Source organism: Diadema setosum, chromosome 7 (assembly GCF_964275005.1).
Source record: "Diadema setosum chromosome 7, eeDiaSeto1, whole genome shotgun sequence".
Classification (NCBI taxonomy): Eukaryota; Metazoa; Echinodermata; class Echinoidea; order Diadematoida; family Diadematidae; genus Diadema; species Diadema setosum.
This window is the reverse complement of record NC_092691.1, coordinates 8,534,959-8,590,746: the sequence shown is the minus strand read 5'-3', so window position 1 is coordinate 8,590,746 and position 55,788 is coordinate 8,534,959. Positions and strand designations below refer to the sequence as shown.

Below are 55,788 nucleotides of genomic sequence, written 5' to 3'. Positions count from 1 at the left end.
GAATTGAACTGAAAGTTAAGTAATAGGTAAAATACAGGCGTTTCGTATTCATATCAGGTCCGTAGAGTGGGGAGAAGGGGTGGGCTGTAACCGGCATAAAAAACCCGAAAGGTTCATTTTTGCAAAAGAACAAACTTCATCATTAACAGTTACGCCAATGCGTCTAACATTAAAGAAAAATCTTTGAATAATAAAGGAAACACCTTTGTGATCAGGTACGCTGATGCAACCATTACAATGTATTGCTTCAAGTGCGCATGTTTACCTTTTTGAGCAACTCAACTTGTTTTGTTCGAGCTGCAGTTTCCGTATATAACGTTACAGAACACGTCAGTATGTGAGAAAAATGAAAGAAAAATATACGACTGACAATTTTCAGACGGAAAAATACTGCTATAGTTCTGGACACAGAGGTACATGAGTCTTACATGGTTTGTTTGTTTTTTTCCGCATGCATGTGATCAAACCAGCAAGATCAGAATCTATCATTACACTTAAAAAATGAACAGGACTCTTTTGCAGCAATGGGTAAATACAGTACTCTCCGCATAATCGTTTCTTACCCGATTAAGCGGAGTACCCGATTAACAGAAGAACACGTCTCATTCACATTTGACACACAATGTGTATGTAGATGCATTGTACACTGCACCAAACACCTGCACTGCATGCTTAACACGCGTGCTTGCACGGTACATTATACATAATTATATCTTAAACTTGCTCAGTCAGGAGCAATAATTTACACTCTTTTTTATGGAGGAAATATGTCTTCAGAAAACTTTGTCGTTTGACTATGCTCCTCGCTAACAGGCAGGCTTTTTCTAAAATGAACACGTCTCTTTGCATGCATTAATCACGTGGAACGTCGGGTTACTAACTTTTCGAGAAATGTTTGGGGAAAAGCAAAATTATGGAGCTGGTGCGAGGCCTGATTTTCGTTGCAAACTTCTCGTATTGTGAATGTTGTTGCGGAGCAAGGGAGGAGCGTATAGTAAGTGTTTAACTCCTATCTGTCATGCAATTGTGAGTGCCAACTACATGTGTAATGTTCGTTTACATGTGGTATGTCGGCGCCGGTAAAGGTGTTTTCATGTTACATCGCTCCCCAAATGATCGGTCTTCTTTTCAAGTTAAGCAGAGAATGCCATTAGCGGTGGAAAATTTGCCATTCATGATTTCTCTAAGTGTTATCTGGGATAAAATGTTGGTATAGAAATTACATTAGAAGAAAATTATTTACCCATTTATGCGGAGAGGCAACCCGATTATCAGGTAAGTTTAATGTGCATTGGAACCGACATTGCCATTACTACCCAATTAAACGGAGTACCCATTTAAGCGATACCCGATTACGCGGAGAGTAGTGTATAAAGAATTAGGTCTGTTATAAAGGAAATAAAGTTGATTTTGCTAATATCAAGGAGCAATTTACTACGTTTTAACCAGGCATAAACCTGAATCAAGTGAATACAGCAACATGAGCTCTATTATAGAAGTTGGAGGAAAATCGGATGATTTGTTCGACTGTTAGACGTAACCATTTCCCCTACCTTCTGAAGGAGGTGGGGAAAAATCTCTCAATATGCTACAGTAATTAAAGATTCTCTTCATAAAACAATTCTCTATATCTTTCCCAATATACTAACTTCACGAACTGTTGAAGAGATCCAGCTACGGCGGCACCAAAACTTTAGAAATTCGTAACAGGTTACGTCTCGTTATTCCGAAGGTTCGTTATTCCGAAGGCTCTTTAGTCCGAAGATTCGTTATTCCGAAGGTTCATTGTTCCGAATTTCATTTTCGGATTAACGAATCTTCGGAATAACGAACCTTCGGAATAACTCCACAAATGTTCGGATTAACGAACCCTTTTTTATTTTCGGATTAACGAACCTCTAGGTATAGGGAATTTGTGTGTTTCGGATTAACGACCCTCCGGAATAACGATCCTTCGGAATAGCGAACCTTCGGAATAACGAGCAGCACCCAGTGAGGGTTATACCTGCAACCCTTAATGCCAGTAAAGTGAAAGGGAAGACATACTTTTCATTTAAAAACATTTGGGAATGATCTTCATGTGCAGCATGTGACATTTGAATTATTTGAGCCGTTCCATCCGGTGATGGCATCACGAGGTTTTAATCAAAACTTTCAAAACTTCATTACTTTTGAAGGGATCTTCTTGCATTTATAGCCGTCTTGGTCACACTAAACGTCACCTGGGCAAAACATTTCACTTCTTGTTTATGATGAATGTAAATGTGTTAAGATTTGGGTGAATGTAATATCTCTGTTCCGTGGGATGTTTCAGAAAATAATAGCCTTTTTAGAGAACAGTCAGGAACCCTATATACGTATCTTGTGAGAAGTCGTGAATCTTGAGGAAGGACATTCATATGCTGTCACCACAAATAGTATTTGAATAGTATAATATTACTTTTTTGTGTATAATGTATTCATAAACATTCATGTAAGCAATGACAAAAAAGATTTTCCCTTGGTACGATATTTGAGATCCTTCGTCTATTGACATCGTCGTAACTTGTCATTCAGTTTAATATTGTCATTGTGTCTTTTTCCAAGTTCTCTCATCAAGCTCATGCTGTTTATAATGAGTTACTTAATCCTGGAAATCAACCTTCATCAAGACATCGGCCTGTGGTCCATGTGCAGTAAATCACAGATGTGTGGGGTTTTTTATGTACAAAGGCTGAGATATTGTATATTGTTTTGAACTGAATGGCTACCCCTAAATGTAACTGGCGCTCTGATTAGTAGGGGTAAACTTAAACTATGATTATCATTTTTTTTTTTGTCTGTAGAATCTTGTGTTTAAATTTTTTGGCTTATCAGGTAGCTTTTATAGGGGAAAAAGGAGAAGAAGAGAAGTCTGTGGTGTTAGGTAAGCGCATATCTAGGGCCCTGCTTGGGATAGGTATAGCTCTTATTCTGGTTGTTATAATACTGTGAATTGATTTTTTTTTTTTTTTGCCAAACCATGCAAAGCTGCCAAACCCGCCAAAGCTGCAATGAAGGGGACTGCATCATACAAGTTCGCTTTTTTAGCATCCCCTGCCTTTTCATTCCCAGTCTTGCGTGAAACAGGACGTGTTTCTGTATGATGTTATATGAAATGGAATGTGCTATTTGTCGTTTTTAATATAGATGTATATTGTTTGAATTTGGGGGGGAAAAAGTGAACGAAAAGAAAACAAAAATCCCGATCCATATGCAGATGTGATGAAACTGTGAATCGAGTACAGGGAAAACCCCGACGCGTTATCACTCAAAGGCCTATAATATATCATGCTAAAGCGTCAATGTTCGGGTTTCTTCGAGTAGCATTTGCCTTAAATTTCACTTCTACACGGGATGCAATGGGTCATTACTTGAGGAAAATCAAACATTTTAGAGTACAGCTTTACCTCTAAAGACTGCCAGAAAGGAATCTCCTCCACAGCTCGAAAATTGGTCACCGCTGCACACGGTCTGGCATGACCTGTCATCAACCCGCTGACGCCATTCGACAACAGCATTTAGACATAGGCACTGGTCTCCGGCTACAAGTACATAATACTTGTATCTGTCTTTGCTCATCTGACAAAAGTCTCGGCAGAGATCGATGGTCATGTCATCAGATTGCAACCTTGCTTGATCTTCCAACGGGATGTCGTCTGGCTGGTACACGAAACAACCTACGTAGCCACTTTCTTGTGTTAAGAAATGTTCGGGCCGCAGACAGAAAATACAAATAGCAGGAAAATAGTATGAGCACAAGAGAACAAGCGTGTAATGCCACCATTTTTTAAGTGTGATAGGCCCTACTTTCATGTCAGCGTGCAACAACCCTTGTCTTAGTCACATTTTGTGCAATAGTCTTGGCCAAAATAATATTGTTAATCCTGACTGAAATTAAATTGATAACCGAACAACTAAACCGTCGTATAGGATAAGTTACGGTGTCAAACTGTTTAGCCCTAAAAGGGCCGGAATCCGCCCCCGACGTTTCGCGCTATAGTTCTGTAACGCGAGAAGGCCTTATCGCGAGGCTTCTTGACTTCGTTTGTTCAAGTCTCGCGCAACTTTTGAGACCAAATTTGCAACGTCCGCGCGTACTTTTGCGAAGCCACGCCCATTTTTGTAACGGAATGTCGCCCCAAAACGGGCACAAAATTTATTTATGTACATTTCCTATGGAAAACAGTGCTCTGTCTTGAAAGTCATAAAAACCTGATTATTTTTACAATTAATCACTTTCATTGATCAATTTTATGCTAATTATGGTAGAAAAGTGGTCAGTGACAATTTCCAATTTAAAAAAAAAAAAGTTGAATTACATAGAAATACATAAGAAATTCTGAAATCAATAAAATACATAAGAATTGAAATGAGTTTTGGAAGCTTTTGTGATGTACAATTGTTGAACATGTTAAAACAGATTTACAAATCAAAAATTAGACTCTCAATGCTTTTAACTAGGCTAAAATATGATCTTGAGCTTAATTTGCATAATCAATTAATCAAAATTAGAAATTGATTGTTTCAGAAAATCTTTTGACACAATCTTGTAGATTATGACGTGGGTCTCACGCATGCAAAATTTCATCGCGATCGCACCACCGATGGCCGAAATCTGGGGGGGGGGGGGCGGAATCCATCCCCCCCCCCCCCCCCTCTTCCCGGTCTTAGCATAGCCAAAAAAGCCCGGCCCTTTCAGGGTTAAACTGTCCCCATCTCTAACTGATAAAATTCTATACAATAAAAACAACAACAAAATGTTGCTGGATCCAGGCAGTGATCTGGGCTCATGACAAAAATGTCAGGACATTGATTTAATGAAGAACCTCTCTTCCTGATTGGCTGTTACATCAAAAAGTTGCTACCTCAGCCAGGATTTCATTCCTAACATCTACATTAAAAAATGAGATTTATCAGTACCAGACGGTAATCATTTAGTTCCTTGGCTAATGTCAATTCCTGGCCTTGGTAAAATTGTTCAAATCCTTTCACAGTCTTCTCAAGTCAATCAAGTGTAGCTAAACAGCCACAGAAAGAAATAAACGCATGTGTATACATAATTATGCACAACATTATACCTCCTGTCATTCTAATTCTGACTTGAATGTTTGAGTAAACAAAATTTTCAAATATACAAAGCATCATACCTCCTCTCAATAAATACACAAAACACTAAATGAAATCTTTTGCATAAGAAATCCCCAACTTATTATGTTTCGCATGCATTCATTTGGTTTTTGTTAAACATTCAAGTGGAATGTAAAAGAACGAATAAAACCGAAATAAACCAAAAATTTCTGGGGAAAAGATATGTGTGTGTGCGTGTATTACAAATAATATCCCCGTCACACTAGAGGCAGAATGAGCCGGAATGCCGTTGGAATGAAAATTCTTCCTGCCTTCCTGCATATTCGAAGTGCATTCTAAAAATTCTGACGACATTCTGAGTGCGTTCCAAACATTCGGGCCCTTAAGACATTCGAGGAGCATTCAAAGTGGAGAAATATCCATTTTTATTCGAAGGGTATTCTAACTGGACTTTGATTGCATTCTAATTATTCCAACGGCATTCTAATAGCATTTGAAACAATCTGATCTCATTTGAGGGAGAATCGGAACGGTGTTCCACCTCAAATTCTGTCAAAATATCTCAAATGCTCAAAATGCTCATACAATTACCCCCAGTTAAATACTGGTTAGTGAAAAGGTTAGAGTAAAGATTACGATTAGGGTTAGCTTTAGGGTTAGAGTTTGGGTTAGGGTTAGGATTAGGTTCATGAACCTAATAAATATTACTCCTAATATTACTCCTAATTCTGCAGGATTAGGAGTAGGGTTAGGGTCACGGGAAGGGTCTGGGGTAATTGCTCTTTCAAGAAGGTCTTGCTGGAGGACAGCAATCTGTAGCAAAGCAATATGGTCCAAGGATGATCGGGTTGACACTGGTGAAAATCACCATTTTTTATACGCTATCGGAGACCATTCCGGCGGCATTCTTGACACACACGGGACATTCGTGTTGCATTCTAAGTACATTCTAAGTGTATTCCAAATTTTCGGGCTGCATTCTGTTTGAATTCGTGAACATTCAAACTGTATTTGGTAGCCATTCCTGGAACGTTCTGACCGCATTCGAAATGAGTTTGTACTGCATGCGAGACGCTTTCCGACCATCAGATTTCGGGCAGCAATCGAACCGCGCTCGTGCCGCATTCGAAGTGCTTTCTAAAGATTCTGACCCCATTCTTACATGTATTCTGAATATTCATACAGGGTTCCAAGTACATTCGAGTAGCATTCGAGAGCTAATTCATTCGGAATGTGCAAGAATGATTCGAGAAGGATTCGAAGTCCATTCCAAGTATTCGAACAGCATTCCTTACCAATCTGTTAGAATTTGAATTTCTCTCCCGAATGTGGCACGAATTTGGAAAATCTTTAATTCCGGCTGGTTCTGCTTGATTCGTGCTGATTCCGAATAAGTGTGACGGGGGTATAACTAAGCTTACCTTTGCTGTAGCAATTGGCCCTTACAGTGTTTCTGCTGTTACACGTGCCACTAAGTACAGAAATCTCACACATGTTCAGTAGAGTCTCTAAGAGTAAAACAAAATGAAATCAAATGATTACATTTTTGTGGTAACGGCACCAGGTATATTGATTCAACCAGCCAGCTGCCATTTTGATATGCTATACATCTGACATTCATCTAAAGAAGTCGCCGATGTTTACAAAAACGATAACAAAGATATTCCGTGGTTCGATAATGATGTTATAACACTCCTAATCTGTAATTGACGAGGCAACGTTAAAAGTTGGATAATCCGCCACCCCTTGTCGTTACACAGCCGTCAGGCCTCAAGCTAACTACAGATTTGCCATTGCCAACGTTTAATATTCCAAATGCATTCAATCTACAATCTATTGTTGTTGTTTTAAATAAAGAAAGAAGAGAGAGAAAAATGGGGCCCTATACAAATAATTTGCCCCAATCTACTTTATTATGCTTTATACGCTCCTGGGACATCATCGAATAAGTTAATTGAAAGTCATATACCTGACTCCCGAAATAGGTGAAGCAGGCTCCATATTAAAAATTATATAAACTATGATAGGTGTCAAACCAAATTTTCGACGCATATAGGGCCTACATACGTCTTCTTCAGGGTCGACATAAATAATTTTCCATGTCGACCCTGAAGAAGACGTGTGTATGCGTCGAAAATTCGGTTTGAATAAATAGCACTCTTGGATCAAAATGCATTACTACCCTACTTCGTCATCTATTACATATACAATGCATTTATTTTAACCTATAACTATAATGTTGATATTTTTATATATTTTCCTGGGAATACACATGGACAATCAGATACATATCATGAATGAATACTGGTCCTCACCATTTCCTTGGCAAGAGAGTGTCAATGATTGGGGATATGTACTCGGAAGTAACCGTGAAATCCGATTTAAACGATTAGCCCCAGGAAATCCCAGTTGTCTGCAAACGACGACAAGTTCATTGATGGTGAATCTAAACCTTCTAAAGAAGAGACCACTGGAGAAGCATGTGGGAATCCACTGGCCATCAAGCATCATTTCCAGTTCACCCTCCGATGCTCCTTCCACTCCACCCAATCTAACAGCTTGGGAGATAAGAAGAAAATGCAGTGACATCGTCATGTTGTTTGTAACAAAATCAATGTCTATTGCCCTTTAACAAAAGTTGGAAAGTCAGTCATCTTGTATACCGATATTTACTTTTTACATACATTTAGGCTCTACTGCAGGAAGCCAAGAGTGTGTGTACCCCCTGTACTTCTTATATCATGCGGTTGGGGAGTTTACAGCTATACCGACGGTTAGTTAAACCGATGATTTGTAATGCCGACGTTTGTCCTTTTTTTAACATCAATTCGTCATTACGAAATTTCGACTACCAGTGACTATTCCGAAAATAAAATCTGGTTCAGTAATTATTCTGAAGATTATTTTGTCCGAATGTAGAAAGAGGACCCTTATCAAAAAAAAAAAAAATGAAAAGTGGTTCATTACTCCAAAAAGGAAATAGAATTCTGCAACTTAAAACTACTGAAATCATACGAAATGATATACTATAGATTTTGCGTATACTCGGGACGGATGAACCCTGACATGATTGTGCTTATACATTTATTCTGGTAAGGCATGGTATACATTTTCCTCAAGCGACAGCGTAGATGAATTCTCGATTCAGAGAGGATGATGATGGCCATCCAGTCTACTCTCTCAAAAAAAAAAATCGAGTGAAAATGTTCACTCTTGAAGGAGTGAATAACAGAAAAGAGCGAAATTAGAGTAAAATTGGAGTGAATTTTAAGTGAAAATGTTCATTTTCGCCCATTTTATAGAGTGACATCGGGGATCACTCAAAGATTTTGGAGAGATTTTGGTATATCGAAACTACACAGTGAAGGTTTATCGATTCTTCAACATGACATGCGTAATCGCTCGTTACATGAACATATTAATGCTCGAATATTGTTTACTCTTTATCACATTTTTTTTTATACAACTCTCAATACTTACTGACATTTTTCGCACCAGAAGAAAGAGTGACCAATCCAACCAATATGATAACTTGGCTTGTCATGGTAGCAAGGCGATGTCGTCTTCTCTCACTCGTCATGGTTAGCACTTTAATGGCATCCGATAGTAAAAACAATGTATAATCCTATTCATGCACCACTTTCACCGTTTAATCGTTGTCTTGGCCTGACCGTTTCTTTATTTCCACTGTTGGGGTGTGCACACTAATTTGTAAATAGAGCACAAATGAGTTGATCACGCGCTTCATTTTTTTTTTTTTTTTTGTTGCCTCATTTCCTTAAGAATTGCTCGGAAAGGGAAAGTGAAAGAACCATAACTAAAGGAGCTTATTTTCATCCTATGGGGAAAGGAAGTCCTGTCATGCGTGTTGGAATATGGCCGGAAATACACGATGTCAGTATGCGGTATAATGATTGCCTTTGGAGAGAATGTTGTACAGTAGCTATACAACATCAATGGGGAGAGAAAATGTTTCGTGTCAGGGATATTGTAAGCTTCATCAAAATGTCTGGTATTCCCGCCACACTTCCTCAAACTCTAGGCACACGACCAGCTCAATTCCTTAATTGAGCCTGACTGATCCTGTACATTCTAACGTTGTACTAAACTCGTGGCGAAGGCTTGTTATGAGATTTGAGGGAAAAGGGAAAGCGGAACAGACCTTACTGCAAGCGACAAAACACGCATAAATATTGATAGGCAGTAATGAGAAATGGTGTTCTAGATCAATAATTTCGAAATATTTTTTTATTGCCATTATCGCTATAGTTACTCTGAAAGAGGATATTGGAAAGGAAAATATATGCAGGAAAAGTATAAGTCACATCATAAAACCTTGGTTGGATTATATTTAACGTGGTTGTCTCACTGTGATGATACTGAGAATATTCCAGTTAAATATTTCCTCCTTCCCACATATAATGTAATGTAAATTAATATTCTCTTGCATGTAATTTCGATTTGTCATGCTCCATCTAATGGTGATGTCCATCATTGAGCTCTTACACAATTGAGATGAGGACATTGTTGTTTTCCTCTTCATCTTTGAAGATTTATATCGATATAATTATCATAATGAAATGATGGATTAGGCCCTAATATAACACAAGACACAGACATGAAACGGCCACGCGCAGTAACCATACACAATGCTCGAAGCCATGGAGGCAATGATCATCGTTCTCACCATTGTCAACAATGGAGAACTTTTACTGTAACCTCGCCCCATTTTAGGCCTATGATATGCAGAAAACGACGTGTTTCTCGTAGTCACAGATGTCGTCCCTCGATGTTAATATTATAATCAGACTAGCTTTTATTCTCCCTGCTTATTCATGCAACAAATCATGGACTGTGTGGGGGGGGGGTGGGTGGGATGGGTGAGGTGAGGTGGGAGGGGAGCCCAATTTTGCTGTTATTTACCCACTCGGATATTCATCTCTATAATGATGGTCCTATAATACCAGTGAAACCCATACATGCACTCGGCCGCTGTAGATCTTGTCCGTCAGTCCCCGGTCTCTTTATCACGATAGATTGAAATAACGCTTAGTGATAAAAACGTATGATACAAATGGATAGGGCCTATATAGATTCGCTTATGAGATTTAAGGCATAATCCAGCGAAGTCAAAGGTCATAGGTCACTGATTTGATATGAACATTGAATAGCTCTAAAATAGAATGTTCAGCTGTAATTTGGAAAATATCTAATAATCCAGTGGTATAATATGATTTCTTTCAAAGGGTCAAAGTGAATAGCCAATTGTTTGCATGTAATGAAAGCGGAAAGGTCACTACTTCGGTCAAGGTCAAAAGTCACTTCCGGAAAAAAAAAAAAAAAAAAAAAACCTCTTCCATCTGGCCATAACTTAGGAAAGAAACGAATTAAGCATGATTGCATGAAGCCTACATGCCTACGTAATGATATACATAGTAAATGGAAAAAATCGGGATAGGGTAAAATTTAAAGTAATTTGAAATATTAGTAAAAATCTGGCGTATACAGTGTATATAGATATTTTTAGGGGAAGAATTTAATTATCATTATCATTTCTCGTTGTCTTTATTAATTTCCATTACAGGTACTTTGCTGAGATGTTTTCTTTTTTCAAAAAACAATTTACTCTCATTGTATTGCGTAAAATAGTACAATGAGCAAGTTTATGTTCATTCTATTTATGTTCTGCTGGAATATAAAAGAAACGTGAATAGCACTCAGAACAACACATGCACACTTTCGCACCATCAAGAAGTTAACAGGACAAATGGCATGCTCGAGATTTGTGACAATATCAAGGACAAGAAACAAGAAAGGTAAAGGATTCTGATGTTTTGCATGTTCACAATACAGTTATATTGCTCGCAAAAAAAAAAAAACACACACAAACATATTTGATGAGTATTAAATGAAGTGACATCACCGCCTCGCAACTTTCTTGTTAACACCTATACGAAATGGAACATAAGTGGAATCGTTTTTATCTGCCATGGCGATGATAAAAAACAACAACACATATATGAATCGGAAACGTTTCAGGTTAGAACTTGACATGAAATATGGCACAATATACAAACTTCCTCTGTAAAAGTTAATTGTGTAGGTCCGATATACGCAGTTTATTTAATAATACATTCAATCATCAGTGTATTTAGTGGGCGTATAATAATAGTGTCAAAGGGCATTTTTTACCATTTGCACATGAAACAAAAACCCAACTTTAGTGCTTCAAACTAGTTCCAAAATATGAGTTACGGATAGGAACAACCAGTGTAGAAAAAGTAAATCAGTATAATCAATGTTAAGTATTGTTGAAATATACAAATGTGAACAATAGATATCAAAATTGTTTCGAGACTAAACTGTCTACAGTTATGGTTTAGTGAGAAATGTAGTACACTGTATCTCCTTATAATCATTTTAGACTTTGCAAAACTTTTATGTGGTATATAGGATGTTATGTAATACATCTGACCAACACATATGCATCAAATGTGATAACTCGAACATTTTTAAAATCACTGCTCCCAATGTTAGGCCTATACAACTACCTTAAACCATGATATTCTGACCATAAGATACGTACTTGCATCACGAAGGACAAAAAAAAAAAAATACCCAACATACACGCTATCATATCACTGTGTATAGAGTGCCTGTGTAGAACTGCCCAGAAAGTCTTCCGCAGTCATGATAGGTCGAGTGTTTACATCACAGAGGACAATTTCAGATCTATAGCTAACATTTATACACTCTATTCACAAAACACATGATAAACGTGTACACACACAACATATTACACGGCACACATGGAATAACCTAGGTATTATATCATATTGTGTCTATAGCTATTATTATCATTATACACATTCCACAATGAAATATACACTTTTGCTACATATTTTGTTCGAAATTACGGCACATCGAGATGAGCTCTGTTTAACATCACTGGCCAACCAGGATTTCCCATTTCCTGGACGTACAAACAGCGATGGGTGTTTTTCCATGTTTCATTTTGCTTGTTTGTTTGTCTGTTTTTGTTTTGTTTTTGTTTTTGCTTTTGCTTTAGTTTTGTTTGTTTTTTTTTTTCTTTGCTGGAGCTGTATCACATTCGTGTTATTTCAGTTTATACATTAAATGTTGGGGGGAGGTTTTTTTTTGGGGGGGGGGTGCCTAAAAACGTTATGACATTCGTAACTATGTTAAAGAAATGGAAAATATTTATCATAAGTCTTTATGTGTTAATCACTCGTCTAAAAATGTGAGAAAGGAGCACCATCAACTAAAGCCATTTGCTTAAACTTCGATTTTTTTAATCAGCACACCTTATTTGTCATGAAACAAGTATAGGAGTATGTGTTCATATACCTGAGAAGACAGATAAATGCAAGGCTTTCGCATGGGTACACAGTCCATGAAGGCATTATTGAAGATTAATGATAGAATATGATTATACAAAGTTAATACACACTTTCAGTATAAATCAACGATCATAAATATTTCTTTAGATAATAACACACTATTGTAAATGGGTCGTATGTTCGCCCGTGATGACCCGACCAATTCGATGCTGAAGCTTCTTCTGATTACAGCACCCCCGCTTATTCTTTTTATAAGAACAATTAATTTTTTGAATTTGCATAATGTTTTTACAAATTCTCAATTTGGGTTCCGTCAGAAACATAACACCATTCATGCTCTTTTAGAGTTTATTGACCACGCTGCGCACACTATTGATAATCATTCTCATCTTATTGGTATCTTCCTGGACTTCTCCAAGGCCTTCGATACAATTAATCATGAAATATTACTTTATAAACTGTCTCATTATGGAATACGCGGGAAGGCCTTGGAGTGGTTCACGAGTTACCTACAAAACCGAAAACAATATGTATCTCTGAACGACTACAGCTCGAGTTTAGAATTCATTAAATGTGGCGTCCCACAGGGTAGTTTATTAGGACCTTTACTTTTTATCATTTATATTAATGACTTTTGCAGATCATCTGACATACTCTCATTTATACTTTTTGCTGACGATTCAAATATTTTCTTTTCTCACCAAAATCCAGATACTCTTGTACGCATAGTTAATTCCGAATTGAAAAAAAGCAACTCAGTGGATAAGAGCTAATAAATTATCTCCTAATCTTCAGAAAACTAAGTATATGCTTTTTAGTAATTCTTTAGAAGATTTAGACACAGGTATTGCTTTTGATGACACTTTGTTAGAACGAGTTTCTCATATAAAATTCCTTGGTATCACAGTGGATGATAAACTTTCGTGGAGGCCGCATATTACTAACATTAGTACAATAATTTCACGCAATATTGGTATTATCAATAGACTCCAGTTTCATATTCCATTGTCCTCTTTGTTGACGTTGTATTTTTCTCTAATTTTACCTTATCTTAATTACGGACTCCTAGCGTGGGGTAGTGCCCATCAAAACTTACTAGATTAATTCCTTTTGTTACAAAAAAAAAGTTATTCGTATTATTTGTGGCGTCCCGCCACGTTCCCTTACAGAGCCATTATTTATTAAACATGAGATTTTGAAAATTAAAGATTTGTATTTTTTTTCAACTTGGTCAGTTTATGTTTAATTACAATGTAAATGCACTTCCCAGTATTTTTAATTCAATGTTCCCACGGAACCAGTCTTTTCATGATTATCCCACTAGACAATCTAATGAGTTTCATTTACCCCTCCTGAGAACTTTATTGGCTCAGAATACATTTATATACACCGGTCCTAGATTTTGGAACTCACTGAGCTGTGAAATAAAAAAATTCCCCATCTTTGTATTCTTTTAAGCGCAAGTTGAAACTTTTTTTTTATTAAATCCTCCCTGATATGTTTTTTTCCATTAACATCTATAGTTTTTGTTAACCTCAGGGTTCATCATCCACCCACCAATCATTCAAACACTGAATTCATTATTACGTAAAGAAGTAGCCATTACAATCCTTGCTCAACTGCATGCAGCACCAACTCTATGAAGCACATTCTCTACCATCCTCTGTTCCATTTCCCTTGTTCAGCGTGTGGGTATTCTCTCATTCTCTCTTTTTTTCTTTCTTTCCTTCCATACTTTTCATCTATTCTGGCAAGTTGTGTCACGTTGTTGTGTTTCTTCTGTTTTGTCCCGTCCTGTCGTATATTATATTCGTCACAAGTGTTTGCAAATAAGTAATTCATAGGTTTTATGAGTGGTTCACAATCTACAAGCTTTGCTTTTTAGTGGACCTCTCTATTCTTTCTTCCTATTTTTTTTTTCAACTGAAGCATGACTTTGTATTATTTTTTTTTTGCCAGTATGCGCTCCTATGTTTATTGATACCATTTATTAATTAAGACAAATGTTCTTTGTTTATGATGTAAAACCTGATCTATCTTGTGTTATGTTTTTTTTTTGAAAAAGAAAAAAGAAGAATGAAAATAAATGAATTGAATTGTATTGAATTGCATATAAGTTTCTTGATGTCATTTCATAAATATTTCATTTCACATTCATTAACATCTGACTTATCAACATCTTAATTTTTGCCCCATAGATGTTTCTCGGTGTCTTTCTAACAAATCTATATCCTTCATGTGATTGGAACGCATGAAGAAGATTAATGTAAGTTGTCTACAAACACGCGAAAATATTCCAAAAAAAAGTCTTATAGCTCGAAGCGACTGACAGTATACAAACTCTGTTAATGGTGGTATCATGTGAAAGGCATTGTTCTAGAAGGAAACAAGTAAATAGGTGGTATTAGACATAATCATGTGCCTGATGATAACTATGCATAAAGTATTATAAAAAAAAATATGCGGTTAAGAATCTCAAGTCACCGTCGCATCGTAATGTTCGTGTCTTGTTTGTTTGTTTGTTTGTTGGTTGGTTGGTTGGTTGGTTGGTTGGTTGGTTGGTTGGTTGGTTGGATGGTTGGTTGGTTTGGTGGGGGCCTTATGTCCTTCTCACGCTTAAAAATGTCACACTTTTACTTTTTTCACTTATTCACAAAACGAGTATTCATTATCACCGCAGGCGCCGGCGTTTGAATAAAGATGCCCCTTTCTCCCTTGCGATGCCCCAACGACCTGATTCTCGTAAATCTGATCTGCTGGAGGATCATTGGATTTCGACTCGGCATTCAAACTCAATCCTTGGTAGACTGAATCGGGGGCAGACAAAGTTTGCAACCCTGCATACGTCGTGTCTCGATTATCGGTAGTATCCCGACTAAGACTATTCCGTTTTCCTCTTCTCCTGGGAAAGACGTAAGGTACGGTGGCGGAAGTTGAAGACAGAGTAGTGTCATGAGAACAAAATATCAAAAGAGATATAAAAAAAAATCAAAATATCATATCGAAGTTATTCTACAAGTACTGGCCTATACTTAAACAGCATAATAAATAGTGATGGATTTCCTGATCAACGTAAAATTTGAGCATGTCGACCGTTTTGGTATTATGAATCTCTTCATGCGTTGTAAAATAATATATGGACATCATTTCACATTGAGAATAATATATCATCAGGGATAGCAGTACATTTTTTTAGCAACCTAAAGTGTGTCATGTCAAAAAACAAAAAACAAAACAAAACAAAGCATCCCCTAAAAAAAGAGAGAACAGACCAGACTGTTGATCAAGTCACATACCGTCATGTCACTCATACATAATCGATTTTATGCTATCACCCATGCTTCTGGCATTGAAGATCCCTGTTGGTCAGGGGTTGTTGCATTTGTAGCTTTGAGACGAACCATGTGCTCTGAATGAATTGATATCCATACAGCACTGTCATAAATGACTGTATCATTATATTTATCGTCACCATACGTTGTATGACTTTAATCGACGAGATTCATGGATATACGTATTACAATTAAGTTTTATTGTGATTTTGTTTAGCGATTGCTTATATCAATATATATACATAATATATGTTATATATATATATATATATATATATGTAAATAATATATATGTATATATATATATATGTGTGTGTGTGTGTGTGTGTGTGTGTGTGTGTGTGTGTGTGTGTGTACATGAAGAAACAAACTGGTAGTGCATATTTGGCCAATAAAACATGAGTTTATTCGACTCAAAATTTTCGGCGTCCTATACGCCTTCTTCAGGATTCTTGACAAGACTCCTGAACTCATACTTAACTCATGCTCTATTGGCCAAAATGCATTACATTGTACCAGTTTGTTTCTTCATTTATTCGTGGAGCCAATCCGTAAAATTTCAACATGTTTGGATGTATATATATATATATGTGTGTGTGTGTGTGTGTGTGTGTGTGTGTGTGTGTGTCATATTTTGACCCCAACTTTTTAATTCTCATTATAGGAATATGGATTGTCGATTCAGCTAGAGTTCATTATCGGCCTACATTTGGAAAGTCTTTATGGTAACAATAATAATGATAATGATGATGATGATAATAATAATAATGATAATAATATAATAAAGTAATAGTAATAATCATGATAGCAACAATAACACTGATAATCGAAATAATTAAGTGAATAAACTGAAAAAATCAGTAACAGACTAGGTCATCTCAGTTAGCACCGACAAATGCCAAAGAAACTGGACTTACTTCAGATATACGAGAAATATGATCACGAACACCGCAAGAGCAAGGGTGGCTGTCACAGCCACAGTTACAGCTCCAGTATGAACCACGATCCTAATGCATGCTGCGAATAGGAAAAATAAATGAAAGCATATAACACGCATTTTTTTTTATCATCGGCTTATCGAGATTTGAATTTTCTTGTGTAAGCTACTCTCAATAGACAATAAATTTGAGCTTGGATTTTGTAGGGTCTTTCAGGCTATCTTCTGTTTTCTTTGAAAAAAAAAATCAATTGCATCAAATTGGGGACAAAATATTGCACCTGTGTTGCACCGTTAATTTCTGTTAGACTGTTTCATAAATTGCAACGATGGCGGTATTTCTAAGTACATCCTTAATTCTGCCAAGATTATATTCACCAAAATTTGAAGTCGTACACTCTAAGAAAAAAAGGTTCTTTTGAGCACCATTAAATGGTTCTCAGCACTGTCACAATAGCGACACCCTTTTAGGTGCTCGTGAGAACCTTTTCTAAATGGTGCTTGTCGGCACCTTTTGCAAAAGGTGCCCCTTAGAACCTTTTTCCCGATGAAATGGTGCTCGTGAGTACCATTTAAAAGGTGCCCATGGGCACCTTTTTGACTAAAGATGGGCACCTTTTTGACTCTTTTCAAAAGGTGCTCATGAGAACCATTTCATTGGAAAAGGTTCTAATGGGCACCGTTGTTAAAAGGTGCTGACAGGCACCATTTAAAAAAGGTTCTCACAGGCTCCAAAAAAGGTGTCGCTATTGTGACAGTGCTGAGAACCATTTAATGGTGCTCAAAAGAACCTTTTTTTTTTTTCTTAGAATGTAGTATGTGAATTGATGTCTGTGTATTTTTGGTGTGTTTCACATGCAGTGCTGGTAAGGTGCTTCACTGGCACCATTCTTAAAGGTACATTACCTATCTGCATTGAAAATGTGCATCACAAACTCATTTGAAATGAAATGAATTCATCTGAATTTCATCTCATCAGTCAAATATACGTTCAAAACATGTATACATATAGCAATACATCAGCATATCATACATTATCATTGACACTGGGAAAAAAAGAGCAAGGATAACACACCCATGCACACACAGTTTCACAAGCATGAATACATGTACATGACATTCACCAATATTTTTTCATGAAACATTACTCAATAACTGAAAAGCATAGAAATTTGCTCTTTCACATATTCGCAGAAATGTATTTATTCACCTTCACTTTTACAATCTAAAGGTGAGGTTTGTATTTGTCATGTTATAATCTGTCAAATATTCTTAACAAAATATTTTCATTTGTTCACTAATTTTTTCCATAATATTTGTCATTTGTGTACCGAGCAGTTCTTGAAAGACCATCACACATCTCTGTACAGATGATATGAAATAGCAAGAGGTGCATCAGGCTTTTGAAATACATAACAAAATTTCTAATTCTCTGTGAAATAATTCCTGCATGGATGAGATACAGTAATTGTGTAAGTCATAAGATAGGCAGAAGGCAAGTACATTACCTGCTTAAGTAGTATGAGGAACTTTTTCCACATATTTGCTAGTTTGTTTGGTGTTGTTTTTTTTCCTTTTAACGCATATTTGTCCTAAAAGCAACTACAAAGGGCAGGAAAACAATTCCATTAAACAGGACCTTTGGTATTGTCACAGAAAACATACATTATATTGCTGGTACTGTATGATACTTCGGATAGGATAAGCTTTACACTTCTTCACTTCACTTCACTTCACATTCATAACGTCGAGTACTTGAATTAACTTATCTTTGTATACGAGTGACCTTTTTGTTGTTGTTGTTGTTCTGCAATTTGAGAGCACCTTAGACACATCTATACAACTGCAAATACAAGAAGAGTATCAATTCAGGTTAATCATGACTTCTGACAATTTACAGCATGTCCTACGAAAACACACACAAAAAAGAAAAGAAAGGAAAAGAAAAGAACACATTGTTTTATAATGAGAAGGATAATAAGAATCCCAAGGGGAAAAGAGCTAGGATACCACACCCACACAGTTTCACAAGCATGAATGAACAAAATTCCTCAACCATGATCTTAAATATATAACATTGGGAATCGATAAAAATTTGAAGAGTTTGATAGCAAAAATCGATAAGTCCATATTTGAAGATTTTGAAGTACGGTCTCTGTCATAAAGTACAAAATAATACCTTTTAGATTATATATTGGTTACTACACTTACATATAAAGGTAACATTTTTGAAGTTATGGTCAAAAGAAGCAAACATTTTCTTATTGTTCTCTTTAGTTTTCTTGACCTTTAATCGCAAATATCTCCACTTGGCAAGTATGGACTTATCGGTTTTTGCGAACAAACTCTTCATTTACACTTTTTTTTTTATAGCAGAGCAACAAATTCATTAGAGTAAACTGTATGCAGGCCTAAATCTGAGGTTTGAATTTGCTGTCCTATAACCTGCCTATGACAATAATATGTTGTTTGCATTTGTCATTTTGTTCACCAAATTTGCCAACAGTCTTTTAAACACCACACATGTACATTTTGTATTTCTGCAAAAGCAATATAAACTGGTGACAAGAGGTGCATCAGTGCTTTGAAATAAATTACATAATCTTCAATTCTCTACACAATACGTAATTCCTGCGTGGGTATAAATGCAATAAGTTTTACCTGTCTAGGTGCAAACTTTAAAAGTGTGCAGAAATCGACCACACAATGACTGGAGAATTATAAAGAGCATTTTCCTTTTGTGCTTTTAAAGTTTAGAACTATGAATGACTCCACTTCTCAGATTGGCATCTGGTGTGATCTCATTACGTCTACCCCCCCCCCCCCTCGCCCCCCCCCCCCCCCCCAATTACAGTTGATTCAAAGCTGTTAAATGCAAATTATAGTGAAACATTATCACTGGTACATTGTAAGTTGCAAATACTGTATTGGGATCATAACAAAACATGTGACCCTCCATCACACAAACCAACAAAAAGTCGCCTGACATAAATATTTGGTTGACGGCAGATTCTGAAAGAGCAGCTATAAAATACACTATAAGTCAATGCAAACGAACTTACCTACCCTATCTACATATTTCTCAAAGGTTTTCTCTGGCAGCATCAGTGTGTTTTCTTTGACTCAGCTCATTCTTGGTTAGCGTAGGTTTCTGGTCGATGCTGTCAACGGGCTATCGGGCTAAAACTGTCATTCTGATTGATGTATTCTTTTGGTCACCCAGCTCATTCTTGACTAGCCCATCGGTTCTGTTTGATGCTGTCAACAGGCTATCACAGGCTGTCATTCTGGTCGATGTATCGTCTTAGCCACACAGCTCATTCTCGACTAGCCCAGGGTTCTGGCTGATGCTGCAAATGGGCTATCCCGGGCTCTTATTCTGATCGATGAATTCTTGTGGCCGCCCAGCTCATTCTTGGCTAGTGTTAAGCCTACCGGTTCTGGCCGATGTTGTCAACGGTCTGTCACGGGCTGTCTCTCTGATCAATGTAGAGTCTACCTTTTTCCCTAACCGCACCAGCGACCCAAACACGTACGTACTGCTTCATCGTCCCGGCCAGAGTTACTTGTTCCCTGGTTTCTGTGCATGTTGGTGTGTCCACTTCCCTGATATATGAATTGAAAGATACAATAGACCTACACCGCATTAATAAAACAATGTCATTGCTATAATTCGATAAACAGAACACGGCATTACACGGCGTGACTCCTCACTGAGAACAAGCCTGAAAACATACTGAAGAGATTTTGACCTAACAGTTAGGCCTACTGGGCTGTAGACAGACCTCTATTGGCTCTAACGTTAACACTGACAGTTATACATAACTTATAAGCTTCTAACATTAGAACAAATTTCCTTATTGCATGTAGACGGTATAGACCTTACCCCGGGGCGCTCCTTGTACACAGTTATCTTTGCGTTCGGCGTTGGGGCTATGTTTCAGAGTTAGTAGACTCTATTTTTAATAGGCAAAGAAATATCTAAACGTTACATGCATACCTAGCTAAGTAACTTAGCCCGGCCCAGTCGCTGTAAAAACGTGACAGCCATGCTCCGGCCCTGCACGGCGTCTGTTCGGGCTAGCCCATGAGCCATTGCTATGCCAAATTTCTAATTGTAAAGTGTCTGTCAGCTCAGCCTATGTTATTGATAGATCTGGATCTACTGTACCTGGTAAACATTACAAAAGATAGCAGCTTCGATCAAATTAGATCTATCATTAAGATCTAGCTAACCGTTAACCAGTTGAGGACGGTTTGATTTTGCTACAACACGCATTTTCCATAGTCACCTGCCCGAGTATGCTCGGGACTCGTCCTCAAACTGAGTGATGAATCTAACACGTAACATTCTAACTTGATTTTGTACCAACGTCGAACGAATGTCATCTAAAAATGAGATAAAACCACATTAAAACTAAAAATCTTACCTCTTCTCCTGAATTGTGATGACTGCTGCGGCGAAAATGGAATTGACAGTGACACGTTTCCAGTCCACTTTGTCAAAAGTAATGTCTAACGTTACCGGGTGCCTTTCGTTATGATGGGCGTGATGTGTCTACACTATCTAGCCGCGCCGTCTGCCGTTGCGCTGCATGTATGGTATTGCATTGGCACTCTGCCGCTATGTGGTGGTAGGTTTGCATAGGCTAGCGCAGGCAGGCAGCACAGGGCTACACAGCCGCGGCGCGTGTCGCCGCGGTTACATACTAGTAGTCCTACACAGTGCAGTGCTAGTACTAGTATGTGTACGTTTACGCGTACGCATATCTGATCGAGCGCTAAAATTGGATGGTGGGAGCTGTCAGTTGGCACGCAGCCAAGAGAAGTCATTAGTCTACGATAAAAACAATTATGTACTTTTTATTATCACAGCAGTAAAAACGCATAGAATATTTTTGTATCAATACCACAGTTTTGGTGATTCTTACATCTGACATTCGAATATACAGCAAGGGGAAAAATGAAAGTGGACCTAAAGATATTGTTTGACCTGCAGGAGTACCACAAATAACACTCGGGGACTGGGTCGCATACTAGCAAATGGTGACGAACGGAACCATTTCGATTGGGAACCATTTATAGGTGCTCATCGGAACCATTTTGCGAGAACCATCTGACGAGAACCATTTTGGAGCCGACGAGAACCATTTGAGAACCTTTTTTTCTTAGAGTGTACATCCCCTTGGCAAAACAAAGTGTGACTAGGCCTATAGGTAGCGTCTGCTCTTGTATCTTCTTCATCACTATAATTGCCCAATTTTGTTGTTAGTCTCTGTGTTTTTCTTTCTTTCAAGCTTTTGAAACTCTCCCTGAAGAGTACTTCAAAACGACATTAATTTGCTTTTCTGCATTGCTCATTATTCCTGAACATCATAATTCCAATTCTTCTGTTGTGGGTAACAATACCTACAGTAAAGGTATACGTTTGTCGGAATGTTTTGTGAAAGTTCTGGTTCTTTTTTATTCTTTTTTTAGGGTTGATGGAGGAGCTTTGCGTTAATCATAATCTGTTTTCTCGTCAGTTTTCTTGTTTCTGCACCAAAGGACTCCGTAGTTAGGCTAAGGTCACGCAGAATATATTGAAGATATAGTGTCACATGTATTCTGCAAGAACGATCGCTTTTCCCATAGCCCACCTTTCTTTCCAACATTCACAAGCAGAACACGAAATCAATACATATGAAACAGTAACGCATTTTTACGTGTTGATATACCGCGATCTCACCCTTCAAATTGCACTTAGGTTAACTAAAGCCTAAATGAAAAATAGATATATCATTTCTGCATTCAAACTCGGAGGAAAAGAAAAATATTTTAAAAAGTCTTATAGAATGTCCTTCAATCACTACGTTTTCGTATAGAGACTCCTTAAATTGGAACAAATCAATACAGTCCGTTATTTGTTTGTTTGTTTGTTTGCTTGCTTGTTTGTTTGTCTTATTTGTTTTTGACCGGTCGGAGTACAATGACGTAACTTGGAATTACATCAGCAGTATAGGAGTAATGTCATTTCCATATGACCTTTAGCAGTCATTTCTACAAGCCAGCGGACACTCAATTGATGAATTGATTGAAGAACGAAAGAGGAACGAAATTTACAAGGTTGACTGTTGTGTATCATTGCCTGTTTCGCTCCTCAAAAGGGGGAAATGATAGAATATACATGTACAACCACAATCACTAACCTTTGAGGTGTCGATGCTACAGCTGCTGCTGCTGCTGCTGAAAAGGGGTCAGACGGCAGCAAGGTTGTTGCGGTTAAAACTTGGGGGCGATTGGAAGATGGAATTTCCTGCGTATTGATTGTAAGTGGAACCGACGGATCTGGAAATGAAAGTTGTGAAAATATTGAACAATTAATTGAACTGAAAGTTGAGTACGGGGTAAAATACAGGCATTTCATATTTGTATCACGCCCTGAGGGTGAGGGGGGGGGGGGGTGGCCCGAAAAAAAAAAATATCCGAAAGGTCCATTTTTGCAAAAGAACGTATGATAAGCCTTATCACTAACAGATATTCCAATACATCTTTATCCGGTACGCTGATGCAACCATTACAATGTATTGTTTCAAGTGCGCATGATGACCTTTTTTGAATGAGCAACTGAATGTGCTTTGGTCGAGCTGCAATTTCCGTGTTAAACGTTACAAAACACGTCAGTATATGGGCAAAATGAAAGAAAAATATACGACTGACAACTTTCAGACGGAAAACACTGCAATATTTCTGGACACAGACATATGTGTGGGTTTTATTTTTTCCGTATGTGATCAAACCAGCAAGATTAGAATCTATTTTTACACTTAGAAAATGAACAGGAATCTTTTCAGTAATGGGTAAAAATAAAGAATTAGGTCTGCTATAAAGGAAATAAAGTTGATTTTGCTAATATCAAGGAGCAATTTACTACATTTTAACCAGGCCTATAACCTGACTAGTGTGACATGTGTGAATTAAGTGAATACAGCAATATGAGCAGTACACATCAGTGAAGTTGGAGGGAATTCGGATGATTCGTTCGACTGTTATGGATTTTGGTGCCGCCGTGGCTGAATCGCTTCAACAGTTCGTGAAGTTCTATGGTAGTGGGAAAGATATTAAAGAAAATATAAAGAGCGTTTTCAATTTCTGTAGCATATTGAAAGATTTTTTTCCACACCTCCTTCTGAAGGCAGGGGAAATGACATTATACCTGCAACCCTTATAATCTTATGCCAGTAATAAGTGAAGGGGAAAACGTGTTTTTCATTTAAAAACATTTGGGAATTATCTTCATATACAGTATGTGACATTTGAATTGTTTGAGTCGTTTCATCCGGTGATGACATCACACGGTTTTAGTCAAAATCTTAAAAATTCATGTTTTTTGAAGGGATCGTCTGGCGTTTAGCCGTCTTGGTCACACTAAACGTCACCTGGCTTTGCCTGGGCAAAACATTTCACTTCTTGTTTATGATAAATGTAAACGTGTAAAGATTTCGGGACGGTGAACGTAATATCTCTGTTCCATGGGATGTTTCAGAAAATAATATCCTTTTGAGAACAGTCAGGAAACCTATACGTATCTGGTGAGAAGTCGTGAATCTTGTGGAAGGGCATTGATATGCTGTCACTTAAATATTATTTGGATAGTATGATAATACATGTTTTATGTGTATATGTATTCAAAACACTCATGTAAACAATGACAAAAAGATATTGCATTGGCACGATATTTGAGAGCCTTTGTCTATTTAGATCGTTGTAACCTATTCAGTTCAATATTGTGTCTTTTCCAAGTTCTCACATGCTGTTTATAATCAGTTACCTTATCCTGGAAATCAACCTTCATCAAGACATGGGTGCGTGTTGCATGTGCAGTAAATCACAAATGTGTGTTTTGGGTTTTTTTTTCAATTTACGGAGGCTGGGATTGTATATATTGTTTTGAACTGAATGGCTACCCCTAAATGTAATTGGCGCTCTGATTAGTGGGGGATAGCTTAATATAAAGATCAACTTTTTGTCTGAAGAATCTTGCGTTTGAAATTGTGGGCTTATATCAGGTAGGTTTTTATAGGGGGAAAAAGGGAAGTCTGATATTGGTGTTAGGTAAGCGCACATCTGTAGGGCCCTGCATGGGATAGGTATAGCTCTTATTCTGGTTGTATTATTGTTGTATAATATATTGTAAATGGAAATTTTTGTAAAACCATGCAAAGCTGCCCAAGCCGCCAAAGCTGCAATGAAGGGGACTGCATCATACAAGTTCGCTTTTTTAGCACCCCCTGCATTTTCATTCCCAGGCTTGTGTGAAACAGGACGTGTTTCTGTATGGTGTTATATGAAATGGAATGTGCTATTATTTGTCGTTTTTAATATAGCTGTATATTTCTGAATTTGAAGAGAAAAAAAACGAACGAAAAGAAAAAGAAATTCCGATCCATATGCATAATATGTGAGGAAATTGTGAATCAAGTATAGGGGAAAACTCGACGCGTTACCACTATAGGCCTACATATCATTCTAAATCATCAATGTTCGGGTTTCTTCGAGTAGCATTTGGCTTAAATTTCACTTCTACGTGGGATGCAATGGGTCATTACTTGAGGAAAATCAAACATTTTTTAGTACAGCTATACCTCTGAAGACTGCCATAAAGGAATCTCCTCCACAGCTCGAAAATCGGTCACCGCTGCACACAGTCTGGCATGACCTGTCGTCAACCCGCTGACGCCATTCAACAACAGCATTTAGACATAGGCACTGGTCTCCGGCTACAAGTACATAATACTTGTATCTGTCTTTGCTCATCTGACAAAAGTCTCGGCAAAAATCAGTGGTCATGTTATTGGCTTGCAACCTTGCTTGATCTTCCAACGGGATGTCGTCTGCCTGGTACACGAAACAACCTACGTAGCCACTTTCTTTTGTTAAGGAATGTCCGGGTGGCAGACAGAAAATACAAATAGTAGGATCAATAGTATGAGCACAAGAGAATAAGCGTGTTATTCCACCAATTTTTTTTACCAAAAAAAAAGTGTGATAGGCCCTACTTTCATGTCTGCGTACGACAACCCTTTTTTATGTCACATTTTGTGTAATAGTCATGGCTAAAATAATATTGTTAATCCAAAATGAAATTGAATTGATAACCGAACAACCAAACCGTCGTATAGGAGGAGTTACGGTGACAAACTGTCGAACGGTCCCCATCTCTTAATGATAAAAATTCTATGCAACAACAACAGCAACAACAGCAAATTGTTGCTGGGTCCAGGCAATGATCTGGGCTCAAGACAAATGTCAGGATATTAATTTATTAGTGGAAAAGTGAGCAAAGAAAATGGGATTCTATCGGGATTCGAACCCGAGACCTCCGGATTGCTAGAGAATGAAGAACCTCTCTTCCTGATTGGCTGTTGCAACAAGAAGTTGCCACCTTAGCCAGGATTTCATTCCTAACATCTAAAGTATAGGAAATTATTATTTATCACCACCAAACCAGAAGGTAATCATTTAGTTCCTTGGCCAATGTCAACTCCTGAGTGACCTTGGCAAATTTGTTCAAATCCTTTCACATTCTCCTCGAGTCAATCAGGTATTATTAGCTGAACAGCCAAAGAAAGAAATGAACGCATGTGTACACATATTATGCTCAACACAGTACCTCCTGTCAAGGAGTAGGCAACCTACAATTAAACCATTCCAATTCTGACTTGAATGTTTAAGTAAACAAATGTACCAATTTTCAAATATACAAAGCATCATACCTCCTCTCAATAAATACACAAAACACTAAATGAAATCTTTTGCATAAGAAATCCCCAACTAATTATGTTCCGCATGCATTCATTTTGTTTTTGTTGAACATTCAAGTGGAATGTAAAAGAACGAATAAAATCGAAATAAACAAAAAAAAATGTGGGAAAAGGGTATATGTGTGTGTGTGCTGCAAATGACCAAGCTTACCTTTGCTGTAGCAATTGGCCCTTACAGTGTCTCTGCTGTAACACCGGCGACTATGTACAGAGATCTCACACATGTTCAGAAGAGTCTCTGCGAATAAGACAAAACGAAATAAAATGATTATATCTTTGTGGTATTCTGGCACCAGGTATATTGATTCAACCAGTCAGTTGCCGTTTTGATTGCTATACATTTGACATTTCATTTTAAGAAGTCATTGATGTTTATCATGTTTATAACATGATAAACATGATTAACAAAGACTTTCCGTGATTCCATAATGATGTTATAACAGAAAAACATTTAACGCTCCTGACCTGTAATTGACGAAACAACGTTAAAAGTCGGATGATTTGCTATCCCTTGCCGTTATACAGCAGTTAGGCCTCAAGCTAATTATAACTGTAGATTTCTCAATGTCAATATATTATTGTAAGTGCACTAAATATACAATCTGCTTTATTATGCTTTATGCACTCCTTTGACATCATCGAATGAAAGTCATATACCTGACTCCCGAAATAGAAGATGCAGGCTCCATATGGTATATATATATATATATATATATATATATATATACCAAATTTTCGACGCATACACACATCTTCTTCAGGGTCGACAGAAATAATTATTCATGTCGACCCTGAAGAAGACGTGTGTATGCGTCGAAAATTTGGTTTGAATAAATAGCACTGTTGGATTAAACTGCATTACTACCCTACTTCGTCATCCTTGACATATACAATGTAATTAACCTATGACGATAATGTTTCTATCTTTTCCCGGAAATCCACATGGACAATCAGATACATATATATATATACACATGTATATATATATATAATTTAGGATATATACATGATACATGAATGAGTACAGTTACTGGTCCTCACCATTTCCTTGGCAAGAGAGTGATTGGAGATATCGACTCGGACGTAACCGTGGAACCAGATTAAAACGATTAGCCCCGGGAAATCCCAGTTGTCGGCAAACGACCATAAGTTCACTGGTGGTGAAGTCAAACCGTCTATCAAAGTAGAATCCAAACAGCCTTCTGAAGAAGCATGTTGGAATCCACTGGCCATCAAGCATCATTTCCACTTTACCCTCCGATGCTCCTTCCTCTCCACCCAATCTAACAGCTTGGGAGATAAGAAGAAAATGCAGTGACATTGTCATGTCGTTTGTCGCAAACGTCTATCGCCCTATAACAAAAGCTGGAAAGACAGTCATCTCGTATACCGATATTTTCTTATTACATACATTTAATCTCTACAAACAGATCAATTATTCTGCAACGAAGTCAAGAGTGTGAGCACCCTCTGTACTTCTTATATCATGTGTAGAGTGTGGAAAGGGGAATACGGCGATCGGGGAGTTTACAGCTAGACGGTTTGTTATACCGACAATTTGTTGTGCCGACCTTGTTTTTGTTGTTGTTGTTGTTGTTGTTCTATCGAAAATCCATATATTTTTTTTCTTTGTACATCAATTCGTTATTACGAAGTTTCAACTACCATTGACTGCTCCGAAAATGAAATTTGGTTCACTAATCTGAAGATTCGTTTGTCTGCATATTTTACAAAAAGAAGCCCCTTATGAAGAAAAAAAGAAAAGGGGGTTCATTACTTCAAAAATGAAATAGAATTCTGCAACTTATATAAAACTACTGAAATTATATGAAATCATACGAAATGATATACTATATAGATTTTGCATATACTCGGGACAGATGAAACCTGACATGATTGTGTTTATACATTTATTCTGGTAAGGGTATACATTTTCCTCAAGCGACAGCGTAGATGAATTCTCGATTCAGATAGGATGATGATGGCGATCCAGTCTACTCTATAAAAAAAAAAATCGAGTGAAAATGTTCACTCTTGAAGGAGTGAATAACAGAAAAGAGTGAATTTAAAGTGAAATTGGAGTGAATTTTGAGAGAAAATGTTCATTTTCACCCATTTTAGAGTGACCTCAGGGATCACTCAAAAATTTTCGATACTACTAAGTACAAATACATTATTCAAAAAAAAATAAGACAAAATGAAGCAAACAACAGAGACACAACAACATGAGATGACTAAACTGAGGGGGGTACGAATAAAAGGAATATAGCAAAAACAAAATTAAAGAAAAAAAAGAGAGGGAGAATGCCTACACGCTGAACAAGAGAAACGGAAGAGGGAATTCAGGAATTATTTCGGAACTGTGGAATATTTATGGAAATAAAATGCCGAATTCATTACTTTATAATGCCGTTTTTCATAGCGTAAGGATGAAATCAATAACTGATGATGAACCTTGTGTTTGCTGTAACCTATATAGGTAATGAAAATAAATACCTCAGCCAGAATTTAACAACGAATGATTATAATTATCTATAGTATGCGCGGCATTATCAATAAACTTCAAAAGAGCGTGAATGGTGCTATGTTTCTGACGAAACCCAAACTGAGAATTTGTAAAAGCATTATGAGAATTAAAGAAATTAATTGTTCTTGTGAAAATTAATTTTTCTAAAATTTTAGAAATTTTAAAAATGATGATGACGATACTTATGATAATATGAGATCAATGGAAGTAGGCATATTGCATTTCGACTCGACTTGATTGAACAGCGTACATGTGTGTGTGTGTGTGGAAGGATATACGGGCTGATGAAGGGCACGAACTATGCATTTATTTTCTGTTCTCATTGCCATTGATTCTGCTTTAAAACGCAGAAAATCATGGTAGATATGGGAAAATGCGATGTGCGACATCTTGTCATACCAAGGAGGTACTAGGCGAGCCTCCTTGGCCATACAAACGAGAAGTGAATCTTCCTTGGCATTGCGGACGCAATTCAAGAATGAACACATTGTTATTTCTCCGCCAACTTTTAGTATGTCAGCTCTCGTTTGTCTTTTTCAAAGAACGAAGTCATTCCTTCATATACATGAATTTGAAAAAGGTATATCGAAATTACACAATGAAGGTTTATCGATTCTTCAACATGACATGCGTAATCGCTCGTTACATGAACATATTAATGCCCGAATATTGTTTACTCTTAATTCATCACAAATTTTGTACAAAACTCTCAGTACTTACTGACATTTTCCGAACCAGAAGAAAGAGTGACCAAACCAACCAATATGATAACTTGACTGGTCAGGGTAGCAAGACGATGTCCTCTTCTCTTACTCATCATGGTTAGCACTTTTATGGCATCCTATAGTGAAAACAATGTATAATCCTATTCATACTCCACTTTCACCGTTTACTCGTTGTCTTGGAGTGACCGTTTCTTTCTTTTCACTTTTATGCGCTGTGCACACTAATTTGTAAATAGAGCAAAAATGACTTGACCATATACGCGGGTTTTTTTGTGATTTTATTTTTTTGCCTCATTTCCTTAATAATTGCTCGGAAAGGGAAAGTGAAAGAACCACAACTTAAGGAGCTTGTTTTTATCCTGTGAAAGGGAAAGGAAGTCCTGTCATGCCTGTTGGAATATGGCCGGAAATATACACTATGCCAGTATGCGGTATAATGATTGTGTTTGGAGAGAATGTTTTACACTAACTATACAACATCAATGGGTTGAGAAAATGTTTTGTGTCCAGAAAAAAATGCCAGCTTCATCATTAATGTCTGGTATTTCTGCCACACTTCCTCAAACTCTAGGCACACGGCCAACCCAATATATTATTTGAGCCCGACTGATCCTGTCTAACGTTTTGTACTAAACCCGTTGGGAAGGCTTGATATGAGAGATATTTTGACGGAAAAGGGAAAGAGGAACTTCAAGCAGAAAGTGAATACAAGTACCAAAGAAATACAAAGCACGTATGATATATTGATGGGTATAGCAATGACAAATAATAATCACGATCAATGAATTCGAAAAAAATATTGCCATTGTTGCTATTACTGTGAAAGGGAATAATGGAAAGGAAAATAATCGGAAAAGTATTCGTCACATCATAATACCCTGGTTGGATTATATTCAACGTGGTTGCCTCAATGATCATTTTCACCATCGCCAGCAATTGATAACCTTTACTGTTACCTCGCCCCGTTTTAGGCCTATTATCATTCACACTAACAGACGATCGACGTGTTTCACGTAATCACAGATTTCTTCCCTCGATGTTTATGTATCATAATCTGATTAGCTCTTTATTCTCCCTGCTTATTTATGCAACAAATTGACGTAATCGTGGACTGTGTGTGAGGGAGGGGGGCGTGGTTGGAGCAAGGAGGTACTAGTACCGCGATCCTTGGTTGGGTTGAGGTGGGAGGGGAGCCCAATGCTGCTGTCAGGTCCCTTTCCCACTCGGATATTTATCTCTTCTGATATGGTCCTACCCTGAAACACATACATGCATTCTGCCGCCGTAGCTTTTGTCGGTCAGTCCCCGGTCTCTTTATTACTATATATATTGAAACAACGTTTAGTGATAAAAACGTATGATACAAATGGGTATGATTTGCTTGTTAGACTTTAGGCATATAATAATCCAGCAATGGAAAGGCAAAGGTCATAAGTCACTGAACACTTACTAGCTCTAAAATGGAACATTCACCTGTAATTTGGAATACAATATAATGTATATCTAATAATCCAGTGGTATAATATGAATTTTTTTGAAGGGTCAAAGTGAATAGCCAATTATTTGCATGTGAAGAGTTTGTTCGCAAAAACCGAGAAGTCCATATTTGCCAAATGGAGATATTTGCGATTAAAGGTCAAGAAAAATAAAGAGAATAATAAGAAAATTTGTGCTTCTTTTGACCATAACTTCAAATATGTACCTTTATATGTAGTGACCAACACTCTAAAAACGCAAATGTTGAATCAACATTTAAAAGGGCCGAGGAGTGACAGCATTTTTTGAAGTGTTGCATCCAATTTTTAAAATAACATTTTAAATGTTGAATCTAGCAGGAAAACCAACACTTTCAAAATGTTGTCACTCCTCGGCCCTTTTAAATGCTAATTCAACATTTGTGTTTTTAGAGTGAATATATCATTTAAAAGGTATTATTTTGTACTTTATGACAGAGACCTACTTAAAAATCTTCAAAAATGGACTTATCGGTTTTTGCGAACAAACTCATCATGTAATGATAGCGGAAAGCTCACTACTAAACGGTCAAGGTCAATTTAAAAGTCACTTCTGGAGGGGAAAAAAAAAACTCTTCCATCTCATGAGCAGATCCAGAGGGGCGGCCCTATTTTTGTCAAAACAAAAGAAATAAAAAGAAAAAATGAAATGGGCGCTGGCGTCCCCTCCCCCTTTAAATTGTGAAGATTATGTTTGTCCCGATTGGAGATGTCACTGTCTGACCACACCACAGAGTTACACTGTAGCCTAGAGGCTTATCAAAGTGAAAATAGTGAATAAGATGGAAAATATTTCCCTAGTGCCGAGACGGTTTCTAAAGTCCGATTCTTTGTCAGTGGTCAAGATCAATGAACTTTACTCAAAATGTAAATAAAGCAGAAGGACAACACATAATGAGAAGGGGAGAGGAGTCGTTCAAGTCTTACATGTACACACCTAGCAACCAATATCATTAAAAATTTGCTATTCTCAGATACCGTAGGAGTCAAATATGCTTTCCCACCAAATTCGAAATGACACTGTATTTATGTATGACGTGACAGGATCATTAGAGGCGTAAATTCCTAAATTTGTTATAGATATCTAGTGCGAGTGAAGTCGTAAGAAATATCATCATATCTGAGCATTTGAATCTGCTATTTAGCAATGTTACACGAACTGCTATTAGCCTTGAATGGGTATCCGGGAAGTATTTTCGTAGAGAACGCGCAAAATGGTATTGAGGTAAGTAGACTTTCTACGGAGAGTGTGTGGTGTAGACAGGTCTAGTCCCTTGTACTGAACTTTGTGTTTGTCTGTCCCCCCTACTTGTTTGTTATGGACGGCGACGGACCGTCGACCGCGGATCGTTGACGTTGAGACTAACCGCTTTTCGGATTGCTTATTCATTCATTCATTCATTCATTTCATTTCATTTATTTTCACTTAATAAAACATGCATACATAAAAATGTGACAATAGTATGATTGTCATATACAAGTATAACATGAAAAAGTGACAAAACAAACAAGGAAACGAAACAACCAAAATTATCAAGTTGAGTAAGGCGCTGGGCCTTATTTAAAACTAGACCCTAACCTCGGGAGTGTAAATACAATGTAGATCGTGAATACGTCGTCGTGATCTATACAGTATTGTCTTTTCTTTCAACAAACTATAATAACCAGTAACTGACAAAAAAAAAAAGACATCACAAGCGCGCACATTCGCATGCATTAACACATAGAGTCTAGGCCTACACAAACAAAACATACACAAGCACATTTTTGTCATTAACAATACACAAGATGCCATTTGCATTGAGGCCTACACAAACGTCCACACACTACTGGGCCTGGGCCCTGTCATACTATTAATTCAGAATAATATTGAGTAATTCCAGAATAATTTTCAAGTAAAAAATACATTTGATAGCTTTCTTAAAACTTTTTACTGTCTTCTCACAATCAAACCACATTTCACATTAGAGTGCATAGAATTCCAGATTTGCGGGCCTTTAAAAAAATATTAACTTTTTGTAAGAGGATGTACGAATCGGATGCAAATAAAAAATTTTACAATTTCTTGTGCAATAATTATGATTATCTTTGTTTAATTTAAAATACCCAAGTAGTGATACAGGTAAAATATCATTATCGCATAAGAACATATACAGTCAAACCTGTCTTAGCGGCCACCTGTCTATAGCGACCACCTGTCTATACGATCTCCTCTTGCTGTCGACAAGGGCAATGAGGCTGCTCTTCTTCTTCTTGACTATTCGGCTGCGTTTGACACGCTCGACCACACGTTGCTACTACAACGACTTAGTAATGACTACTCCATCACAGGCACTGCCATCCAATGGATCAAGTCATATCTTCAAGATCGCACACAGAGGGTGATAATCAATGGGACCTGTTCACGTCCTAGTCCTATCAGCTGCGGAGTTCCGCAAGGATCCGTTGCCGGCCCCCTTCTTTTTCTCCTCTATACAGGTCCACTCACCAGAATCATCAATTGTCATCATGGAGTCAACTACGCTATGTATGCTGACGACACTCAAATTTACATAACTATGTCACCTGGCGATAGGATTGCTGCTGTTAATTCACTGAGAGAATGTCTCAACGACATCAAAGCCTGGTCCACTGCCAACAGACTCCGTCTGAACGAAGACAAGTCTGAACTCATCCATTTCTCATCACAGTTTAGGAGCACAGATCCTCTATCAGATCTAACTACTCAGGATGGGATTATTAAGGTCTCTGACTGTGTTAGAGACCTTGGCTTTACTTTGGACAAACACTTAACTCTTAAACACCATATCACAAACATTTGTAAGTCTGCATCATGGGGTATTTTCAAAATAGGGAAGATCAGGCGTCTGCTTGATCAATCATCAGCTGAGCGGCTCGTCCATGCCTTCGTCTCCTCCTATCTGGACTACTGCAACTCCCTCCTTGCCGGCCTCCCTCTTTCTCACATATCCCCTCTCCAACGTATCCAAAATTCAGCCGCTAGATTAGCCTCCCTTAGTAGGAGACATGACCATATATCTCCTGTTCTCTCGCTCACTACATTGGCTTCCAGTCCATTCCCGTATTACTTTCAAGATCCTACTTCTGACGTACAAAATCACACGTAATCTTGCACCCATATATCTTCAAAACCTAGTCTCTCTCCGCTCCTCCTCTTCTGCCAGACCCCTCCGTTCATCTTCCTCTCTCCAATTACTTCATGGCCCACGTACAAAAACCCGTTATGGTGACCGAGCCGTCTCTTCCATTGCTCCCACTCTTTGGAATAAACTCCCTCTGTATATTCAGAATGCCTCATCTGTCGAATCATTTAAAATTCTTCTTAAAACTCACCTGTTTAATCAGTTGTAATTTTTTTTTTTTTTCCTGGAGGCGCACACAGTTATCAATTATTGTACCATTGTATCACATGTATTTTTCTTTTCTTTTCTTTTCTTTCTTCTTCTTTTGTTACTGTTAACGCTGATTTTGTTCATGTTATTGTGTTTTCTAATCTATTTGTATGAGTAGCAAAGTGCGCTTAGAAACGTCAGTATGAAGCGCCATATAAATGCAATTATTATTATTATAGCGGCCACTGAAAAATCCCCCCGAGAGAAAAGCAGTGTTAAAGACCCTGTGTATAGCGACCACCTGTCTAACGCGGCCAGCGGCCACAAATTTTGTTTCCCGCGGTAGATTTTAACCTGTCTATAGCGGCCAAAAACCTAATGGAGCCGTAGCCGAGCCGATAATTCGGTGTTTTTCTGCTTTGCAGCCGTGCGGGCAAGGTTCAGTAATCGCCACCGCTGCATTCATCCCTCATTCAGTCATAATAATGCACTAGTGTTAAATAAGCTTTCTTCACGATAGTACACATACTACTGTGCAACAATTTCATATACACTGGCATGGTTAATTGCATGAAATGCACGTGTGCATACGTACACACATACATTTACATGTACATGTAAGCAATGCACACAAAGATGGATTACCTGTCTATAGCGGCCACCTGTCTATAACGGTCACTTTTCCCGTCTCGCTTGGGTGGCCGCTATAGACAGGTTTGACTGTATTATATATATATATATATATATATATCACTCTGTAATATATACATATCATACTGTAGTTAAAATAGGCAAAGAAGAAAAAATTGGCAAAGGGGGCGCCCTATACCGTGAGACTATTCTAATAGCTCGCTTTTGTAATCCAAACAGTCTACATATTATGCTCACTAGATTTCCCCCATACTAAGATACAATAATTCAAATGTAAAATAAGGGTGTTATTGTCACTGTTAATGACCGCGGGCACTAAGCTTGAATGAACATCGGGGAGGTTGCTATGAGCAGACCTTTTATTGTTAAAAGGTGAAAATTGAAATAAATTTTACCCTCCCCTTGATCACAATTGCATTGGAAAAGTTTGAAGGCGGTTTTCTCAAAACACTGATTTCCTAGACCACTCAACATGGTCTCATAAAATCATCAATATTTCCGCAACGGAGTACTTTTATAGTTTTATAGGTCGTGTTGCATATGAAATTAAAGTGGAAGAGTAAGGGAATAATGTCGTGTCATTTTCAGAAAATCAACCTTCCCGACTTTCGGATCCTTCTGTTTTAGCAGATCACATATGATATGTTAACTGTCTAGTCTACTTGAATGATAGTAATGATAGTATACACTTGTGCTTTTATCAACTGTGATCAAGTTTACGAAAAAGGGGCCTCCTAAGTCCTACAGCCCATGCTCCCCCATGCACATGACCTTAAAGTGGCGCATACCCAACATATAGTAAGTACAGATATTTTTAGGTTACAAAAGCTATTCAGACACATTTCAATTCAGTTTTCCAATGATGCTGCTGCAAAGTGCAAGCCAACTTTGGTTATCACTAGTATAAGGCCTATCAATACTGAATAGCTAGATTGCTGGATGCAAGGAGAAATCACATTTTACCAATTCATTACTTGCTTGATACTCCCCATTTGAATGCACATAAAGTTTACACCTGAAGTTAGCTACAGTGTAGTTACTGTAATGAATTGACAGGGTAAGCTGGCATCTAAATACTCCTAAGCTGTGTATAAGACAAATGCAGCAATTTCCCCTTGATGAGTTGGTATAAAGTTTGTTCCCTCCTAACTGCGACCAGCCCAAATGCGAAGCATTCCCACAGTATAACTGTGTACAATGAGCACCCCGGGGTTAGTTCCCTCCTTGTTTCTCACAGAGGGACATGAGAGGGAGAGAGCAGAAAACAAAAAATCAACTAACAAACTTACATTCAAGTGCATGTATAACAACCGAGAATAAATTATTTCATCCCATGCAGTTTGCATTTTGTGATTGCTGTTGTCAAGTTGACCATAGAGCATTTTATTTTCAGTATCAATTAATGCCAATGTGTTCATTTTTTTGTCGTCCCCGCCGAACGAGTTCGAGCAGGGGACTATGAAACGGGCTTCGTACGTGTGTGTGTCTGTGCGTCCGTCCGTCCGTGCGTCCGTCCGTGTGTGATCAAAATGTGAAATTTGCTACTTCTCTGTCATTTATGAGCCAATTTTGATTCTGTTTGCTTTATATGATAGCACTACATGGGAGCTTTGAAACTTTTACACAGAATTTCAGTTGTGACCTTTGACCTTGACCTTTGACCTATATTGTACATTTTGCTACAAAATGCTACTCCTTCCCCATTTCTAACCCGATTTCGATTCCGTTTGCTTTATGTGATGGCACTAGGTGAGGGCTTCAAAACTTCTACACAGAATTTTGACCTTTGACTTCTTTGACCTTTGACCTTGATTTTTGACCTATATTGTACATTTTGCTACAAAATGCTACTCCTTCACCATGTCTAACCCGATTTTGATTCCGTTTGCTTTATGTGATGGCACTAGGTGAGGGCTTCAAAACTTCTACACAGAATTTTGACCTTTGACTTCTTTGACCTTTGACCTTGATTTTTGACCTATATTGTACATTTTGCTACAAAATGCTACTCCTTCGCCATTTCTAACCCGATTTCGATTCCGTTTGCTTTATGTGATGGCACTAGGTGAGGGCTTCAAAACTTCTACACAGAATTTTGACCTTTGCCTTCTTTGACCTTTGAACTTGATTTTTGACCTATATTGTACATTTTGCTACAAAATGCTACTCCTTCGCCATTTCTAACCCGATTTCGATTCCGTTTGCTTTATGTGATGGCACTAGGTGAGGGCTTCAAAACTTTACACAGAATTTTGACCTTTGACCTTTGACCTTGATTTTTGACCTGTATTGTACATTGGCTACAAAATGCTACTCCTTCGCCATTTCTAACCCAATTTCGATTCCGTTTGCTTTATGTGATGGCACTAGGTGAGGGCTTCAAAACTTTACACAGAATTTTGACCTTTGTCTTCTTTGACCTTTGACCTTGATTTTTGACCTGTATTGTACATTGGCTACAAAATGCTACTCCTTCGCCATTTCTAACTTGATTTTGATTTCGTTTGCTTTATGTGATGGCACTAGGTGAGGGCTTCAAAACTTTTACACAGAATTTTGACCTTTGACTTCTTTGACCTTTGACCTTGATTTTTGACCTATATTGCACATTTTGCTACAAAATGCTACTTCCGGCGGGGACATATATTACGCACCGCGTAATTTCTACTTTTCCTTGTTTTTTTTGCAACTTACCAGGTAGTTCCCGATCTTCCCTTCATTCATGTGAGCGAGGTTGGTGTACTGAACAGAGTGTGCAGACTAGGGGCCATCTACAAGAGACTGCAAGCGTTTGTCTCAAAATACATCGGAACTCCTAACCTTGATAATAGCAAGTCAGGTAATCTTAGGTGTTGGATGGATGATTTGGTATGTCTAGCCTATAGTCCAGTTCACACACGCCCTAAATCCTATGATTTTTTTTTTCATCTTGGCTACTTCTAAAACACTAAATAATGCCACTTAATACTGAGGGGCAATTTATCAAGCAGTGGCAGTTATCTAGTGTTACAATATGTGAATGTTTATAAGAAGAAATCCAAACTCGTGTACGTTATTTATGAAATTCAGAAAAAAAAAAAATTTTAGCTTATACAAGTAAAAGCATGTTCCCATGTTAAAATATATCAGAGTTGACATTTGTTCTTTTTAATTTTTGGTGGTTTTAAGACAAGTTTTATATGTGTACAGCTGAAATATCAGATTTTTGTCATTTCTGTAGATGAAATGGATACAAACTTGTGAGAGCATGACATCGTCAACTTCCTGATGTTACTGGTCAAGAAATGTTTTCCGAACAAATGTCAAATTTCAAAATGTCATATCTTATTTCATATACAATTTTTGTCATATTTGTATCGTTCCTGAGAGAGTATTTTTCTCTTTCTTTTGAATTTTATTTATTTTTGGGTGGACTTCCTCTTCAATTATGAGAACCAAAATGATGCAGCTTTTACAATGCAAAAATAGAATGTGGAATTTGTTTGAAGATTTCATTGAAAATATTCCTCCAGTCAGTTCTGTTTTTGGAGGAAATTCTCTATTCATAAATGTCTTGATGTCACATAATGTCTTCAAAGACATGTGCTGCTTACTTTTCATGGATTTGTTACCTGAATATATGCTCTGCATCAATAAAGAAGAAGTAGTGCAATTGCTTGGGATTTAAACATTGACCCTCACTCCCCAGTTTGAATGGGATTATTGCTCTGAGGAAATGCTGTATCGTAACCAAACTAAAGTCAAGATTCTGACACCTCTCCATCAGTAAAGTCAATATTCGTCACTCCCACTGTACATTCTAGCTTGGATTTCAAGGCAAAACATTTATGTATCCTCTGTAATATTGCATGACAATGAAGACGCGGACTCCAGTGTGCATCCAGACGGCTTGTATCTGCGGACATTTTGCTCAGGCTTGGACAAAGTTCTGGATCCGTACAGGAAGACGCTACTTCAGCTTGAACAAGATGTGAGTGAGACAGTGGATACCATGTGACAGGATGTTCACAAGAGTTTAAAGGACTTTTTTTGGCAGAGTAATAGAACAGCCTGAAGGAAATTGTAATAGATCGTGGTCAGTATTCATGTTTGAATTTCATTTGTGGGTACAATTGTAGACTGAGAATGCTCATTACTGAGGACATACATGGATCTGTATAATACGACTGTAGTTTGAAACATTCACATCTACCATATTTTGTGCATACATGGCCACAGTCAACATCCAAATTGAATGACTATTTAAGTAGTAATGATAACAATGACAATGGTGGATAATTATTAGCATTCCCTGTTAACATCGTCATCACTGGCCATTGAAGTGCTGATTGGTGGTTGATTGTATTTGTGTGTCACTTCCTGAAAATCAATTGATTGACAGCTTGTAGCCATTTTCTGATTAGGTATGTAGGTGTACTACAACATGTAATACTCTACATTGACTTTACTGGAGTAAGCACTGAAACAGTTTTTCCTCATTGATCTTTGAGCTCCTCACGATTTCCCAGGATGCCTTCATTTAATTTGTTCAGTGTCTGTCTCATGTTGTGTGAATGAAGAACCCTGACTGGTGATGATTGTTGGCATGACATCTATCATTACCTTTGCCAATGAGGTCATGTTTTTGTAATTGTTAGTTTGTTTCTCTGTGTCTATTTGCAAGACAATTCAAAAAGTTGTGAACGGATTTGAATAAAACTTACAGAAAAAAACAAAAAAGTCGTTAATGACACAAGGAACAGATGACCAAATTTTGGTAGTGATCCAGATAGCTGTCTGGATCCAAGATAATTGTCCCCGCCAAATGAGTTTGAGCAGGGGACTATGAAACGGGCTCCGTACGTGTGTGTGTCCGTGTGTATGTGTGTGTGTGCGTCCGTGTGTGATCAAAATGTTCAATTTGCTACTTCTCTGTCATTTATGAGCCAATTTTGATTCTGTTTGCTTTATATGATAGCACTACATGGGAGCTTTGAAACTTCTACACAGAATTTCAGTTGTGACCTTTGACCTATATTGTACATTTTGCTACAAAATGCTACTCCTTCGCCATTTCTAACCCGATTTCGATTCCTTTAGCTTTATGTGATGGCATTAGGTGAGGGCTTCAAAACTTCTACACAGAATTTTGACCTTTGACTTCTTTGACCTTTGACCTTTACTTTTGACCTAGATGTATAATGTACATTTTGCTACAAAATGCTACTCCTTCGCTATTTCTAACCCGATTTCAATTCCGTTTGCTTTTTGTGATTGCACTAGGTGAGGGCTTCAAAACTTCTACACAGAATTTTGACCTTTGACTTCTTTGACCTTTGACCTTGATTTTTGACATGTATTGTACATTTTGCTACAAAATGCTTCTCCTTCGCCATTTCTAACCCGATCTCGATTCCGTTTGCTTTATGTGATGGCACTAGGTGAGGGCTTCAAAACCTCTACACAGAATTTTGACCTTTGACTTCTTTGACCTTTGACCTTGATTTTTGACCTATATTGTACATTGGCTACAAAATGCTACTCCTTCGCCATTTCTAACCCGATTTCGATTTTGTTTGCTTTATGTGATGGCACTAGGTGAGGGCTTCAAAACTTCTTCACAGAATTTTGACCTTTGACTTCTTTGACCTTTGACCTTGATTTTTGACCTATATTGTACATTTTGCTACAGAATGCTACTTCCGGTGGGGACATATATTACACAGCGCGTAATTTCTACTTTTCCTTGTTTTTAACATTTTGTTGAAGAATTATTATTGGCAAATAGGGCCAACAAATAGGGAGTTCAAGCTGCATGTATTTGAGGTGTGCATATGCGCACTGAGCGTGTGCTCAAAGCGCAGCATGCATCTAGGTAGCTGCTGATATGTAGACTCTGAGGCACTTGTAAGCAAAAAAGGCATCTTAATAAAAACTTGAAAGTAAGGGTGATTTTTCATCATGCATGCATGTGTGGAAATGAGCTGCTTGGTGGAGGTCTGCACTCTCCATGTGCTTTTCTAGTTTGTTCATTGCCTCTCTTGGCTTCTACAAGCCAGAATTTCATATTTCTCACTTTTGTCTGTGGGATCGCTTCAGATATTGTCGGACCCAAACCTGACTGTAGGCCATGTGCAGCACACCTTGGAACCGTTCCAGACCCTCTTCCCCACCCTTGCCTCAATCACGCGACAGATCCAGGTCCAGGCCTACCATGGTGGTCGGATCTTGGAGCTGCTTCACCAACACTGTGACTGTGGTCAACCGGTCATCCAGCAGGCCCTACAGAAGTATGTCTTTGTGTATCTATTTATATGTTTTTCTACAATTTCAGAAAAAAAAAAATCTGTTTCATATGTGAAAATGATTGTTTAGTAATGCAACTCATGAAACCCTATTTCAGCAACTTTCCAACAATTACATGAAGAAGCCCCAATGCAATGCAACACCAACACTCAATCAAACCAAGTTTATTACTCCAATGTGTTTAAGCATGCGAATAAGTGGGTTCTGTTTATTGAATGATTACATGTATGTTTATGTATGTTTTATTAAGCCCTTGACTTCTAAGTGATTTTCAATATCAGTTTCTTCTATTTTTGTCGAGCCCACCAGAGGTGGGCTCGACAAAAATACCCACATGTCTACCCAAAAAAAAAACCCACATGTCTACGGAGGTGGGGTCACAAAACTTTACTGTTTGAATAAAGTGCACATTTCTTCGACTTGCTACTGACGGATTATTCCCCCTGCCTTCTGAAAGAGAGAAGTCGAGTGTTCTTTTGTTATGCGAGAAAAATGGAAATATGTTGAATTTTCTATTCTTTCTTTATATCGTTGTACTCATGTGACATCACAAGCTATAGTAGTCTTTTCATCCAGCCGTGACTGAGCAGAAACTTCAAAAATCCATAACTTTTAAACGGATTGTCCGATTTTGCCCAATCTCTCTTTGATGTGTTCTACTATTTAATGCATTCACTCAACCCACATGTCTATGAAGGTGAACTTGTCCTTATAAGTTTTCAGGGCACGTTTCGATTATGGGCCATAACTTTTGATCCTTAAGTGTATTTGTGACCAAACCTGGATGGTAGATGTACCTTGGGGAGTTGATGGTCACCACAAGGTCAAAGGTCACAGGCAGGGGTCAATGAACTTTTGGGGCCCAATGTTAAGTTTTTAGGGCACGTTTCGATTATGGACCATAACTTTTGATCTGTAAGTTTATTTGTGACCAAACTTGGATGGTAGATGTACCTTGGGGAGTTAATGGTCACCACAAGGTCAAAGGTCACAGACCTGGGTCAATGAACTTTTAGGGCCCAATGTTAAGTTTATAGGGCACGTTTCGATTATGGATCATAACTTTTGATCCATAAGTCCGTTTGTGACTATACTTGGGTGGTAGAAGTCCCTTGGGGAGTTGATGGTCACCACAAGGTCAAAGGTCACAGGCAGGGGACAATGAACTTTTAGGGCCCAATGTTAAGTTTATAGGGCACGTTTCAATTATGGGTCATAACGTTTGATCCATAAGTCCGTTTGTGACTAAACTTGGGTGGTAGATGTCCCTTGGAGAGTTGATGATCACCACAAGGTCAAAGGTCACAGGCAGGGGTCAATGAACTTTTAGGGTCCAATGTTATGTTTTTAGGGCGCGTTTCGATTATGGACCGTAACTATTGATCCGTAAGTCTATTTGTGCCCAAACTTGGATGGTAGATGTACCTTGGGGAGTTGATGGTCACCACAAGGTCAAAGGTCACAGGCAGGGGTCAATGAACTTTTAGGGCCCAATGTACTGTGCATTTAATTATGACTCCTAACTTTTGATCCATAGGTCCATTTGTGAACAAAATATAAAAAAAAAAAAAGGTGTTGTACGTTTGTTGGCGAGACACATTACGGCACTTGCCTTGTTGGACTCTCTTTTGGGGCAAGTAAAATTCATGTTTTGGCAAGTGTTTTGTAACAGTTTGAAAATCTGCCAGCCTGACTGGGCAAATGGGGGGGGGGGGGAAGTTATCTAGCACCCTGACGATATTCCTAGAAAAAAAAAGATATGCAGATTTCTTAATTATGTCAAAGCATTTTTGATTTGGCATTGCAATCCTTATTGCCAGTCGCTAACATTTGGCTGTGATGATAGCACTGTGTAACTGTACGTCTTAAGAAAACGAAATGGCCCCACACAATGTCATAACCCCAGGTATGACAATACCCCTGAGTTAACAGTGAGCCAATTCATTTTCCTCACCACCAGGATCCTGTTCACCTGCCACCGCGTGATGTATCGGCAGGTGACCGCCTGGCTGCTTCACGGGATGCTGCTGGACAGACACCAGGAATTCTTCATCCACAAGGCCGTGGAGCCCGTCCAGCTCCTGGCCCCCAGTCTAGAGGAGGAGGACCTTGGACTGGGTGGGGTCACCAGCAAGGAATTCCAGGAGGTGGTGGTAGGTTTCTCATGGTCCTAGAGAGCTCAGACCTTCAGAGTGAAAACTGTTGCCTTCATGAATTGAGGTTCTTTTGTGCTGTAATCTTCCTGCCCTGAGCAGAGTAGGATGAAATGAATTTAAATTTTGGGGATGGTCAAGGCAGACACAAGAGATTACCTGTGTGACCACACACTTTAGTGCAGTCAAACCTGTCTTAGTGACCGCCTGTCTATAGTGGCCACCTGCCGTATATGACCACTAAAAACAATTCCCTCCTTGGTTGGCTGCTATAGACAGGTTTGACTGTAGTTCCTTTAATCATGATTATTGAGAGCACACACAAAGTGTTATGCACACAACTGTAGTAGAATTGTATGTTCATTCAGCTTGACTTGTCAACTGTAGGATACCTACTGTTTTGGTTTGTTTTTCAGTGTTTGCAGTGATGCATTTTATTATTTTGGAGATATATGTGAAGTTGGAGTTATATGAGACATAGTTTGTAGAAATGATTTATGTTGTGAATTTGTTTGTCTGTTATTTTTTCCTGCCTTTGTAATAAATATTGAGATGGATACACTATGGCACCACAAAAATTTCTTAAAGCCAAAATAAAGTTCTGAGAAGGGCTCAGAATTCATCTTCCACCATTTGGACTTTGCTTACAATACATTGAAAGGGTCTACCAAGAAAGTTGTCTGGCTGACGTAATTTACCAGAATAATTACATTATATAGTTGTTTTGGAGTATTTTGAAATCAATATGGGAAGTGATTTTGAGTGTATGCGTACAACTTTGTCATGTTGCCTTGCTGAACTATGACATCATAAAGAAGTGCATCCTATTAAAGAGGAAAGAACCAGGAAGTTTCAGAATGCATGAATACTTTCTTTTTCACCAAACTTTTACGTCAGCAACTGTCAGAAGGAGGGCGCCCTCTGGAGATGGACCACAGCTGCTTTGCCATCAATCCTGACATGCTGCCCAGTTACATTCCATCTCGCACAGCGGAGAAAATCCTCTTTGTTGGCGAGTCAGTTCAGATGTTTGAGAGCAAAAAGCAAAGTACAGCCATGAAGTATACAGGTATGCCCGGTTTTCACTGGCTTTACACATTCAGGTTCAGAGTTTTGCTGTGATTAAAGTACAAGTTCACCTTCATTAACATAAGGATTGAGAGAAAGTAGCAACATTAGTAGAACACATCATTGAAAGTTTGAGGAAAATCGGACGATCCGTTCAAAAGTTATGAATTTTTGAAGTTTTTGTGCCTGAGTCACCGCTGGATGAGAAGACCACTGCAGTGCATGATGTCACATGCGTACAACAATATAAGGAAAATATAAAGAGAATTTCACGAACTTTCATCTTTTGAAAAAAGTACACATTTCCTTGACTCGTTACTGACATATGTTATGGGTAATATTATTCCCATTGCCTTTAGAAAGAGGCAAGTCAAGTGCTGTTTTATTATGCGAAAAAAGTGAAAATATGTTGAAATTTCTTTACATTTTCTTTATACTGTTGTACTCATATGACATCACGAACCTTAGTAGTCTCCTCATCCAGCGGTTCCAACACAAAAATTTTAAAAATTCGTAACTTTTGCATCGATTGTCCAATTTTCCTCAAACTTTCACTGATGTGTTCTACTAATATTGCTGCATTCTCACAATCCTTATGTTTATGAAGGTGAACTTGTCCTTTAACGACTACAAACCACAACAGAGAGGCAATCAGGGGCAGCTTCGTATTTTTTAATTCGCCAAAGCCATGTCATCATCAGACAGAGCTGCTGAAACTTCATTCAATCAACCCCAGTCAGATAATCGGTCATACACAGTCATCACAGATCTGTACATCCGTGAGACAAAATTTGAACTAACGGTACTGCAAACGCACAAATTTCATGGTACATTATTTTTCGCACATTTCGCGCTACCTTTTGGCTAACATGAATTCTAAAATGTGTGAAAGTATCTTCACAATTTTCTCTGCACATTTTTCATGGGTGGACAATCATGCAGCGTGCATTCAAGAACCCGCGAATATGTTTTTGAACCACTCAGCAGGAGAATTGTGCAAAAATACATTGTATGGACATTTACAGTAGTCTGTCTTGTGTAAAATATGACAATTATGTATCGCATTGTTTTGCAGGATGCATCTTGAATCAATGCGTTGATATGAAGTAAAAATCACATAAGGCTAAAAAGATATAATTGTAATCATAACATGTAGGCCATTCTTAAATACCTTGAATGGTTAGCTTAATGGCATGGTATCAGTAGCCCAACCTCTTCAGTTATAATGCTAAATTGGAATGCTTTTGATGTTACTTTTTGACTTTATCTGTTCATTGGTTGGTTGTTGTTTTTATAGCAACTTCAACCAGTCGGGGAAAATCTCATAAAAATGTGAATTTGTTCTGGAAATTGATTGTTGTCTTTGGCATGTCGCTCTCTAAAAGTTTGATTTGGAAATGCAATTAACAGTAGACAAGTAATATGTACCATACAATACAACGGGAAAAATAATCTCTGGCAGAAGGTGCTGAGTGTGTACAAGATACTGTCTGTCTGATTATCAAAATGTCATCACATTCTTATTATTCATCCCCTTGTGCTCAGAATTTAATGGTGCTGTTATTTCTGTTTCTTGTTTCTTCTGTTTCTTCTGTTTATTGTGCATTACCAAAGTTCTTCATTAGGTTTTCAAGTCTTCTGTTATTATTACTCCAATCTAACATAGATTCTGTTCTTGGGGAAAACGAGGCTTTGTTTGCCAGCAGACTTCACCAACTTAAGGAGGAGCCAATTTTTTCCGTGGTGAAGTTTGAAGATGCAGTTGATGAAATAAGAAGCTGTGTTGCACAGGTAAGTTTTCCTGCTGACTCCCGAGGAAATAATCACTGTGTTTGTTCTGTCACCTTCATTGCAACCCTACATGTTTACAAAATTTCACGTGGATCTGCTTTAAGGCTAATATTAGAATATACTAATTTGATTTGATTTGATTTGATTTATTAACAAAATGCATATACATACATTATTCACAAATATGCACATAGTTTGTTCATGAAACATATTACACATTTTGCCTGGATCGTCATAAGCTATGAAAAGCTTGACTGGGACGTCCAGTATGGATAACGTACACATATTATGTACATAAACATCATTCAAAAAAGTATGTTATGCGCGTTCAATTTGTTCATAGATAGAAAGATGAGAGAAGGAGAGAAAAAGAAAGAAAAGTGAGAGGAAGAGGTAAGGAGAGGGATACTCTATTGTTTAGAATTGTTTAGAACATTTCGATTGATGGAATATATCTAATATTTCTTTGAAGAGAAATGGAAGATCTAACCTAGTGTGGTAGTTTACAATACAGCATCAGTGAGAGATGAAGGCACTGAAGTGTACTCTGTGTATCCTCACTAGTCACCTACTGACACACACATACACACAAATCTTCACTCCTTTTTTTTGGGGGGGGGGGAATGGGGCTTGCTATGTAGATGCAAAACTATTGACCCGAAATATTACTTTTAAGATATGTTTGTGTCTAAACCAGTGGGATATTTGTGTGGGGAAGACATCATTTCTTGAGCCAATTTGAAGTGTGTGGTTGCAACCAGTTTTACTGCTTGATATTTATGCACAAAATGTTTAGATTTCACAATTTTCTTGTTTCTCAATTCTGACTGTACCATCTCTTTTACTAATCTGTGTTTCTTGACTTTACTCTGTTCAGTGAGGTTAAGGTTAACTTGAACATGGTGGATAATCACAGTCTGTGTCTGAAGGAGCTTCTTTTTTTCCAAGCATTTTAGTAATTTTTGTGTGATGATCTACTTGTCTGTCTTCATCCTTTGTGCCCAGCACTTGTGGACGCTGGTAGTAGAGGAGTCGAAGCTGGTCGACGAACTCAACACGTTCAAGGACTTCTTTCTCCTAGGGCGGGGCGAGCTCTTCCTGGCCTTCATAGACCAGGCACAGATGCTGCTGAAGAATCCGGCAACGACCACCACAGAGCACGGTTTGTCAAAAGCCACCGGCTGCTTGTTTTTTCAAAAAAAATTTGTTAACCCCTCAAGTCTTAATTCATAGACTATGGAGCAGGGTATTGAACAAGAATGCATCAACTAATGCTGTAGACAATTATTGTTACCATGGGAATGGTGCAATACTCTTTTTCTTTCCAAGTAGCAATGGATTGACAAGATTTGTGCATTAACAGGCGAGTTAGTGAATGTGCAGCAGAGTTTTGATAATGTCATTTTGTTATTTTACTTTGTGAATAGGAAATAGAATAATGAGTGAATGAAAGATCTATGAGATCCTTGATCATTGTGGCAAAGGTTATTGAGTGAATGAAAAAAACGATGTGTAGCCATCTAAACCTCAGTTGTGATCAGATATTGTGGCATTTGAAATAAAACTTTCATATAAGTTCTCTTGTCGATGACACAGCATTTGCTCCTGCGACGATTTCTCTGGTCTTATTTTCTCCAAGGACTTAGGGTCAAGGGTAAGGGTTAGAGTTGTAATAGCTTTAGGTTTAGTTTATTGTGAGGACTAGGGTTAGGGCTATGTTTGTTGGTAGGCTTTACGTTTGGCTTAGCATGCAGCTCTTTCATGGGAGCAATTGTCGCAGGAGCAAATGTTATAGAACCTCTCTTGTCTGATGTTTAATTGTACTTCATAAGTAGTTTGTGTCTCATTCAGGTCTGTTGTTTAATGCCTGGGAGCATGGGGATAATAGTATGATAAAATTAATGTTAATGATGATAAGGTCTTATTTATCCAGGGTAGCCTCTTCAGTGTTGCCACTGCTCTACCAGAGGGCCTGCTATTATTATTATTACCCTAGCGTTGCCAGGTGCCCATAACAACTGGGTCTCGAGGGACATGGTGGCTAAAAACATCTTGTCCAAGGACATAAGCACTGGACTAGAATCGAACTCGGGTCCTCCGACTGGGAGCCAGGAGTTGCATCCACTATGCCACAGCACCCCCACTTGATACCCATGGGATACCATGCCAAGGGAACATTGGCCTCTTTTAATATTCAGATTCAGATTCATGTTCAGATTTCATTTTATTATTGTCCATAATATCACTGAGCTCTATGTAAGTTTAAACACACAGCCACAGCCAATGTCAGCTGGAGTCCATAATGTTGTTACCAGTGAGCGTAGGCTTCAATGCACATATTCGCTGCTGAACAATTCTGTTTAAACAGGTCTGCGCCAGTCTTCTTCAAATGTATCCCTGTAGTCAGTGTATTGAGATTGATTAAATAGGGCCAACCTTCTTGCCTCACGCTACCAAGTTTTTATCCCATTGAGGACGAGTCTCGAGTATACTTGAGCAGGTGTCTATGGGAAATGCATGTTGTAGCAAAATCAAACTGTCCTCAACGGGTTTAAGAGAATAACCTCACAAAGTATTTTGAGACTTGGAGTGACTGGCTTGCCTGATGATCTATGTTGTTCTTCCTTTTTCCAGACGTGAATGTTGCCTTCCAGCAGGCAGCACACAGAATCCTTTTCGACGACGACACGTCGCTGGCAAGATTTCGCCTCTCCATTGCGGGCAAGACAAACAAAGCTCTCTCAAAGAGTAAGAGTGTTTTTTTTTCCCTGCCAAGTATCCACTCATGTCTCAAGGTCAAGGATGGGCAGTATTTTTACTTCATCAAGCAGAGATGTGATAGTCAAAGCAAAAAAATCCTCACCAAACTAAAACAACAACAAAACAAAGATCCCTGGGAAATGATGGGTGTACTATTTGTCAAATCAGCTGGGGAGAAAATGTTCTCAAACTTATTCTTCTAAAGGCCTCAAGGGAGATGAATGTGTAGTGAAAAACTTGTGCATATTTTTTTTTTTTCTGAGTAATGCTTAGAGCTATTGCTGATTCCATGTGCTAGTTTGGATTTGTGTTTGTTTCTTTTACACGTATGGATGTACCGTATTCTGGCCATAGGTTTCTGGAGTTGAAACCCATGGGTTTTCAGATTTTTAATGTAGTATACTATACTTCTACATATTTTTGTCAAAAAGTTCGTGGATTTTCAAGGTTTGTTTTGTTTTTTGTGATTTTTTTTTTAGTTCCTTTTTTTGTTTGTTTGTTTGTTTGTTTGTATGTATGTTTGTTTGTTGTTTGTTTTTTGCAAGAAGAGTTATTTCCAAGGTCCATGTGTGTAACAGGGGTTTGTATCTTACTTGTCTTGTTTGTTCTAGATACCGATGACAGCAAGCAGAGTGGCTGGTCGTGCCTTGGAATGACTTACGCTGTTCAGTGGCCTCTACATATCCTCTTCACCCAGAGTGTACTGGAAAGGTTTGCATCTCTCTACCCTTCAGTAGTAGTTCTAAATCAGAGCACCATGTTTCCCTGCAGCTTTTGGCAACACTCATAACTTATCCCACTAGTTGCAGCCACCTTGTAAATGGAGAGACAATTGAATTGAATGAATTCTGCTTCAATGTACCTTTGGTATTATGTGTAAAGTTTTAAAAATGCATTTGGCTTGAATCAACGCGGTTGTTGCACCACGACTCGGTTAAAGCGTGAAAATTTCTGTGCATGCAGAGTGTACATGGGCTTGGTTCATATTGATCCTGCCATTATCGTCACTGTTCCAGGTACAACATGCTGTTCTGCTTCCTACTGCATGTGAAGCGAGTTCAGCTGGACCTGCAGCAGTGCTGGGCTGTGCAGATGCAGTACAAACACCTGCGCTCCCAGCGCTGGGACGCAGCCCAGTGGCGCCTGCGATCCCACATGGCATTTCTCATTGATAACCTCCAGTACTACCTTCAGGTAAGACTCTTTTGCTGTGAGATTGTTTCTATTGCTTTTACTAAAATGAAAACAGTGTTGTTTTGGGGACTATACCCAGATGATATGACATGTAACAGTCAAAGCATTATCAATACTTGATTGCATGAACAAAAATTAGTGCATGCTCAGTGATGCATGCTAAGTTTGTGTGTGTGTGTGTGTGTGTGTGTGTGTGTGTGTTAATATTAAGAGGAATATTCTTAAGAAGGCCTTTGTTTGCCATCTTTGGTGCAGTTTAATGAAAAGGCGAGGTCCCTTATTGGATCTTTCAATAATTTGATGCTCGCTTAATTTTTCTGTTATGAAGTAGTTTAAACAAACAACCAAAGAACTAATTTGTATTTGAGAATTTCAATGAAGACAGTAGATGTGTGGAAAGTTCAAGAACAAACTTGCAATTGAATGCATCTGTGTTATTCTGTGGTCATGTTTTATGGCCACTGTACAGTCACTGTCATGATTATATAACCATAATGACAACTGTGGGACTTTTCATTTTCTTGTTTCTGCACAAGGGATTAAAAGTGACATACCATTATTTTGCATGAAGGAATAGACATCTTGGGGTTTTAAAGAACAAGACACCCTTTCTCACATATCTGGAGCAGAGCTTGCATTATTTGTTTCATTCAAAAAAAAAAATTAAAAAATGAACAAACAACATTAGTGGTGATTGTATAGAACATTTAGAAGTGCTTTATGTTTGCTCACCTTTGTCTCATTTTCTCCTTGACAGGTTGATGTCCTGGAAACCCACTTCATCCAGCTGCTACAGAAGATAGATTCCACGCGGGATTTTGAAGCCGTCCGCCTCGCCCATGACCAGTTCCTTGTATCACTCATGGCCCAGTGTTTCCTGCTCAGCAAGCCAGTAAGCTCTTAAGAATTAAGTCCAGTAGTAGCACATCTGTTTCTTCTTCATTTTTTCTTACAATTTCAGTGCATGGTACATGTATTTGCAAACATGTGTTTCATAGTGGCACTATTTACATTTACACATCATTGTTATTGTTATTGTTCATATGATTTTATTAAATTAACTTATTTTTTTTTTTTTACCAGATAGATTGTGTGAATGTCCAACAGTGATGTGCAAGTGATCTTTTGATGAAATATTTGTTACCTTCCTGCAAGATTTCTTGACTGTGTATGCAAGGCTCGACATTAGCAGTTGCCCGGTGGCCTGGAGCCATCAGGGCCACCAGATTTCATTGTTGGGCCCCCAAAAGAAAAAGTCAGTGTCAAGTCTTGTTGTGTGGAACTGTCCTAGTGCCATGAAATTCTTTATTTCCAGTGACTGACAGACTCCCTTTGGCGTATGGTTTGTTCATGTGTTTGTCGTATGTATTGAACGATGTGCTTTTGTTGTCAAAGTAAAAGTGTTTTCATATGGAGAGAATGCATGACGTATTCATGTTTTTAGAGAGTCACTATGATAGCTCATGAAGTTTGAAGCCAATGTGTGGATAAAGTCCAAACAATTCGATGTATGAAGTTCAAGATTAATGCAGGCGTGCCAAGCTTCAGAGTAATTAGCAAAGAATGTCCCTGGTATTAAAGGGGATGGCTAGTAACTGATCAGTGGGAATGCTGGGGGATGATTGTTCCAATTCTTGTGGGATTCATTTAAGAGTACATTATATATCTATTGTTGTGTGAAAATTATTTGCTTCATAAAGGTCTCATATTCAAGTAATGTGCAATTCAATGTTTCCAGGTTACCATGCCTGTACAGTGTCAGGGCGATCATTAACAGGTCATTAACTATCGCCCGGTCATTGTACAGGCATGCTAACCTGAGTGGAAACATTGAATTGCACATTACTTGAATATGAGACCATTCTGATTTCACACAATAGATATTTAATGTACTCTTGAATGAATCCCACAAGAATTGGAACAATCATCCCCCAGCATTCCCACTGATTCCCACTGATCAGTTACTAGCCATCCCCTTTAAGCTCAGGATGCCTGTGGAGGCTAGGTGTACCAAACTATAGGCCTAGACAATTCCTTCAATGAATATAAAAGTATTGACATAGAAGCTTCAACAAATGTGTCCTCCAGAATAAAAGCTATGACATTGTAGTAGCCAGATTCAGCGTGCTTGTCGTGTGTAACACACTGGCCAGAACTGGCCAGTTTTCAGGAACATGATCTTGTGCAATGCATCACTCCTTGAAATCTGTTTCTCCAGGTCCATCGTTGTCTGACGGAGATCCTGGAGACCTGCTACTCCTTCTCGCTGCTCATGATGCAGACGTCGACGGTGACCCAGCTCGAGCTCACGCAGATGGACAAATTGGCCAAGGTTGGTGGACAGGTCATTTTAATACTGATGTGTGCTAGGATTGTCATCAGTCATGGAGTATGTAACTCTCTTGACCGTGTTTAACCAGGGGTCGCGCTTAACTTTTTTTTCAACTAGCCAGGCGGACTACTTAGAATCAATTTTAACACTAAAGCAATATTTTGGCTAGCCAGACGGACTAGTAACTTCAGAATTTTATGATTTTTAGCTAGTCCGATGTGATTTTGGGTGGCCAATGGCCAGCGGACCATCGCCAATTTCGAACCCTGCTGTTTTGGCAAAAGGACCATGTGTGAAAAGTATTGATTGTTATTTTTTTATTTGATTTTGTTTTGGGGGGTCAGCAGGATGTACAGGTGTGTACAAATACATTGTGAAAAGTTTTGCCCATTGCTATCAATTAATTTGACAGAAGGATGTATCTATATGTGGGTCTTTCAGGAAAGCAATCGCTCATACATTGCCAGTTGATTAATTTGGCAGAAGGGTGTTTCTGCCAAATTAGATAGATTGCAGCTCCTGTAAATATGACAAGGCAAAAGGTGTATGCGAATAAACCACTGATTAAAGATTTTGGGAAGTTTGAGACAAGAAAGTTATCACGTAATACAATTGGAAGTGTACAGAACATTCTGAAAACTGGCTTCCAGCCTATTAATGTTTAATAACTTCTACGGTAGGACAGAAAATGTGAAAAATTTAAGACTAATTTTTTTTTTTTCCCAGCATTTTAGTAATTGTAGAAAGGAAGAAATAGACTCCTTTACCAAAACACAGCTATGGTGGATAGGTCACTCACTGAATATTGGAAGGATTATAATCACTCACTAAGTACGTAAGCCTCTCGGGATCACCATCCGAAACTTCATTGGTATTCTATGCAAACAAAATACCCTAGTAATGACAGGGTTAATCAGTTTCGTGAAAACACTGTTGTACCACTGAGGTGTTATTGGAGAGGGAACAAGAATCTCTCCTTTCTATCTACATCATACTGCAGAGAACTCATGCACTCTCTTGCTGGCGTGAATGAATTGCTTGAAAAAACAAAGAGCACATCTGTTTTATGCATCATTCCTGAATCACAACAAACCTAGCGAGCAGCAGTTCATTGTCCCTTCAAACATTTTTGGCAACATTTATTTAGTTTGCAATGAGTGTAACGCTGTAAAATGCTACTGGACACACAAATTACGTAATCCGAAAGATTTAACATTGGCGTGCTAAACCTGGCGAACACAATTCTGCACAAATGTATGCCAGATGGTTAATGTTAGCTTATTTTCAGTCGTGGGGCATTAATAACAAGGAGAGTAAGAAAAATAAGCTTGAAAGGATTTGTTTAGTAAAATATTACCACAAAGTTCCATGCAGGATTTCAACATACCCCCAGAAATGCAACTTAAAATCGTTGGAATCAAGAACCACTTCTTTGATCCTTTGGTTGCCATAGCCAGTTTCTCCTGAAGAATGACTTGAAGCATGGAATATCAAAGCCAGTGGAATGCTAAGCATTCAATTGCCATGCTATAGAACCTACGCATAAATTGGCACAAATTGCGAAGAAATTCCACTCCTTCTATAACACCTCCCTGGTGGTCTAGTGGACTTTCAACTCTTCGCAATATGAGCTTTAGGGTTCAAATCTCTGTCCAGGTCGTACATCTTTTGATGAAACGTTCTACCATCTTGTCACTCTTTACTCTGCCATGTGAATAAAATGGCTACCTACATGTGCTGGGTGATAAGAGAATATGTGGAATATGTAGAAAGCAGTGCTTACACTCAACAATGAAGAGGCTACCCTTGGGTATATGACCACTGGAAAAAAAAAAAAATTGAGAAAATTTGCACATAATTAGACATTGATGTATCCTAACAGGTGATTCCTTCTCAAGAGTAGTTTCTGTGGCATGGACTAGAGCTTCGCAGGATCAAGTGCTTTTGAACATCATTTTGGAAAATAATACACCACTACATGTATATGCATGGCATACCTCATAAACAAGTTCTCCAAAATACAGTTATTACTGTTTTCCTTTTCTCTTGTGTTATCCTGCAACTTTGCAGGGACAGGATTTTCTTTATATCGTAGTGCACAGTCATGTCATGATCTGTAGTAGTCTTCTAATCCAGCAGTCTCGTCACTAAAACTTCAAAAACTTAGCTTTTGAACGGATTGTCCGATTTTCCTCAAACTTTCAATAAGGTACCATGTATTCTACTAATATTGCTGCATTCACTCAATTAACACGTACTTTTAGGTTTCATTCTCTTTTAAATGATTAAGCTTTTTTGGGAGGGAAGATTAGAGAAAGAGCCACCAGCCAATAATGTTTTGTTTATTCCACATTTCTGTGAATCCTCTGGCTGTCTTGCAGGACTTCAACCGGCAGTCCTCCCTGCTCTTCACCATTCTCTCGGGGGTGCGCAACCACCACGCCAGCCCGCACCTCACTCAGCTCCTGCTCCGACTCGACTTCAACAAGTACTACAGCCAATCGGAGGGCGCCCTCGCGAGGTAGCCTCGGTGACGGGCAGTGTAATGGACCAAGTCTCAATCCAGGGCCCAATATGTGTAGATATTGTACAGGAAAATAAATGATATCCATACAGCAGTTTCCCAGAAACTATCAGGAATTATATATCAAGCCTTGTTGTTAATTCTTTGCAGAAAATAACAAACAAAACAACTGTTATAATTTGTCGTTGTAGTGCTCTATCCGTATTTGTAACTCATACCGGTCAATTCCTTAGTCATTATTTCAGGCGCGTGTACAATGGAATCCAGTAATACCCTCAAGCCTCAGCATTTTTTTTTTTTTTCACTGTTCATTTAACTTTGCTATTGCTGATCTGTGCATATCGTTTTGTGAGACTCAACAGCCTTGTT

At 38.2% G+C, this 55,788-nt stretch overlaps 3 protein-coding genes across 3 annotated transcripts in view; 1 reads left to right on the top strand and 2 right to left on the bottom strand.

Moving 5' to 3' along the window:
* LOC140230458 (uncharacterized) overlaps window positions 1-6,591 on the bottom strand; it is a 10,782-nt gene extending 4,191 nt beyond the window's left edge. The window contains exons 1-2 of the mRNA XM_072310612.1: window positions 6,531-6,591; window positions 3,429-3,713 (exon numbers count right to left, since the gene is read on the bottom strand). Of these exons, the coding sequence (XP_072166713.1) occupies window positions 3,429-3,633 (205 nt within the window). The 5' untranslated portion in view covers window positions 3,634-3,713; window positions 6,531-6,591. The remainder of the gene's footprint in view (window positions 1-3,428; window positions 3,714-6,530) is intronic.
* An 8,413-nt stretch (window positions 6,592-15,004) lies between these two features.
* Window positions 15,005-25,568, bottom strand: LOC140230520 (uncharacterized). The gene is made up of 4 exons (XM_072310664.1): window positions 25,364-25,568; window positions 22,931-23,066; window positions 16,720-16,821; window positions 15,005-15,372 (listed from the first exon to the last, which is right to left on the bottom strand). The coding sequence occupies exons 1-4, from the start codon at window positions 25,566-25,568 to the stop codon at window positions 15,117-15,119; spliced, it is 699 nt and encodes a 232-aa protein (XP_072166765.1). The 3' UTR covers window positions 15,005-15,116.
* Window positions 25,569-32,406: 6,838 nt separating this feature from the next.
* LOC140230461 (gamma-tubulin complex component 4-like) lies at window positions 32,407-55,492 on the top strand. Its single transcript, XM_072310615.1, has 14 exons — window positions 32,407-32,533; window positions 38,010-38,161; window positions 39,186-39,282; window positions 41,391-41,581; window positions 43,558-43,750; window positions 44,648-44,819; window positions 46,485-46,609; window positions 47,615-47,771; window positions 49,244-49,357; window positions 49,981-50,080; window positions 50,386-50,563; window positions 51,321-51,455; window positions 52,782-52,895; window positions 55,277-55,492. Exons 1-14 carry the CDS (start codon window positions 32,456-32,458, stop codon window positions 55,418-55,420), a joined length of 1,950 nt encoding a protein of 649 aa, XP_072166716.1. The 5' UTR covers window positions 32,407-32,455; the 3' UTR covers window positions 55,421-55,492.
* Window positions 55,493-55,788: the final 296 nt, after the last annotated feature.

What these genes read in the sequence shown, in the direction of transcription:
- LOC140230461 (XM_072310615.1), top strand. Translation starts at nt 32,456, where the DNA reads ATGTTACACGAACTGCTATTAGCCTTGAATGGGTATCCGGGAAGTATT. An exon ending in ATCCAGCAGGCCCTACAGAA is followed by an intron (nt 41,582 to 43,557) that starts GTATGTCTTTGT and finishes CCTCACCACCAG; the next exon opens with GATCCTGTTCACCTGCCACC. An exon ending in AACGACCACCACAGAGCACG is followed by an intron (nt 47,772 to 49,243) that starts GTTTGTCAAAAG and finishes TCCTTTTTCCAG; the next exon opens with ACGTGAATGTTGCCTTCCAG.
- LOC140230520 (XM_072310664.1), bottom strand. Translation starts at nt 25,568, where the DNA reads ATGACCACTGATTTTTGCCGAGACTTTTGTCAGATGAGCAAAGACAGA. An exon ending in CTTTATGGCAGTCTTCAGAG is followed by an intron (nt 23,067 to 25,363) that starts GTATAGCTGTAC and finishes TTTCATTTCCAG; the next exon opens with ATCCGTCGGTTCCACTTACA. An exon ending in GCTGTAGCATCGACACCTCA is followed by an intron (nt 16,822 to 22,930) that starts AAGGTTAGTGAT and finishes TTTCCTATTCGC; the next exon opens with AGCATGCATTAGGATCGTGG.